This window comes from Phragmites australis, chromosome 6 (assembly GCF_958298935.1).
Source record: "Phragmites australis chromosome 6, lpPhrAust1.1, whole genome shotgun sequence".
In the NCBI taxonomy this organism is placed as follows: Eukaryota; Viridiplantae; Streptophyta; class Magnoliopsida; order Poales; family Poaceae; genus Phragmites; species Phragmites australis.
In genome coordinates this window covers 28,218,615-28,290,703 of record NC_084926.1, presented here as the reverse complement: position 1 = coordinate 28,290,703, position 72,089 = coordinate 28,218,615, and the positions used below count along the sequence as shown (strand labels likewise).

At 45.2% G+C, this 72,089-nt stretch overlaps 1 pseudogene; it reads left to right on the top strand.

The window, feature by feature from the left end:
- Positions 1 to 62,903: 62,903 nt before the first annotated feature.
- Positions 62,904 to 64,898, top strand: LOC133923109 (replication protein A 70 kDa DNA-binding subunit B-like; annotated as a pseudogene).
- The last annotated feature ends 7,191 nt before the right edge of the window (positions 64,899 to 72,089 follow it).

The following is a 72,089-nucleotide window of genomic DNA, read 5'->3' as shown; positions in this document are numbered from 1 at the left end:
AGTGACGGATCATAGTTATGATCCGTCACTAATGATTACTCATTAGTGATGGGTCATCTTAGGCCAGTCATTGGTGATGGGTGAAGTTTTCACCTATCACCAGTGATGAACTCATTAGTGATAGGTCTCCTAGGATAGTCATTAGTGACGGGTCAAGTTATGACCCGTCACTAATGATGGTATTCACAAATACTTGCTCACTTTTAATAGTAGGATAGTTATAACTCGTCACTTATATACTTTACAGTCCTATATGACATAACATGATACAACACTAGCCTACTACCGTACTGATACAATAATAACATAAGTGCCCCAAACTCTAAGTATTATTGACTCAAAAGATACATATTTCAAATTGAAAGTGTATTAAAAAAAGCAAGTGAAAATACTCCAAACGTTGCAAAAAAATTTATTCTTATTTTATTTTTCTCATATTTTTTCTTATGAACTATTGTACATTACTACTCAAGTTCGATGTAAGGAGTGACGGCTGTGGACACAAAGTGTGTTTTGAAAATGGTGCAAAAACTTCTAGGGGTGATAACTCAATCTTCCAGGTCATTTTTAGCCTCGAAAAATTCACCGAACCAAAATAACATTTTCCTTAGCTTTCCTGAATGTAAAAGTGGCCCAACAAAGTGGGGGAGAAATGGTTGTAACTTTTTTTTTAGATGTTCGTAGAGTCAAAAAACATTGAAATCAAAATCTGTATGCAGAAGTTATGCATGTTTTACCGAAGGCACACGTGGTCATCTATTTTATTTGTCAAAATGAAAATTAGTCATTGATGATGGGTCAATGTTACAACCCATCACCAATAATTTTATTGGTGACAGGTCGTAATAGTGACCCATCACCAATGACCTTCGGCAAAGAAGTTAAAAGGATAACATCTCCGGCTTCCTTCAGAATGCACACGAGGGTGAGGTGGCAAGGGCACTATGTGCGCGAGGCTAGGTCATGGGTTCAATTCTATCGGAACTCAAAGTATAAAAACAATGTGAAAAATCGTCTGTGACACATGGTGAGTGGTGATAGCCTTATGTTGGGATAGCTTGAGTGATTTTTTTAATTTTTTTCATGTTAAAAAAGGGAAAAACGTTCGTCAATCATAAGTGATGGGTCACAACTATATCAGTTGTAACCAGTCACAATTTTGACCCGTCAGTAATGATCTCGAGTGCAAAACGTCTTGCTGCAGCCGTTTTATTCGTTGATTGGTGATAAGTCCTTATCCGTCACTTATGACTAATTATCAATGACGAATATGGCACCTATCACCCATTACGATTATGATCCGTCACTTTAGCTTTTTTTCACGTAGTGATTGCATATATTTAGATACACCTCCTTGATAAGCCTGAGTGTAGTTATCAATCAAGCAGCCCCCACCCCCCCTCTCTCGCCTTGTACTGAATTGTAGACCCCTTTATTCAGTCTTGCTATCCACCCTTGCCAAGCTGTCGAGGCAGGTGATGACAAGGTCTAAGGGAGCTAAAGATCACTGGCAACGTGGTCTCATCTTAAATCGCAATGTCTAGATTATGACAATGCTCTCACAGAACAGAGAGGGGAGAGGGGGCACGGCGTAGATGGCAGAAATGCCTGGAAGGTGGTGATAGGTTATTTGAGCTTATCAAGATCAACCTGCAACTTCACCACGAACTCCAAATCTCCAATTTCACCATAGCAAGGACCTCTGCAAGTGGCTTCTACATGTGATGATGTGAAGGCTGACGCACGAAGGCTGGCTGCCACCACCCTAATATAGGGCATGAGCCACCAGTTAGCACATCATGAAAACCCTAGTGTACTCCTCTTCTCCTCCATCGATGCCCAAATGAGAACTCAAAAACCACGAGCAAGGAGCAACAACCACAAGGGCCAACTACACAAATCCACCACCATCATTAACTCTTTCAAGTTCTAACCCCCGCCCCTTATGTAGGAGCACAAACATGTGGAAGCTGATACTGGCAGCAAGCAAGTAGCCCTTCGCCACCAACCTATGTGTTGATGCATCTACATCTTCAACACGCTGCACACGCACATGTACATGCGTGAACAGAGAGAGGAGTCAGGTGGCATACAGCGTCTAGACTCCACAGTTGTCAGCAAGCCAACCCCCAGTTGCCTTGAGCTTGGGCAACGAGATGAAGAGGGAAAGAGATATAAGTCGAACAGGAGGGGTTGGGGGTAAGAGAGTAACAGGTGGGCCAAGTCATTTTTTATACATTTTCTTTTGTCTAATTGATCTATGCTACATAAACATGTGAAAGCAACTAGAAGTCTATAACACAACGATGTGCACCGGTTTTGATGCAGGGAAGGGATTGTAAAGTGAACTGTTTCGAAGATAAGGATGTTTCTTGAGCTCAAGAAATAGTTTTGGCGTAACATGGACTTGTTCCAAAAGATAATACTGCCCACAATATTTATACTCCTCTAAGCTTCTTTTATAGATTTGTAACAGCAAAATCTTACTGGAATGAGCAAATATTCTGTTAACTAATAAGATTTCACAGTGCAGTAGAACAGTAAAGCAACCGTAAAGTGGCCTCAATTGGCTTAGTTACTGATTTGGGAGAAAATTGGAGAGCGAGAGAGGGAGGTGGCCAGTGGCCAGAGGCTGGGTGACGAGCTGGTTAAAGATTGCCCTTCTAATTCCTTCTTGCCCTTTATAGATAGACTACCTCTCTTTACATATAGAGGATTACTTGACCTTTAAGTAACCAGTAGATTGGATATATATATTAAATACAATCTAATCCTAACAATTCATTTTATTGACTCAACACAGGATTCAAGATATGCAATTTTTCACAAAGTCAAAATAAGTTGTGCCTTTGCAACACAAAAGAGCACATGCTCTGCTCTCCCAAGGGTTAATTATGGGCTAAATATTTACATAAACAAAGGTTAAAGACCCCGAATCCACTGAACTGAACAAAGCGGCCTAGCACAAGCTTTTCACAGAACTAATCCTAATTTAAGTACTAATCAAAACCAAATACTCAGGGGTGACAAGAGATTATGTTCACATTTCAAGTTCATTCTTTAGAAAAGACAAGCTTGCTCAACAGAATTTATGCCATGTTTCAATAAGAGCCTAAGCTAGCACAAATTGTTATATATCCACTACACTTAGCACAAATTCACAACTAGTACAAGAAAGTGCAAAGAACATATAAGTGAAGCTTGCCAACATGATTATATTACAAAATGCTATGCAATGCAAATGCAATAAAAGTAAGATAGAGTATGTACAAAGGTAACTCCCCCTCACACAATGCCATAGGGATAGCACATACCAAGCTCTCCTCTCAGAAAGGTAACCCTTGTTGCATCTAGAGGTTTGGTAAAGATATCGGCTAGCTGGTGTTGAGTATCTATGTAGCTCAACTCAATGTATCCCTTCTCATTATGGTCTCTCAGGAAGTGGAATCTCTCATCTATGTGTTTGGTTCTGGAGTGTTGAATTGGGTTATTGGCTAAGCTTGGCACACTCCTAAAATCTAACCCAAAAACCCTCAAGGTAGCAACCATTCACAAAATCTGTGAGCAACAGCTAGTAGCAGCTACATATTCAACTTTAGCAGTAGACTACATAATGCTAGCCTGCTTGCGAGAAGACCAACACACAAGAGAAGTACCCAAGAAATGACAAGTACCAGAAGTACTCTTCCTATCAATTCTACAACTAGCAAAATCTGCATCCAAAAATCCTCAAAGAGAAAGTAAAGAGGAAGCAAAAACCAAAGCCCAAACTCGAGAGTATGCTTGGATACCTCAGAATGCGCTTCACTGCTTGGTGGTGAGACATTCTCGGTGAAGCCTGGAAGCAAGCACACAAGCAGACGACGAAGTGGATGTTGGGTCTTGTCGTCGTCAGGTACAGAAGGGAGCCGATCATGCTCCTGTACGTGACATAGACCTATGTAACACCCAGTTTTAAAAGGACAAAACCGGGCACAACACATATATGCCAGGAACAAATTTTATACATGTGATTACATCATAAGTGTTATCATCACAGTGCCATTATTACAACGTTATTTAGCTTAATACAAAAGGGACCCGAGGGTCAAAAAGAAAACACACAGAAACTAAAGGGATCTTTAGCACCAGCAGGGATCCAACTTTCACAGGCATCGACCGGGGGCACCACAGCCTAGAACAGTAGCTTCGGGTCGAAGTCGTCGTCGTCGAAGGCTCCAGCTTCATCAACGGCTTCTGAACAGCGGTAGAATGCAGGGTAGGGGACAACAAGTGTGAGTAAAAAGATTATACTTCGCAAGAGTAGGGAAAAACATGATATGTGGCTAAAGTCAAGGAAAGGCTTGACACTCGCTAACCGCACTAAGCAACTATGACCTGTCTATGACTCCAACAACAGGCATCCTAATTACTAAGTGTGAAGACACTACTGAACAAGAAGGAATAACTCATCGGATTCCATCCGACTACCAAGACTCACCAGGTAACCCCATTACCTAGCTACCCGACCATCCATACCAGAACCCGGATCCCAGCTAATTCTAAAGAAGTCCAAGCTTGCTCTTGTCCATGAGCACGGCTGATCGACCAGATTGATACTCTGCAAAGTTTGCACTCCTTTCCCCACGAGTCGTGATTCCTGTGTTGCTCCACACTTCCGAGGTGTGGAGTCGGGGTCTCACTACAAGGCCTTTATAGAGCTCCCTCTAACCTGCAAGCACCCGCTGAGGTTTCACCGCTAACAGACAATTACATTGCTGTAGAAGCCCCCTCTTGTGCCTCTTATACCGACCTATGGTGCCCGCAAAGCTAGAAGGCGACTAATTAGTTGGTCAATCCGTACCCATATAGGCCTCGTGGTTGTGCAGATATAACTTGATTACATGTCCAAGAACCGGTCCTTAGGACCCCACACAGATACAAACACAAACATGCCATAGGCTCCGCCTCAAACCATCCATTCTGTTGGGGATTCCTGTACCATGTTGCTACAAAAAGAATTACCATCTCCCATCATCATTGCGTAGTTCATTAGTCAATATTAAGATTTCCCAACCAAGACCGCGCTAGCATAAACAACCCATTTTTATAACATGATGAACAACAGCGACAAGGAGAAATTCATTGAAAACTAGTAAACCCTAATCATGGGACATCATATTTGATAGCATGCATATTGAAAGATAAAAACTACACCTGCAAATCCTAAACCAGGATAAATATGCTCAAGGACACTTGCCTTCGACAAGGTGCTGCTCAACGTCCTCGAAAGCTTGGTCTTGGAGGTTACCGAACTGCTCAACTCCTAATCGACAAACCGGAAAAGCACAGACAAAACAAACTTCTAAGAACAGTACACCAGACAATACAGAATCTAAGCAAAAAAAACCCTATAAAAAGATTCTACACGTCGCTATGAACATTTGGACACGAAAATCGCCCAAAACGGAGCTACAAGCAAAAAGTAATAAGCATTTGAAGTTATAGGCGCTATTCTGCAAATTTTACTTTATTCCGAGAAAATCCGAATTGTTTTTATGCTGGAAATTGGATTTATGATGTCATAAAATGAAACCAGATTTATTTCTCAAATGAAAAAGACATTGAAACGGTCTACGGCGCTTGTGGACCACTGAAAGAGCATCGGTCCACCGGTCCATGGTGGACCGAAGGGGTAAGATACCGGCCAGTCTAATCCGGGCCGTTGGTCGGAGATCCGACGACCGAGATTCAAAAGGAGCGGTGCCGGCAGCTTTCAACGTGGGGGGGAGGGGCGGCAGCCGGCAGCGGCAAGGGCGCCAGCGAGCTTGCCGGCGATGCGCCAAACGGCTCATCCGGCCACAGAACTCAACGGCGAGCGGCGCAAAATAGAAAGGGGGGGGGGGGAAGGGGAGTCTCACCATGGGCTCGACGGCAGCAGAGGAGCTCCGGAGACGGCCGGTGATGGAGAAGAAGGCCAGCGGTGCTTCGGTCACAGCAGAAATGGCGTCCGGCTGCGAGAGACGCTCCAAAAAGCGTCGGGGAGAGGAGCTCGAGTCCCTACGACACCGAGAGAGCCAAGACCGAGATCAAAAGAGGTGTGGCATGGCCGAATTAAGGGCGGCGGTGAGCTCTTACCGGCAATAATGGCGGCAATGGTGTGGAGCTCGAATTCGTGCGCAAACAAAGGAGAAAATGGGTGGTTCGGGTGGGGAACGAAGCAAGGAAACCGAAGGAGGGCTTAAAATAGCCGAGAGGGGGAGGGAGATGGCCGGATTTGAGAAGATTTTCTGGCAGCTCTAAATGCAATCAAAGCTTCGGTTTCCATGCAAGAGAGAGGGGAATCAAGGGGGAAACAGTCGGGGCGGAGGTAATGGAGGGAGGGGATAGTGGTGGTGTGCTTTAATTCGTGAATCAAAGCGCAAGGAGGCGGAAATTGGAAACGGTGGCGGGATTTGGGTGCTCGGGGGGTGTCCGGCGGGAGGTAGGGGAAGGGGAGCTGACCGGGCGGTGGCTCGGCTCGCAGCTCGGGCAGGACCCACATGGCAGCGGGAGAGGAAGGAAAGGGGGGCTCGAGCGGGTGCTCGGCTCGGTGCTGGGAGGCCAGCTCGGCCTGCGGGCCGGTGGCCCATGCGGGAGAGAAAGAAGAGGGGGAGGAGGGGGTTTGGGCCGGGGAAGAGAGAAATCAGCCTGAGAGTGATTTTCTTTTTAGGAATTCCTTTTCCAATTTGATTTCAAACCAATTTTAGAAGGGGGGGGGGGGGGTTTAAAGCGGCGAATTCTAGCAAACTTTAGAAAACTTTTTCCACACAATAAAATCTTAATGCATCTACAACGGCATGAATGCAACAAACATTTAACCTAGGCCAAATTAAATTTAGAAATTAATTTTACTATTGAACAAAATTGCAACCACCTAATTAATTTCTACCAAAATTTTAAATTATTGCAAAATTGAAATTTAGGGTGTTACAAACCTACCTCCCTTAGGATGAATCTCGCCCTCGAGATTCGGAAGGATCAGAGAAGAGATGGGGAAACTCCGTCTTCAGATCATCTTCTCTTTCCCAGGTTGCTTCTTCTTCTGAGTGATGCTTCCACTGTACTCTGCACATTCGGACTCGCCTGTTTCTGGTAACCCTTTCTGATGTCTCAAGGATCTTGATCGGATATTCTGAATATGACAGATCTTCTCGCACATCCAGTTCTTCTACTGGCAACTGTTCTTCGGGAACTCTTAAACACTTCTTCAACTATGATACATGGAACATATCGTGTACTCTGGAGAGTTGAGGTGGTAACTAAAGCTGGTAAGCTACTTCTCCTCATTTTCCCAAAATCTTGTACGAACCAATAAACCGAGGTGAAAGCTTGCCTTTGACTTTGAATCTGCGTAGTCCTCTGATCGGTGATACTTTGAGATACACAAAGTCTCCTACTTCAAAAGTCAATTCCCGGCGTCGATGATCTTTATAACTCTTTTTCCTTGACTGTGCTATTTTTAGATTATCCCGAATCTCTTGCACTTGTCTTTCGGCTTCTCTCAGAACTTCTGGACCGAAAACTTGGCTTTCTCTGGCTTGATTCCAGAACAACGGAGTTCTACACTTCCTTCCATATAAAGCTTCAAAAGGAGACATCTTAAGACTAGCATGGTAACTGTTATTGTACGAGAATTCCGCATACGGCAGATTCTTGTCCCAACTATTACCATTGTTCAATGCACATGCTCTCAACATATCTTCAAGAATTTGATTTACTCTTTCTGTCTGTCCGTCAGTTTGCGGGTGGTATGCTGAGCTGAAATTCAATCTTGCATCCATAGACTCATGCAATCGTTGCCAGAACCGTGAGGTAAACTGGCTGCCATGATCGGATACAATTATCTTGGGTACCCCATGCAGACACACAATTCTGGACATATACAATTCAGCTAGCTTCGGACCTCGATAGGATTCCTTTACTGGAATCAAATGAGCTACTTTTGTCAACCGGTCAACTACGACCCATATAGAATCATGTCCTGATTGCGTTCGCGGTAGACCCACTATGAAGTCCATGCTGATTTCTTATCACTTCCATTCAGGTACTTTCAATGGCCATAGCAGTCCTCCTGGTCTTTGATGCTCAGCTTTGACTCGCTGACAGATATCACACAAAGCCACATATTCTGCCACTGCGCATTTCATTCCATACCACCAATACTGATATTTAAGATCTTGGTACATCTTGGTACTCCCTGGGTAAATGGAATATGCCAAATCATGGGCTTCCTTTAAGATTGTATCCCGAATAGACTTTATGTTCGGAACACAAATCTTGTGCTTATACCACACTGTGCCCTGCTCATCTACAGAAAAATCCGGGGCCTTGCCAACTTTAATGAGCTACTTGATTTCCAAAATCTTTTCATCCTCAAGTTGACCCTTTCTTATTTCTTTCTCAAGCGTCGATTCTATTTCTATTGCAATGATCTTGGTGTTATACACCATTCCCATATTTAACCTCTTGAACTCTTTGCATAGCTCGGGACTCAACTCTTGATGAGTCATTGCATTAATTTGGGACTTTCTGCTCAAGGCATCAGCTACTACATTTGCCTTTCCTGGGTGATAGTTGATTCCCAGATCATAGTCCCTTGATAAGCTTTAACCATCTGCGCTACCTGACGTTAAGATCCGGTTGAGTGAAAATATACTTCAAGCTTTTATGATCAGAATAGATCTCACATCTCTGACCAATAAGATAATGCCTCCAGATCTTGAGTGCGTGAACCACTGCGGCTAGCTCCAAGTCATGTGTCGGATAATTATCTTCATGTTTCCTTAACTGCTAGGATGCATATGCAACAACATGACCTTCTTGTATGAGCACACATCCCAAGCCTTGACGGGATGCATCACAATACACCAAAAATGGCTTCTGAGTATCTGGCATGATCAAAACAGGTGCTGAGGTCAACCTTATCTTTAATTCATTGAAACTAGCTTCTCGAGGTGTTGTCCACTTGAACTCTGCTCCTTTTTCTAGCAGTTCTATCAATGGCTTCGCTATCTTGGAGAAACCTTCTATGAAATGACGATAGTATCCTGCTAGACCTAGAAAACTACGAATCTCGGATCCATTTCGTGGTGGCTTCCAATTCAGAACATCTCTTACCTTGGACGGATCTACAAACACACCTCCTGTTGATATGATGTGACCAAGGAAAGGAACTTCCTTTAACCAGAACTCACATTTTCTCAGTTTAGCGTATAGCTGGTTTTCCCTGAGCTTCTACAAAACCATCCTTAGGTGTTCCTCGTGCTCTTCTTCATTCTTGGAGTAGACCAGGATGTCATCAATGAACACCACAACAAACTTGTCCAAATATTCCATGAAGACTTTGTTCATCAGATACATGAAGTATGCCGGGGCATTGATCAGCCCGAAAGACATCACTGTGTACTCGTACAAGCCGTACCGAGTAACAAATGTTGTCTTGGGGATTTCCGAAGCATGAATTTTCAGCTGATGGTATCCAGATCAAAGATCAATCTTGGAAAACACACATGCGCCAATCAGCATATCAAACAGATCTTCGATGCGGGGCAGAGGGTACTTGTTCTTGATTGTTACTTCATTCAGAGCTCGATAGTCTATACACATCCTCTGTGTACCATCTTTCTTCGGAACGAAGATTACTGGGACTCCCCAGGGTGAAGAACTGGGGCGGAAACCCTTTGTCTAATAGCTCTTGGATTTGTTCCTTGAGCTCAGCCAATTGATTGGCATCCATTCTATATGGCCTCTTGTATATAGGAGCCGTTCCAGGTACTAATTCAATGACGAAATCAATTTCTCGATCAGGTGGCATACCTGGCAAATCCTCCGGAAAGACGTCAGAAAATTCATTGACCACCCTGCTATCTTCCACTATGTTGGCTTTGTTTAAATTGGCATTGATAGCTGACTCTGTCATGGCTTGAAACTCCACCTTGGTTCCGTCTGTATGTGTCAACTGAACCGTCTTCGTAGCACACCCGATGACTCCTTTGTACTTGGTTAGCCAATCCATCCCCAAAATGATATCAATACCCTTGGACTCCAGAATGATGAGGTTGGCCAGAAAGTCTACCCCCCTTATGCATATACTTATTTTAGTGCATACATGCCTTGATTCCATTTCTCCTCTAGGAGAATTTACTAGCACTCGATTTTTCAATAAAGCTCTTGGCAACTTATATGTATTCACAAACTGATATGATATGAATGAATGCATAGCACCAGAATCAAATAATACTGTTGCAGGGTGAGAGTTGGCAGAAAACATACCCAGAACCACGTCAGGAGCTTCCTGGGCTTCCTCCACTGCAACATGGTTGACACGACCATACATTGCGTTCTGGCGAGGCTGCTGCTGCTGGTTGTTGCCCTGGGCTTGGCCCTGCTGCTTCTTGGGACACTTGTTGGCTAGATGCCCGAAGTTGCCGCAACTGAAGCACGACCCAATGTTGCTTGACCCTTAGCCGTTGCGGTTCTACGGCTGTTGCTGACTGTTATTGGGTCGCTGCTGCTGCTGGAAGCTGGGACAAGACTATTGCTGCTGCTGTGGCTGCACTGGCGGCTTGAACGACCCTATACCCTGATTCTGCATTTTCTGCTGCGGCCTGTATGACTGATTCTGCTACTGCTGGTTCTGCCCTCCATGGCGAAACATCGGACCAGTGGCAGGAGCATTGAAGCGGGGGCGGGTGTTGCTGCCAGAATACTGACCCTGCAGATGGCGCTTACGCTCTTCACCCAAATTCTGGCGCTTCTTCTCCATGATGAAGGCCCTATCTACCAGTTTCTGGAAACTGGGGTACTCATTGGCGGAGAGGGTATACTGCAGACCAGTGTTAAGACCCTCAAGAAAGCAATCATGTTTCTTTTCATCCGTGTCGATGTCATTGGGGGCGTAGCGAGACAATTGAGTGAACTTCGTGAGGTACTCCCTCACAGACATAGGTCCTTGCTTGAGACCGAGGAACTCCTTCCTCTTTACCTTTATTTCTCCAGTGGGGACATGGTGAGCGCGAAAGCTATTATAGAACTCTGTTGAGGTGATCTCCTGGGGATCCTCATGAGCGGCGGTGTAAGCAGCCCACCACTCCTGAGCTGGCCCAATCAGCTGGTGGGATGCAAAGAGGACTTTCTCCTGTCCATTGCACTGAGCTATCTGAAGCTTGCTTTCGATTGTTTTCATCCAATCATCTGCCTCCATTGGCTCCACTGCCTGAGAGAAGGTAGGTGGCTGGGTGCTCAAGAAAGTCCGGAGCCGAGACTGTGGCTGCTACGCCGGTGCCTGCTGAGCTTCGGGTTGCTAGTTGATTGCTTGGACCAAGCCTTGAAGAAAAGTCATGACTTGGTTGGCATCCATGAGGGGTGGCGGGGGAGGAAGATTGTTGTTGTTGGCAGCATTGTCGTTGATGTTGTCGTAGGCGTTGTTGGTGTTGTTGGTGTTGGTGTTGTGTGTTGTTGTTACGTCTGGTGTTCACCATCTGTTATCGCCAAGGTACGGGTGTTTCGCTGATTCGAAACATCCAACGTTCGAATTGTATTTGAAACACGTTCGAATTGTTATATAGTAATATATGCGGGCGTGCCAGTATACATAAAATATACAAACGAAACAGGAGACAAATGAAATTGAAACACGTAACTTTATTCATTCAATCTCGAATTCATAAAGTACCAATTGCATCGATACAATATCTCACATATACACACATAATACGCCCATGCTATCTGACTAGGCTTCAGGTGACTGTATCTCTGTCCTGGTTCCCGTGGCCTTGTGAGGCCGCCGGTTAATTACGTCCGGCTCCTAACCGAATAACCTCCGATTAAGCTGCTCTGCGTTGGTCATCGTCAAGTCATCTCCGAGTCTGCAAGGCTGTAGTCACATACATCACAGACAGAGCAGAGTAAGTGTCAGAAATTAAATGGCAGCAGAAACGGGACGAACAGTCTAACATGGACTGTCTATATATCTCAGGTCATCATCGGCCACACAGGCCTTAGACATGTAGTCCCTCATCATTGGTCGTGACCTCAAGTATTACAAAAGAATAGAGGGAGAGAGAGTCTAGCTTACACGACAGATCACCAGCAACAACCTCGCGGGAGCCCGGTGAACTGCGATGTTTCTAAACTCCTATCTACGACCTCTAACTCCAGCTCTCAAGCAACTTAACCACGAAGGCAAACACCACAAAGGCGAAGGATAATAACAATGGCAACTGAAAAAAGCAACCGCACTGCCGAGCCTCAATTCGCATCATCGGCCACAGGAACATAAATGACATTAATTCACCATCTTTAGCAAAGCCATTTCAGATACGAGTCATTCACATTAGACATAATGCATCTAAGTTTTCATCATCGAGAGCCAACAGGAAAAGCTCCCAACCTTATAGAACTAAAAGATGCCACCCACCTCACAGAAACTATGAGTAACAAGAATAGAGAGCCACCACTACTAGAGAGGCAGCAGCAGATAACCGACAAAGGAGCCATACATGCATCAAGGTCATCACAAAACAACAGTAGGATTCAATGTGCCGGAAAGTAAGGGGGGCAACATCAGATTACCCACGACCACCACTAAGCACATTGAACTAAGCTCCCAGATCAGCAAAGGCCAACAGATCATGGCCTTCAAAGATCAACACAAGTGTACACCCACGACAACAAGGGCCAGCAGATTAGGTCAGAACCAAGTGAACGGCAATAGGGTAGCAGAGGCCGGCAACAGCATTAGGCAATCGACAATGGCATAGCTCAATAGTTGGGGGGCAACCAGAAGAAGCCCACACAACAGCATCAGCCATCAACAGATAAGCGCACAATAGGGAAACAGGCAGGCGGCCATCATGGCCTTCGGCCGAACTTCATGGCAACGGACCTCAACACGGCGGAGCCTCCCGCCAATCTTCACTCTTCATCTAACAACAATCTGTGCATCGGTGGCCTGGGTGATGGGCACACGTCTATGGATCACGTGTGATGAGTAGTTGAGGGCCGATCTTCTCGAAGGATCCGCGATCTTGATAACTATCGCTGCGTGACCTGGTGAAGAGGCAGTGCACCGCGAGTCTGCAAACGCGACGAACTACCGAGACAATCACCCTTCCACGTACCGACGAAACAGCCCACGCAATCACGCCGTGTAGACGTGAAGGCACAAACTGGATGAACCGCAGTTCGGCGTTCTACAACTCCCTCAGGAATCGAAAGAACAAGTTTGCAAGCCTCTCAAGACTCACGTTAAAAGAAGAACTCAAAGAGTTTGTATTTCTGAAGTGGCAGTCAAAAAAAAGATCCCCTCGTCATCTATTACATGGATATATATAGCACTAGTGGAGTTTTCAGTTTGGATAAAATAAATGAGAACATGCAGTGGGAAGTCGTAGCTCTCCTTCTATTAATAGCCTGGCCTAATGGAACTCTTTGGATGGTTGGTATTCTTCTGCATGCTTGTACGTGTGTGAACAACAACCTGGTTGCTGACTGCTTTCCTAACTCACGAATTTATTTGCTTTGCACATCCACGACTGATCTGCATGGTAGCTGAATGGTCCATCCTCTCTATGCACGTCCAGGCTCCTTAGTCCATATATTTGGAGGGCAGAAACCATCATCATCCCATGCCCGTTCGTGCACTCCATTATTCCTAAGAACATTAAAACAAGTACTCAAAAGCATAGGCTCATTCAAAATAATCTGATTATTTAACACAAGGTTAGCGTTCACCTGAGAATGCATTTCCTTCTCCAATTGTTTGGTTCTGCGCCTTGTAATTGGACCCACTATATCAGATGCAGTTTCATTAGGAGGTGGAGAAGAGTGGATGCTAGGGATGTCCTCATTACTGGGCCTCTCCACTGATTGGCAATGAACACAACCAGACCAGTAGCAGCAAACACACAACAGCAGCCTGACAGCGATGACAAGCACCAATGAGAGCAGAAGGGCGGCCTCAACAACATCATCGGCCGATGGCGGACATGAGCATCACGACAACAGCGATGGCACAACAATAGAACCCAGCCAGTGGTGCGACTCACCCGGCCAGCGGTGTGATTGCCCTACCGGCGGCACACCCCTCCCAACCGACAACAAACATCTTGACAACGGTGAGCAAAGAGAGGCATACACACGCTGAGGCCCATATCATATCGACGGCTCAAAGCCAGAACGCATCTACTTCAACAGCCATAGCACAAAAGCACCCCAAAACGCTGTCCAGGCTAACAGCATCACGCCAGCCGGAACCTGTACGCACGGTCATGGTGCGAAGCACCGGCCGGCGACACCACCTGTGAGCACGGCGCGGCGCAAGGGCCGGCCGGCGATAACACCTGGAAGCACGGCGCGGCGCAAGTGCTGGCCGGTAACAACGCCTGTGGGCACGGTCACGGCGACGAGCACCGGCTGGCAACCTCTGTAGCACACATGGATGTGGGGGGGGGAGAGAGGATGAATCACTGCTGAGATCCACCGCATCGAGCCTCCATGATGACGGCCATATGCGGCGGCAAGATGACCTGTGCGGCAAGCTAGGATTTCTTCCCCTTTTCCCCTCTCTCTTCTCTCTCTCTCTCTCTCTCTCTCTCTCCTTCACTGGCCTCCTCCCTCTCTAGATCTCTCTTCTTCACCCCCCCACCTCTCCCTCTCTCTGGATCTCTCTTCTTTATATAGGCAGCAGCGAGGATTCAAGAAGAGGATAGAACTCGAGTTTGTTGAGATTCGAAGCTCGTGGCCGGCCGAAGCTCTCTCCAACTGAAGATTTGAGCTAGAGATAGAGGGGAAATGGTTTAGGATTTGGTGGAGATTTCATTTGAGGGCTTCTAGATGAAATTCCCTTTCTTATCTGATCTGGATTTGGAGGGGATTTTTGTGTTGCTTGGTTTGATTTTCTTTGGTTGAAGGAGATGGAGTTTGGCTGCTTCTCTGGAGAATGGAGGCGGCTGGAGCTAGCAGGTGAGCTGCTCCCGTGCTGGTGCGGTGGGAGAGGAAAAAGAGGAGGTGGCATCTGGGCCAGCCAAGGCTGCCACGGCCCAGCAAAGGACAGGAGGCTGGTGGCCTGCACCAAATAGATGGGCCAGACCCAACCACAAAAGGGAGAGAGAGGAGGCCAGGCTGGCCTAGAGAGGAAGAGGGAAGCCGAGAGGACCAATGGGCTGTTGTGCAGAAAAAAAGGGCCAGCCGGAGATAACACTTGGGCTGGAAAAAGGATTACAAGCATGCTACTGTTTAGCTCTCTCTTCTTCTTTTTTATGCATGTATATGCATAGAAAAAAAATGTGTGGATATATGACAAAATGCAGTCGTACAAATGCCCCCCACCAAGTTGAGCCTGCACGAGAGCAAGGAACAAGGACTCGACTTGGTGCTTAAATTCTTCTGGTGAGATTTCATTGCGACCGGCATAGTGTAGGTTTAGTCAAATGTCTTGATCAACTTCACTGCGACCCTGAAAAGGGGTGCCAGCCAGTGAAGGCGTAGGATGAATCTCCAAACCGACATACACCGCGACCATAGAAGGTGATAGCTGGCGTAGTCATAAGACGAACAACTCGATGGCTGCACTGCGACCATAAGGGTGCTAGCCAGTGTACCAATAAGGCAAACTTGATTGAATTAACTCCACCGCGGCCACGGAAGGTGCCAACCAGTGTAGCCATAAAACTGACTATTGACTCCACTGCGACCATAAAAGCTGCCCGCTAGTGAAGGCCTATTATGAGAGATTTTATCAACTCTATTGCGACCATATAGCAGCTTTGGTGCCAGCCAATAAGGTTGAAGGGTTTCACAGCTCCACGTGAACCGCACTGGCACGCTTCACAGCTCCTGATAATCCTCAGTTGTTGCGAGACTCTGCGCCACTTCTGAGGTGATCTTGGACTCTACTGCGACCTTGGGAGGTGCCTGCACAGTATCGTCGAAGAAGGGTAAATTGACTCCACTGCGACCTTGGGAGGTACCAGCCAGTGAAGGTGTAGAATGTTTATAGACTCCACTGCGACCTTGTAATGTGACAGCCAGTGAAGGTGTATAATGAACAATGGACTCCACTGCGACCTTGGGAGGTGCCTGCCAGTGAAATTGTAGAACATAATAAAGACTCCACTGCGACCTTGGGAGGTGCCAGCCAGTGAAGGCGTAAAATAAATATAAGACTCCACTACGACCTTGGTAGATGCCAGCCAATGAAGGCGAAGACTTCACAGATCCGTAAACACACATATGGTGTACTTCTCTGCTTCATCAACCTGCAATAGCTATGAAAAAAATGGTTAACTAATAATTAAGGGGAAATGCATACTAACAGCCCTGTTTGATGCATTTGATGTTTTGAAATATAGGCTTTTCTTATGTCACCGAGCTATGAGGTGACCCTAAGATATGGTCACAAGAGACTCCTTCGAAGACGATAAAGAGTCGTGATGGTTGCATTTAATTAGCACTTGGGTGTACGTGTGTGAAGAACACATATCTAAAAGTACTTATGAAAACAATGGGGGTTTTCCCAAAGCTGCCTCCTCGGCTAGAGCATGCTGACAATCCTGTACTCCCTGGGGGCTGTATTTGTGAGTGGCATAGATCAAAGGTGGGTAGGAAGTGAGCTTTAGCATTGTTGCCTCCATTTTCTACGAGGGTGGTGGACGATGGTCACTCTCCGGCATACGCAATTTTCATACCACATATTGATGGTGACTTTACTTGCACATTTGTTGATTCTTCTCCCTTGACGTCGGGAAGGCTTTGATTTGATGACACCTTCGTTGGGTGTTTTGAACTATAATTGACCTTATTGGGTCTTTGAATTTGCTTGAACTTGAGCTTGATCTTGGGATTGCGAATGCCTTTGAGATTCCACCATCCACGCTTTGTGGTACTAAACCTCGTGGGCAACTTTTGTGTAACAAGGCCCTTGTTTCTATCACAACGGGGTGGCAAGAAGCTACACACATACCCACGACTTATGTCGGGAAGGTAGCCCTCTCTTGCTCTTCTCCTATGGTCGTCCCCAGGTGAACTTATGCTGGGGTGGAAGAGTACGAGATTAACAACGGTTGGTCGCTTCGGAGGCAGAATGAGTCAGCCTTGACACCCAAGCATAGACAGAGGAACATGTGTCCTTTGTGCAGTCAGTGTTTATTATCATAGCATAAAACTGTCATGACACTTCATACATCTCTGGAGGTTAGTCCTGCAAGTAGCCATACCCTAGGATCGCAACTCGGCGACAAGTAGAAAGGCAATGATTATTGTTGGGTGGATCAACGCCCTTTATTTTATGAAAATACGCAACGATCTTCGGATTTCTCCCTTTTCAATGTTAATCCAAGGGGAATGGAAGACGGTTTTTTTAAGCAAAAAACTTTTTAAGAAAGCGGCCATTAATAGGGGGCATTGGACGAACGCCCTCCTGATTAATAAGCTGATACGCACCTCCATCGTAAACCTGCTCTACGACATAGGACCCCTCCCACTTTGGCTCGAATTTGCCTTTGCTTTTGCCGGTGAGAATGATCGGGCGCCTCAAAACGAGTACTAACTCGCCCTTCCTGAATACGCGAGGTTTGACAAGCTTGTCATACGCTCGGATCATGTTTTGTCGATAGAATTGTAAATTTTGGAGAGCGTTGAGGCATTCTTCTTCAAGGGCGTCCAGCTCTTGGAGCCGAAGGTGAACTTTTTCATCTTGTGTGATTTCATTGTGTATGGCAATCCGGAGCGCAGGAAGCTCCAGCTCTAGTGGCAAAACAGCCTCCGTCCCGAAGACAAGTGAGTAGGGTGTCGATTGTGTGGGGGTACGGACGGTGACCCGATATGCCCATAATGCTTCGAAGAGACGATCATGCTAATCCCTCTTGTTTTTTGTGACTGTCTTATTCAGAATGCCCACGAGGGTCTTATTAAAAGCTTCAGCCAAGCCGTTAGCCTGAGGGTAATACCCCGTGGAATAGTTCCATTGAATCTTGTATTTTTCAGCGAACTTATAGATCTTACTTGACTTGAAAGACAGTCCATTATCAGAGGTGATGCGATGAGGAACTCCGAAATGGTATATGATATTACACTCGAGGAAGTTGATGACGTTGTCGGATTTCACCTCCCTCAAAGGGACTGCTTCCGCCCACCTGGAGAAATAATCAGTGGTGGCGAGAATGAATTGTTGCCCCTTAGAAGAGGGCAGCTCGATTTTGCCAATTATGTCAATACTCCAGGCGTCGAAGGGCCAGGAGGGTACAGTGGGGTGCAATGGAACCGGGGGACGATGTTTGAAGTCCCCGTGTATCGGGCAGTCATAACAAGACCGTGCCACTTGAATGCAGTCGGTCATCATACCGGGCCAATAACCTCCTGCCAGTTTTAGGATATGATACATCTTTGGCCCACTTTGATGACCACCGCAAATTCCTCGTGTACTTCTTTTAGGGCTTTATCAGCTTCGCTTCGTGACAAGCATCGAAGTGGTATGTCATGCCCATAAGATCGTCGATATAGGACTCCCGCCTTGTATATGTATGAGGGAAGTCATCTTCGCAATTGGCGTCTTGCGACGGGATCCCTTGGCAGACCACCGTGCTTGAAATAATCCAAGAAAGGCTTACGCCAATCCTGTTCATCACCTTTAGTATCTACCACGGCATTCACTTTGTGTTCTTCAGGAACGAGCTCAAGTACGGCTGGTAGAAGCCAGCTCTCCTCAACTTTTACTTCTGCCTACCCATCAGGTAGCACGAGGGCTGCAGCTAGCTTTGCAAGAGCATCCGCTGAAGCGTTCTTGCTTCGAGGGATGTGTCCGATATGTATGAGCTCGAATTTCTCCATGAGCTTGCGAGTGGCTTTCCAATATGGAACCAACTCGGGCTTGCGTACTTCATAGACTTCATTAACCTGCCTCATGATGTGTTGTGAGTCTCCGTATGCATGAAGAATATGTATCTCCATGGATAGTGCGAGAAGAAGTCCAAAGATGAGGGCCTCGTACTCAGCTTCATTATTGGAACATTCCTCCTTAAGCAAGGAAAAGGAATGGTATAAAGTTTCTCCTTTGGGGCTTTTGAACACTATCCCTGCACCGGCTCTCTTACGAGGAGTCCCATCGAGGTCGGACTCCGTGCGTGAAGCACCGTCGTAGTAGAGTTCCCATGGAGCCTCTGTGTTAACTGTGAATACATCTTCGTCGGGGAGTTCTGTGACTAAGGGCGAATCATCCGGAATGAGATGCGCTGCTAGGAAGTAAGCTAATGCTTGCCCTTTGACGGATCTCTGAGGAACGTATGTGACGTCGTATTCCATCATTAACAACGCCCATTTTCCGACCCTGCCTATGAGAGCGGGCTGACTAAGGACGTATTTTGCAGGGTCCGCTCTTGCAATAAGCTGGACCTCATGTGCTAGCAAGTAGTGTCGCAGTTTCTTGAGCGCAAAGATTAATGCTAAGCAAAGCTTTTGAATGGGGGAGTAGTTGCGTTCTGCTCCCACCATAGTCCTGCTGAGATAATAGCATGCAACTTCCTTTCCTTCGTCGTTAATCTGCCCAAGAAGGGCTCCGACGGAAGCTTGTTGTGCTGCGATGTACAAGATGAGGGACCGCTCTTTGATGGGGGCCATTAGCACAAGTGGATGAAGCAAATATTGCTTGATATTGTTAAAGGCGTTTTGACATTGTTCGTCCCAAATGAACGGTGCGCCTTTCTTCATGAGCTTGGACAAGGGTTGAATTCGCCCCGACAAATTAGAGATAAAGTGTCTGATATACGCTAGCTTTCCCTGTAAAGACTTAAGCTCTCTCAAATTTTCTGGTGGAGGCATCTTAAGGATTGCCTTTATCTTTTCAGCTCAATTTCATTGCCTCGGTAACGCACAATAAAGCCTAGAAAGACGTCGGACTGCACGGCGAAGGAACACTTGAGCGGGTTCATCTTGAGTTGGTACTTGTGCAGTCTCTCAAATACGATGCGCAAATCTTTTTGATGATGCTCACGCTCTCGGGTCTTGACCACTAAGTCGTCGATGTAGCATTCTACAGACTGGTGGATGAGGTCATCAAAGATGGCCGTCATGGTGCGCTAGCGCCTGCATTTTTCAAACCTAAGGGCATTACTGTATTGTAAAAATTACCCTTCGGGGTACGGAATGCTGTGTCGATGGCGTCGTGTGGGTCCATCTTGATTTGGTTATAACCGAAGAACCCATCCATGAAAGAGAGGGCTCCAAAGCTTGTAGTAGAATCGATCACTAACTCGGTGATCGGAATAGGAAAATCGTCTTTCGGGCAAGTGCGATTTAAGTCACAGAAGTCTACACAGACCCAAACTTGCCCGTTCTTCTTCATTACCGAAACGATATTAGCGAGCCATCGAGGATATTGCACCTCTTTGATGAATCCCACTTTAATCAACTTATCAACTTCGGCAATGATGTCATCTTGTAATTCCGGGCGGAAACGCCGTGGATGCTGTTTAATAGGACGAAATTGCTGGTCTATCGCTAATTTATGAGTAGCAACACTTGGGTCAAGACCCGGCATTTCTTTATACGACCATGCGAAACAGTCTCGATATTTCATGAAAAATTGTTTATAATCTTCACGCTCTTCGGGTGAGAGCGTAGAGCTTACAAAAGTGGGGCGAGGATCATCCTCACTCCCGAGATTAAACTCTACAAGCTCATCTACAGTTTGCTGCCCACCGTCCTCCAACTGGTAAGGAGTCGGGGCAGCGTTGAGGATTTCTCCATGATGAAATGGTGTCGCTTCATTTATCTTGGCCAAGAGGTATTGCTCGTCTCTCAAGCCATGTCGCGCGTTTGCAGCAGCGCAGAACGATCGGGGCTGATGCGGGACTTCATATATTTCGATCAAGTCCTCTTCATCGGATGGTATTTTTTTCATCATCCTCGTGCCCCCAATCTTCACCTTCACAAATAGCATGACATGTGACGAGTTCGGGATCATCCTCATCCTCTTCGTTGCCCTCACACGAGGTGAAGGGACAGTAGCCCAATCCATACCTAGTACGGGGGAGACGACCCCTCTTTACGAGTCGTTCTGACTGGCTCCACCATTCCTCACATATGTTGGGCAGAGATGGTAATCTCTGGTTCCTCCGTAGCTTGATTCCGGACTTCTCGAGCAAGGGGACCATGCTTTGTGCAACCCTTAGAGTCCCGATAATCTCCTCCTTATCCTCTTCAGGATCTGGAAAATTGAGCATGAGGTTACAACATTGAGTATTTGGAACCTTATAGAACAGGGTTGGGCTGGTGTATCCCTGAGGATCGGGAACAACCTAGACCTCTAATGGTGTAGCAACTGAAGTGTAAAGTGATGGAAGCAGAAGAAGAGGGGAGCTCGAGACCACCTTCTCTATTTTGGCGACTATCTTTTTCACTCATCCCTCTTTATGTTCAGGGGACGTAGAGTCAGCCACTTTGCTAGGTACCTGGAGTGTTTGCGTGTTGCCTGTAGGGGCGCCTGTTGGGCCCTCATGTGCTGTCACAAGAGGTTTTTCGGTATTAGCATTATACTCAAAAAGTAGCGGGGAAGATGTGCTCCCCTCGTCTTTAGTAGGAGGCACCTCTATCAAGGTCTTAGATTCTGACCTTGTCATGGTGGTAATTGTTGATGACGTTGATGATGAAGCCTCCAAGTTCCCCGCGATTAGGGGCGTCGTGGAGGGAGGCGAAGCGGAGTTCCAACTCCAAAATGCACCTGACCTGTCTTCTTTGATTGCCCCCGATCCTTGTTGTCGTCAAGACACAGGAGCCCGCGATCGAAGCCTTCCTCGGTCCATACTGCCACGCACGCGAGGGAGAGAGCCTTGTTGCCTAGAGCATGGTGTGATGAGGAACTCCATCTCAGAACTCGAGGACGTTGGGTCAAGCGTAATCACAACATCGGCTGCTGGGTTAGAGCACCCCAAACGTTCTTCTCCTCCGGTGCCCGGGAAGAAGTACTTGGCATCTGCATGGTGCACCTCTTGCACCGTATACGGGAAGAGATTACCGATGATCCGGTGTTGCTCTCCCTTGTTATCCATAAACTTGAAGCACTGGTGCAATGTAGACGGGACGACTTGGTATTTGTGAATCCACGGTCTACCCAATAGCGCCGAATAGGATGTTACGAACTCAATCATGAAGAATTTCACCTTAAAGCTGAAAGTGGACATTTGCAGCTTTACAATGATCGAGCCCAATGCTTTGCTCCCATTGCTATCGTATCCACATATAACCGCACTGGTGGGCTCGAGATCATCCATAGTATACCCGGCTCGGGTCAAGCTGCGAATAGGCAGAAGGTTGACCACCGAGACAGGGTCTATGAGTACACGGCGAAGATGTGCGCTCCCAATGTTTCATTCAATGTAGAGTGGTTGATTATGGTTATTGGTTTCAACCATCTTATCTTCCTCAGAGAATGATATTTCATTGGCTTTGGCTAGGATGCTAAGGAGTCGATGTTTGGCCATAGCCGTTTCATATACATGAGGAGCCTGAAGGGCCTTGATTAAGGCCTCTCTTAAATCTGACATGAGCATCAATGCATCATAAACGCTCAATAATGCTGGAATGCGCTTTAAGTGAGCAATGGCATTGTACTCTACGCCATCATCTCCGTTACCTAACACTTTTGATGATGAAGGCTTGGCTTCTTTAGTGGGGAGCTTTTCACGTTGCAACCCATCGGCCTTTTCAATTCGAGGCCATTGGAGCTTTACTGGTTCGGGAAGTTCTCTCCTGTTCCTCAAATTCATATGTACTTCTTCCATGTCACCCTCCTCAGTAGATGCAGCTTCCGCTTCAAGAGCCTCACGCTCTTCGGGAGTAATAGCGACTCCCGAGTTTGAGTCCTCCTCGTCTTCACTCGCAGTGATAGCATTGCATGGCGCCACCTCGAATGAGGGAATAGCATCAAGAGACTGCTCTTCATTTGATGTCGAAGGCTTCCCCCAGGTCTCAGGGAAGAATTGACCCAGTGTAGGCAACGTGGTGATTCTCCGTGGGAAAGACTCATCTCCCTCCGACTTGGGAATGAATCGGGGAAGCATACGTCGTTGGCTTGGATGACGTCGTGCAATTCGTACCAGCGCTGGAGGAGGATCAACTTGATAGCTTGATCATCGAACCCCTGGAGGGTGCCTTTGTGGTACCTGCCGCCACTGTGGCCCCTTCACATGATGACTGACGGGAGTGAGCCGAAGACTTTCGAACTGATCTTCTACTTGGATGAATGGCACCCAATACTCTTCTTCTTCGTTTATATGGATGGACGATGACACATCATGCTTCACCATCACCACATTAGTAGTACGATAATCAGGGTTCATTGCTTCAGGTTTGAGGGCCAATCTCTTCTCATCGACCGCTCTTTGCAACCATTCTTTGAAAGCAATACAATCCTCAATGATATGCCCTACGTACCGATGGTATGGACAATACAAAGGATTTTCAATCATGGTGACCTGCTCGGGTCTTGCCGAAGTAGGTAAATTCACAAGCTCTTGCTCGTTCATTTGTTCAAAAATGCTCTTGATAAGGTCCCGTCGGAAGACATACTGTTTATTTAACATCTCCCAGACATTAGGACGTACCGCTGGTCTTGGCCGCTCATTTTTTAGACCGAAAACTGGAACGGTACTCGTAGCATTTGACTCAACGAGTGCCTTCCCTTTGTTGCCATTCCCTGTCGGCTTGCTTGACGTCCCAAATCGCCGAGTGTTATCAACGGAGCCAGCGTTCGTGTACATCTCTATGATATGGGGTACCTTTTCGAACTCCAACTTGGTGGCAGCAACAGCATCACCAAGCGAGCTAAACGTCTTGGGGTCACGCCTTGACACGCCGACCAACCAATGTTGCAACATGCCGTGGATGCACATCTGCACAGCATCTTCTGGATGCATCTCTCTTGCCAATCGGACATAGTTGTTTCTGAAGCGGACGATGTAATCTTCAATTCTCTCGTCCCGCCTTTGCCTTATTTGAGACAACTCTAGAATCGAGATGTCTTTCCTCATGGTGATAAAATGTGATTTAAAGAGCTCCTTCATGGCAACCCAACTAGGTACCGAACCTGCAGGTAAATACTATACCAGTGGAAGGCAGCTCCCGTCAAGGAAGCCGAGAACTGGCGCAGTAATAACGAAGGGTTGTTGGCGGTATCTCCACATACCGACTCAAAGTACACAAGTTGCTCAGTGGCATCACCGGTTCCATCAAACAGGCGGAACTTCGGCGGATGCCAACCTGCGGGAAATGCAACTCGGTCGTGCCATGATTCATATGGCTTATCGAGCTCGCTTTCTAATGTTCTTGGGGCCTGATCGGTCGCCAGCTGACGCATTCTCCTGTTAACCACATCTTCTGCAATAGTGTGGTAATCTCTTAATGTTATAGCTGGCACAGTGTGTGTAACTGAATTTGCTGGTGCTGCAATAATAGGTGGAGGAGTGGCACCTATCTGGTAGCTAGGTGCGCCCCCTGCCCCTACCGGAGGAGGATGGCGCGGCTAAGATGCAGCTTCCATTTCCGCAAATTGTGGGTCAGCTTGAGCAACCTGTAGTGTATGAGGGTGCGGTGGCCGTGTGCCTCCTGACGTGAAATGCATCATCATGGCACAGAGTTGGTCCACTCTTGCAGACAACTCACTCACTTGTCTTCCAAGGGCGCTATTTTGCTCATCTTGAGCGGCCGGATGTGGGGGTACCTGCTGGTTCTACCCATTTGTTCCCATCCTAGCGGATGGCTCCTGATGAGTACCATCATTTTCATTAGCCATGTTTACAGGCGCAATGTTGTTGCCTTCTAACTCTCCTTCATCCCCAGACAAAGCGGAATGTGCTAGCTGGGAATAATGCGGCGACTGAGAGCGAGTTTCAAGAGAGTCCATCGTATGAGCCCCCGGGCTATATTGTCCCTCATCCTCGGACGTGCCGGGGCTACTCTCTATTCTTTGTTGAGCAGTTATCTTCAAGCGTGTGTCGGGACCAGGACGTGTAGCCACCGTGTGTAACTGCCCCTTATCTTGTGGCAAGTGTGATGGAATGCTCCTGTAAGTATTGTGGTGATCACACGAAGATGACCCCCCATCAAGTGATTTACACCTTCCAGACACCGGAAAGCAATGGGCAATTATGGCCTCCTTTTGTAACTTTGCAACAAGTTGCGAGGATCTGTTGAACCATGCCTTGGGATTCGGCACAATCTCTTCATCAGAGGAGTACTCTAGCTCGTGTGTGATGGGAAGAGGCTCCCAGTCAGAATCCGACCCTTCGGGACTCAATACCCCGATTGTGCCGCACATCATGACACCTGCATTATCGGACTTTTTAGAGCTCTCAGACGTAGTATCATAGTTTGTCGAAGCATCTGAGCTTGGTTCTATAGGCTGTCGTGATCCTTTAGTAGTAGATGGCGGTGTTGCTTCCTCGGGGACAGTTTGTCCCCTGTTACTAGCTTTCCATTTTCTTTAGTAGTGATGACTTGAGAGGGTTGAGGTGGCTCAACCCTTTGCTGCTGCCCGGCAGGCCCGGTTGAAACAGGGATAGTGCCATTGTCTTATGTTTGACGCGGCTTTGGAGCCAAGCGTTCTAAGAGGAAATTGTATCTCGGGTTTTGCTCGAGATTTGGCGTTACTCGAACGCTAACTCTTCCATCCTCCGGGTGGACTTGGCCATCCACCCAAATGTGGACTTGTACATGACGTAGAACGATGTCTTGTAATTCATGGAACTAGGCTTGCCGGTTTCTCTTCCTTCGCTCGCGCCTCTGTTGATTCTCATTGAGAATTTACGGGGCTGAGTATCTAGCCGGTGAAGCAGGACGACGTGTTGGTCGTGTAGGAGCCTCGCGCCTCGGGGCTTCGTGACTGGAGGAAGCCGCTTCGTAGGGAAGCCTCCGGTCATGCCTAAAGGTCCTTCTTGGATATGCGTAGTCTTGGCGATGCGACTCTTGATCCCAACGAGTGGGTGGCCGCATTTGACGTGGCCGATATGTTGTAGGCGAAGGGCCTCTTTGTCGAGGAACCTCGGCGCGGCGATCTTGATGTTCATGATGATTTGTAGGATAGGGATTGCCCCCAGTCTGTGGAGCTTCTAACGTAGTTGTACTGCGAAGCTGTCTTTCGAGACCGTTCATTTGGTCTCTAAGTTGTTATAGTTGTCGTTGTAGCTCATCAGGTCAAGGCACCGGTACTTCACTTGGAAGCATGGCAAACTGATTTGTGTCTTTAGACGAAGAAGGGTCAGTCATCACACCGACGTGAAAACAAGGCACCCAGTGCTGGCAGCCAGCAAGACTGGGGTTGTAGAGCCTGCGCCTCCTTCCAAGGTGATGAGACAAAAATTCCTCTACTATGGCCTCTCGACCGGGGTGTCTGGCTCGTTTCTTCATCTGTGATGCAATTTGAAGTAAAACGGGAGGCGATCCATTGTCGGAGCCTCTGAGCTTTAATGATCTTACGCCGGCAATTCCGGCGTGCATGTTCCTTCCTATCTAGAAGAGCAAGGGTGACGCTTCGACGCAAGTTCTTGCAAACCGCGTCTAGTGCCACGACCAACTCAGCTTCTGTTTTCTCAGCGAGGGGTAAACCCTCTAGCATAGCTTTGGCCTTAGCGATAACGCTGTGGCACTCATCCTTCATATGTGAAAAGGCTCTCTTTTGAGCCCTGTTTGTTACGGGAGCCTGAGCTGGCTCCTTCGTCATTTTGGAGTAGATGGTACCCTCGTGTTCGATGATGACCACCGACGGGAGTGTTCCGAACTGCAGGATTGTGGGAACCGAGTTGCGGGCAGGGATGAATCCACCTACAGCCACAGGATCTCTTGGTTAGTATTTTCCCAACGATTTCTTTGCAAGCAGCACTTGTAGACTTAGGAGACCATCTTGACGACCAGCGTAGCGCAGCAAAGATGGGAGGAGAACCATGTCCCACCGGGCGTGCCATTTTGTTTCACTGATTTGAAACGTCCAACGTTCGAATTGTATTTGAAACACGTTCGAATTGTTGTATAGTAATATATGCGGGCGTGCCAGTATACAAATGAAACAGGAGACAAATGAAATTGAAACACGTAACTTTATTCATTCAATCTCGAATTCATAAAGTACCAATTGCATAGATACAATGTCTCACATATACACACATAATATGCCCATGCTATCTGACTAGGCTTCAGGTGACTGTATCTCTGTCCTGGTTCTCGTGGCCTTGTGAGGTATTACAAAAGAATAGAGGGAGAGAGAGTCTAGCTTACACGACAGATCACCAGCTACAACCTCGCGGGAGCCCGGTGAACTGCGATGTTTCTAAACTCCTATCTACGACCTCTAACTCCAGCCCTCAAGCAACTTAACCACGAAGGCAAACACCACAAAGGCGAAGGATAATAACAATGGCAACTGAAAAAAGCAACCGCACTGCCGAGCATCAATTCGCATCATCGGCCACGGGAACATAAATGACATTAATTCACCATCTTTAGCAAAGCCATTTTAGATACGAGTCATTCACATTAGACATAATGCATCTAAGCTTTCATCATCGAGAGCCAACAGGAAAAGCTCCCAACCTTATAGCACTAAAAGATGCCACCCACCTCACAGAAACCATGAGTAACAAGAACAGAGAGCCACCACTACTAGAGAGGCAGCAGCAGATAACCGACAAAGGAGCCATACAGGCATCAAGGTCATCACAAAACAACAGTAGGATTCAATGTGCTGGAAAGTAAGGGGGGCAACATCAGATTGCCCACGACCACCACTAAGCACATTGAACTAAGCTCCCAGATCAGCAAAGGCCAGCAGATCATAGCCTTCAAAGATCAACACAAGTGTACACCCACGACAACAAGGGCCAGCAGATCAGGTCAGAACCAAGTGAACGGCAACAGGGTAGCAGAGGCCGGCAACAGCATTAGGCAATCGGCAATGGCACAGCTCAATAGCTTGGGGGCAACCAGAAGAAGCCCACACAACAGCATCAGCCATCAATAGATAAGTGCACAACAGGGAAACAGGCAGGCGGCCATCATGGCCTTCGGCCGAACTTCATGGCAGCGGACCTCAACACGGCGGAGCCTCCGGCCAATCTTCACTCTTCATCTAACAACAATCTGTGCATCGGTGTCCCGGGCCTCTCCACTGACTAGCAATGAACACAACCAGACCGGTAGCGGCAAACACACAACAGCAGCCTGATAGCGGTGACAAGCACCAATGAGAGCAGAAGGGCAGCCTCAACAACATCATCGGCCGATGGCGGACATGAGCATCACGACAACAGCGATGGCACCACAATAGAACCCGGCCAGTGGTGCGACTCACCCGGCCGGCGGTGTGATTGCCCTACCAGCGGCATAGCCCTCCCAACCGACAACAAACATCTCGACAACGGTGAGCAAAGAGAGGCATACACACGCCAAGGCCCATATCATATCGACAGCTCAAAGCTAGAACGCATCTACTTCAACAGCCATAGCACAAAAGCACCCCAAAACGCTGTCCAGGCTAACAGCATCACGCCGGCTGGAACCTGTACGCACGGTCATGGTACGAAGGACCGGCCGGCGACACCACCTGTGAGCACGGCGCGGCGCAAGGGCCGGCCGGTGATAACACCTGGAAGCACGGCGCGACGCAAGTGCTGGCCGGTAACAACGCTTGTAGGCACGGTCATGGCGACGAGCACCGGCCGGCAACCTCTGTAGCACACATGGATGGGGGGGAGAGAGGATGAATCACTGCTGAGACCCACCGCATCGAGCCATCATGATGACGGACATATGCGACGGCAAGATGACCTGTGCGGCAAGCTAGGATTTCTTCCCCTTTTCCCCTCTCTCTTCTCTCTCTCTCTCTCTCTCTCTCTCCTTCACTGGCCTCCTTCCTCTCTGGATCTCTCTTCTTCACCCCCCCACCTCTCCCTCTCTCTGGATCTCTCTTCTTTATATAGGCAGCAGCGAGGATTCGAGAAGAGGATAGAACTCGAGTTTGTTGAGATTCGAAGCTCGTGGCCGGCCGAACCTCTCTCCAACTGAAGATTTGAGCTAGAGATAGAGGGGAAACGGTTTAGGATTCGATGGAGATTTCATTTGAGGGCTTCTAGATGAAATTCCCTTTCTTATCTGATCCGGATTTGGAGGGGATTTTTGTATTTCTTGGTTTGATTTTCTTTGGTTGGAGATGGAGTTTGGCTGCTTCTCTGGAGAATGGAGGCGGCTGGAGCTAGCAGATGAGCTGCTCCCGTGCTGGTGCGATGGGAGAGGAAAAAGAGGAGGTGGTGTCTGGGCCAGCCAAGGCTGCCACGGCCCAGCAAAGGATAGGAGGCTGGTGGCCTGCACCAAATAGATGGACCGGACCCAACCACAAAACGGAGAGAGAGGAGGCCAGGCTGGCCTAGAGAGGAAGAGGGAGGCCGAGAGGACCAGTGGGCTGTTGTGCAGAAAAAAAGGGCCAGCCGGAGATAACACTTGGGCTGGAAAACGGATTACAAGCATGCTACTGTTTAGCTCTCTCTTCTTCTTTTTTATGCATGTATATGCATAGAAAAAAAATGTGTGGATATATGACAAAATGCAGTCGTACAACTGGGAACATAAGAGAGAAGCAAAGGCGGAAAATGAGACAAGAATAGAAAAGAACTGATAGGAACTGAAGGAAACAGAAGGAAATAGATAGAAAGGACTCCCAACTATTATATTATTAACTGATGAAAATGCAGAGGGGAAACCCCTACATCATAGCAACACTCAGTCAAAGATCCAACTCATAACAAGGTTCATACTATAGACTCAAGCACACACACGAACAGACGACACAAGAAAACGAGGACACAGAGAACTAAATGACTTATTCAGCTAGGGACATCCTCCTAGCTCGACTCTACTCCTGGCCTACTGTGCCTAAAGGGCCTACAACATCTGTCTGATGAAGCCTCTTGCGTGGCAGAGAGCGGGGCGGTGCAGGCGCAGGTGCCGGGGCTGGGGGAACCTCGTCGCGGTGCTGGTCAGGGTCCTTTAGCATCATACCTGTCCTGCCCAGTCACTAACTAGGTCTCCTAAAGGTACTTTGTTCTGCTTCTCAAAGAAAAAGCTCGTAAATCATCTGCTCATGCTCGGTGTGGCGCTGGTGAAGATCCTCCAACTCGTGGTGTGCTCTGTCCAGCTCGGCGTAGAGGGCGGTGGTGAGGCAGACCTGCTCTCTCAGACGGAGACCAGCTCCGTTGCCCACGGGTGCGAAGGTGACCTCCAGGCTGCCTGACGGGCGCTGCAGGAACTTCCCAAACTGGGTGTGGCTGAGGTCCTTTCTATTCTCTCGGCAGAGAACATCCAGAGCCTAGCGAGCGGTGTCCTTGATCCCTGCCTCAAACGTAGCTATGAGAGCGGTGGCGGTGTGGACTCGACGAACTCGACGAAGACCATCTTTGGAGGGCTTCTCGAACATGGTCACCTCCACTGACCAGGAGTAACCACATCCTCCAAGCAGAACCCTAACACCTCTGAAGAGTGGAGTGTCGTGGTAACCAAGACCCTGCAGCAGGTACCACAAAGTGCGGGCGAAGTACCCAGCCAGCTGTCCGTCAGAGTAGTTCTCAGCTGGGGGTTGGTGCCTCCAGACTGCATCAGCAGGAACTTCCGTGTCTGGCATAAGCACGCACTTGCGTGGGGTGACCTTCATCCGGGCCATCTAAAATTTTGAACAGAGATCGAAATTAGTAACTATTTTATAAAGAATAGAAGACTGAGAAAGGAAAAACTAGAAGAAAAACAACTTTGCAAAAGTAGTTTGTACAAACATAAGTCCTTAGCACGTCCACACTATCTAAGCTGCGTCCTACGGTCAACACGGCTCTGATACCACTTCTGTAACACCCAATTTTAAAAGGACAAAACTAGGCACAACACATGTATGCCAGGAACAAATTTCATACATGTGCTTACATCATAAGTGTTATCATCACAGTGCCATTATTACAACATTATTTAGCTTAATACAAAAGGGACCCAAGGGTCAAAAAGAAAACACAACGGAAACTAAAGGGGTCTTCAGCGCCAGCGGGGATCCAACTTCCACAGGCGTCGACCGGGGGCACCATAGCCTAGAACAGCAGCTCCGGGTCAAAGTCGTTGTCGTCGAAGGCTCCAGCTTCATCGGTGGCTTTTGAATGGTGGTAGAATGCAGGGTAGGGGAAAACAAGTGTGAGTACAAAGATTGTACTCCGCAAGAGTAGGGGAAAACATGATATGCGGCTTAAGTCAAGGAAAGGCTTGACACTAGCTAACCGCACTAAGCAACTATGACCTGTCTATGACTCCAACAACAGGTATCCTGTGAAGACACTACTGAACAAGAAGGAATAACTCATCAGATTCCATCCGACCACCAACACTCACCAGGTAACCCCATTACCTGGCTACCCGACCATCCATACCAGAACCCGGATCCCAGCTAATCCTGAAGAAGTCCAAGTTTGCTCTTGTCCGTGAGCACGGCTGATCGACCAAATTGATACTCTGCAGAGTTTGCACTGCTTTCCCAATGAGTCGTGATTCCCGTGTTGCTCTACACTTCTGGGGTATGGAGTCGGGGTCTCACTACAAGGCCTTTACAGAGCTCCCTCTAACCTGCAGGCACCCACTGAGGTTTCACCGCTAACAAACAATTACATTACTGCAGAAGCCCCCTCTTGTGCCTCTTATACCGACCTATGGTGCCCGCAAAGCTAGAAGGCGACTAATTAGTTGGCCAGGCCGTACCCATATAGGCCTCGTAGTTGTGCGGATATAACTTGGTTACATGTTCAAGAACCAGTCCTTAGAACCCCACACAGATACAAACACAAACATGCCATAGGCTCCGCTTCAAACCATCCATTCTGTTGGGGATTCCTATACCATGTTGCTACAAAAAGATTTACCATCTCCCATCATCATTGTGTAGTTCATTAGTCAATATTAAAATTTCCCAACCAAGACTGCACTAGCATAAACAACCATTTTTATAACATGATGAAGAACGATGACAAGGAGAAATTCATTGAAAACTAGTAAACCCTAATCATGGGACATCATATTTGACAGCATGCATATTGAAGGATAAAAACGACACCTGCAAATCCTAAAACAGGATAAATATGCTCAAGGACACTTGCCTTTAACAAGGTGCTGCTCAACGTCCTCGAAAGCTTGGTCTTGGAGGTTACCGAACTGCTCAGCTCCTAATCGACAAACCGGAAAAGCACACACAAAACAAACTTCTAAGAACAGTACACCAGACAATATAGAATATAAGAAAAAACCCTATAACAAGATTCTACACGTCGCTATGAACATTTGGACATGAAAATCGCCCAAAATGGAGCTACGAGCAAAAAGTAATAAGCATTTGAAGTTACAGGGGCTATTCTGCAAATTTTACTTTATTCCGAGAAAATCCGAATTGTTTTTATACTGGAAATTGGATTTATGATGTCATAAAATGAAACCAGATTTATTTCTCAAATGAAAAAGACATGGAAATGGTCTACGGCGCTTGTGGACCACTAAAAGAGCATCGGTCCATCGGTCCATGGTGGACCGAAGGGGTAAGATACCAATCGGTCTAATCCGGGCTGTTGGTCGGAGATCCGACGGCCGAGATTCAAAAGGGGCGGTGCTAGCGACTTTCAACGGGGGGGGGGGGGGGGGGTGGCCGGCAGCGGCAGGGGCGGTGGCGAGCTCGCCGGTGATGCGCCAAACAGCGCATCCAACCACAGAACTCAACGGCGAGCGGTGCAAAAGAGAAGCGGGGGGGGGGGGGGGAAGGGGAGTCTCACTGTGGGCTCGACGGCGGCAGAGGAGCTCCGGAGACAGCCGGCGATGGAGAAGAAGGCCGGCGGTGCTTCGGTCACGGCGGAAACGGCATCCGGCTGTGAGAGACGCTCCAAAAAGTGTCGGGGAGAGGAGATCGAGTCCCTGCGACACCGAGAGAGCCAAGACCGAGATCAAAAGAGGTGTGGCATGGCCGAATTAAGGGCGGCGGCGAGCTCTTACCAGCAATAATGGCGGCGACGGTGTGGAGCTCGAATCAGTGGGCAAACAAAGGGGAAAATGGGTGGTTCGAGTGGGGAATGGAGCAAGGAAGCCGAAGGAGGGCTTAAATAGCCGAGAGGGGGAGGGAGATGGCCAGATTCGAGAAGATTGGCCGGCGTCTCTAAATGCAATCAAAGCTTCGGCTTCCACACAAGAGAGGGGGGAATCAAGGGGGAAACGGTCGAGGAGGAGGTAATGGAGGGAGGGGATCATGGTGTTGTGCTTTAATTCGCGAATCAAAGCGCGGGGAGGCGGAAATTGGAAATGAAGGTGGGATTTGGGGGCTCAGGGGGTGTCCGGCAGAAGGTAGGGGAAGGGGAGCCGACCGAGCGGCAGCTCGGTTCGCGGCTCAGGCGGGACCCACACGACAGCGGGAGAGGAAGGAAAGGGGCGGCTCGGGCGGGCACTCGGCTTGGTGCTGGGAGGCCGGCTCGGCCTACGGGTCGGTGCGGGGAAAGGAAGGCTGGCGGCCCATGTGGGACAGAAAGAAGAGGGGGAGGAGGGTGTTTGGGCCGGGAAAGAGAGAAATCGGCCCGAGAGCGATTTTCTTTTTAGGAATTCCTTTTCCAATTTGATTTCAAGCCAATTTTAGAAGGGGGGGGGGGTTTAAAACGGCGAATTCTAGCAAACTTTTTCCACACAATAAAACCTTAATGCATCTACAATGGCATGAATGCACCAAACATTTAACCTAGGCCAAATTAAATTTAGAAATTAATTTTACTATTGAACAAAATTGCAACCACCTAATTAATTTCTACCAAAATTTTAAATTATTGCAAAAATTGAAATTTAGGGTGTTACAACCTCTTCCTCTATGAAGCCATTTAGGAAAGATCTCTTGACATCAATTTGATACAACTTAAAACCTCGGGATGCCGCAAATGCAAGAAGGATCCTAATGGCTTCTAGTCTAGCTACCGGTGCTAAGGTTTCTTCAAAGTGTATCCCCTCTACCGGAGTGAAACCCTGAGCCACTAGTCTAGCCTTGTTTCTCACTACAGACCCATCCTCCTCCTGTTTGTTTTTGAAAACCCATTTGGTGCCTATAGTGTGAACATTAGGGGGTGACTCTATAAGGACCCAGACTTGGTTTCTCTCAAAGTTTTCAAGCTCTTCATGCATGGCATTAACCCAACTCGAATCAGATAAAGCATGTCCAACATCATGGGGCTCAAAAGGAGCAACAAATGCAGAATCAGTAAAATGAGCATGAGAAGCAGACTTAGACCTCGTTATCCTTTCCTCAAGATCTCCGATCATCATGTGTGGAGGGTGTCGCCGCTGAATGTGTTGAGGGGCTTCATGCCTAGAGGTGAACTTCCCTTCAACCTTGTGCAGGTGCAGGCTTGAGAGCAGTCGAAGTGGAAGTAGAGGCTGCAAGACCCTCTGCTAGAGTAGAAGAAGCAGGAGCCAGCTTTGGAGCTGGTGTGGTTGAGGGAAGTAGTGGATCATCCTCATCATCACCGAAATCTGGAAGATCGCCATCTACAAAGTTGTTCTCGCTCATCTCCTGATCACTTACCCATTGTTGCAAGCATGCAACCGTATGCATGGCTGTCTCACAGCCATACGCATCGTATGCATGCTCCAGCCCCGCTGCCGTGTGGGACGGTGTTCCTCCAACCTTGGCCAACCCAGAACCCTGGGTCAGTACAGGAACTCCAGACGGCGCAGAGGCCTTCCAGCCCCTACATAACGAATACCTCACCGCCTCAGGAGAGGATGCGGCTGAAGCCATAGCCAAGCAAGCCACCTTCCAATGGTTCTGGGCGGTCCAACCTAGGAATTCTCCCAACTGGGCTTGGTCCCCGAGTATCCCCTTCGACCACACTTGGAATACCCCGAGCAAGCCAACATCTTCAGAAAGTCTGTCCACCCAGCGCCCTCCTTGGGCCCCTCAGTCAAGAAAGGGTTCCAAGGAGACGGAGGGCTCTGGGAGGCATGGATCCTGCCAACGCCTCCGATGCCGCCCTCACAACGCCAACCACACGCAGGGAATTCCATGCCCACCTCGTCCAGGGAGGCATTGTCAAAACCACTTCAGCTTCAAAAACCGGTTCACTGGGCGGCCACGATGGTCTCCCAAGGAGGAAGGAAACCCTGGGGAAACCATAGGCTCTGAGGCACACCGCCTTCGGTAGTGACCTCAACAACAACTCCAAGCTCCGGTGCCCCCGGAGGCATACGGGTGTGTCCTGCATGGACCAGGGTGCTGCCACAACACCAATGACTGTCGCACCCTCATTACCTTTTGGGAGGAATACCTCAGAAGGCAAGCTGAATACCTGGCCGCAGAAGGAGCTGGCAAAGGATGACGTAGAGTTCGGGGGCCTGGGGCAAACTCCCGGACGAATCCCTGGCCCCTCAACCTTGCACCATCACCACCAACCCCACTGCCAATGGTACCATACCTAGCAACGAGAACTGAATCAGGGACACGCCGCCACTAGGCTCCGGACGAAGTACCTCCGGAGCCGAGCAGCGGTTAGGGGCCGAGGTGGTCGAGGACCGCCTCTCCCGACCAGCCTTCGACCACGCCTCCCACGTGCCACCGCCAGGCTCCGGACGGATTACCTCTGGAGCTGGGCAACGGCTAAAGGCGGAGAGGGTCAAGCACCGCCTTTCCCAGCCTAGCCACAAGTTTCGAGGCCGCCAAGCCTCACAATAGAGGCCTTATTCCTACAAAGGTACGCCCACTATTAACTACCCAGTAGTTTACCTAGTGATCCGTCTTTCATGCGGCAAGGTTAGAGTCTGTTGGAGGCCTCCAACTATATTGTTAGAAGTCTTTTGCAATAGATAGCTACTAAGTAGATGCAGTAGAACTTAAGTTACATTCTTATTTAGCATGAGCAGTTGTTAACCTAGCTATGTTTCATGCTACAAATAACTTCTTGTTGCCAACAGTAGACTGCAAAACTTAGCTAGTATAACCATGCAAAATCCCTGCACTCCTGCAGATGCATCGAGCCTAGGTCGCCTAGGGGGTGGGTCTGCCCAGTTTCCTGGAAGGCATTGTGTGGCCTCGGAAGTGTAGTTGCCACGTATTAAGGGATTTCCTTGATAGACCGTGTTGTGGCGCCACCCATAGGACATCTTCGGGTGGCGTGACAAGCCCACGTATCGCGGATGTAGCATGCCTAGGTCAACTAGAAGGCAAGACTACCTAGATTTCCTGGAAGGCATTATGCAGTCTCGATAGACAGTGAGGCCCACATCCGCGGGCGCCGCCTATGCCTAGGTCACCTGCAAGGCAGATTATGCCCAAGGTGCTCTGGAAGGCATTTGCATAGCCTTGGGTGTCAAAGCCATGCCCCAGGGGATGTCCTCGGTGGTGGAGTTGCGATGCTCTGAGGAATGCTGCCGTAAGGAATCCTCATTGCACGACATGCTTACGCACCACGAGCATAGCATGCCTAGGTCACCTGGAAGGCAAGATTGCCTAGGTTTCCTGGAAGGTATTATGTAACCTCGATAGTGTGTAGATGCTGGTTATCAAGGGACTTCCTTGGTAATGTAGTTGCGGTGCCCTCGGGGGATTTCTCCAGAGCCATGACAAGCCCACACACCAGTAAGCATCGCTTGCCTAAACCCAAGGTCACCTGAAAAAGGTTTCCCGGAAGGTAGGCTTTGCCCTGGTCGGAAGTGGAGCCCACACACCGCGGGCGTAGCATGCCTAGGTCACCTGGGGGCAAGGCTGTCCAAGTTTCCTGGAAGGTATTGTGTAGCTTCGATAGTGTGTGGATGCCGCATATTAGGGGACTGCCCTGATGTGAGGATGCAGTGTTATGAGGAATGCTGTCACAAGGAATCCTCTTTGCACGACATGCTTATATACCGCGGGCACCGCTTATACCTAGGTCACCTGCAAGGCAGATTATGCCCAGGGTGCCCTGGAAAGCATTGCACAGTTTCGGTCATTAAATGCCATGTGCTAGGGCACATCCTTGGTGGACAGTGTTGCGGTGCACCCCGGGCATTTACTTGGGAGCACGTCAAGCCTACACACCGCGGGTGTAGCATGCCTAGGTCACCTAGAAGGCAAGACTGTTTAGGTTTCTTGGAAGGTATTGCGTAGCTCCGATAGTGTGTAGAGCCTTCGGCATTAATACATGCCAAGGAACCTTACCAAAACTTCCGGTAAAAAAGGAGAGCTTTACAAACCTCCGACAAAAATGGGGAGCTTTACCAAAACCTCCGGTAAAAATGGGGAGCTTCACCAAAAACCTCCTGTAAAAACAGAGAGCTTTACAAAACCTCCGGTAAAAACAAGAACCTTACCAAAACCTCCGGTAAAAATGGAGAGCTTTACCAAAACCTCTGGTAAAAACGGAGAGCTTCACCAAAACCTCCCGTAAAAATGAAGAGCTTTACAAAACCTCCGGTGAGAGCACAAAACCTTACCAAAACGTCCGGTAAAAATGGAGAGCTCTACCAAAAACCTCCAGTAAAAACAGAGAGCTGTACCAAACCTCCGGCAAGAACGAAGAGTTTTACAAACCTCCGACAAAAACGGAGAACCTTACAAAACCTTCGGCACAAACGGAGAGCCTTTCACAAACCTCCGCACAACGAAGAGTTTTTACAAACCTCTAGCAAAAATAGGGAGCCTTTCCCAACCTCCGCACAACGGAGAGTTTTTATAAACCTCTGGCAAAAATGGACAGCCTTTTCCAAACCTCCGCACGACGGAGAGCTTTCACAAAAACCTCCGAACCACGGAGAGACTTCCAAAAACCCCCGCAATGAAGATGTTTCTTCAAAAAATCCGCCGGGCAAAAAGATTCTGAAAAGACCTAGTGGGAAAGGTACCTTGGCATCTTGAAGGCTAATGCCTCCGTGCCGAAGGGGTACAAAACCCACTAGCCACTGAAAAGGCACAACAGGCCAATCAAAGGGGTATAAAAATCCCCCTCCCTACAGGGATAGGTATGACCCGCATGACTCTAAACATGCATGGTAAAATGTAAAATCATTACCCTACATCTCCTTTTAAGACACATTTCATACGTCATTTTTGTTATACTGACATTTAATAAAAGCCCAAGCTGCATGGCACGGAAAATATAGTGGAACCCCCGGCTATCCATTGCAGGGACAGTAAGGCCTAGCAGCGGCTAAGGGCCGAGGGGGTCGCGGACCCTCTCTTCCGCCCGGCCTTCGGCTTCGCCTCCGACGCGCCGTCGCCAGACTCCGGATAGAATACCTTCGAAGCTGGGTAGCGGCTAAGGGCTGAGGGGGTCGTAGATCCACACTTCTGCCTGGCCTTCAGCTTCGCCTTCGACGCGCCGTCGCCAGGCTTCGGATGGAATACCTCCGTAGCCGGGCAGCGGCTAAGGGCCGAGGGATTCGCGAACCCTCTCTTTCGCCTGGTCTTCGTCTTCGCCTCCGACGCGCCATCACTAGGCTCTGGACGGAATACCTCTAGAGCCGGGCAGCGGATAAGGGCTGAGGGGGGCGCGGACCCTCTCTCCCGCCAGGCCTTCGACTTCGCCTCCGACACACCATCGCCAGGCTCCGGATGAAATACCTCCGGAGCCGGGCAACAGCTAAGGGCCGAGGGGGTCGCGAACCGCCTCCCTTGCCTAAGCCTTCGGTTGCTCCTCTGACACATCATCGCCTTCAACCCGGACAGTTGCTAAGGAACCCGAAGGGTCAATGACCACCTTCGAAGCTCATAAAGCAATCACATACTTTAAAACCTAGAGCAATCTAGTAAGTAAATCTAAGTAAAAATGGAATGTAGATCATCTTACTAACCTTCAAGCACCTTGGTCACATAGATTCCTCTAAATTTTGAAGTCTCCAAGCGCAAGGTTGGGCACAAATAGCGGGAGTCGAGCATAACAGAGCTCTTCTCTGTTCTATTCACACTTGGGAAGAAGAATGCGCATTTTATAGACTATACACTTATTAGTGCCAGCTCATGGTTACCAGCTAGCGCTGAAGTATCAATGCCGGCTCATTGTTACCAACCGGAACTGAAGTATCAGTGCCGATTCAACTCAGCTCAATCGATGATCGAGCACGAGAATGTACGAACCGACACTGATACTTCATCAGTGCCGGTTCTATCCTAACCAGCACTGATGACCTGGCTCGCTTGACTGTTTCAGTTGTCGTGATTGTTTAAGTTACTTAATTTCATTTTTCTTCCTTCAAGAGCAGAAATATCTCAATAGAAGATATGAATGGGTGATCACAGAATTGAAATGTCATGGAGGAAAGATCAGTATAGCTCATGAGAATCTACAAAACTGTGGAAGCATCAAGCAAATGCTTAAAGATATGGCAAATGTTTCCAAAAAATAAGTAGACATAAATTAATCCTATTTCACTCTAAAGTTGACTCCTAATGCAGAATACTTAGATTGAATCTGAAATACTAAAGGAATACTTTGATTAGACACTGTTTGGTCGACATGGTGGAAGTTTGAGAAACCGTAGACACTTTTTTCATGGAAAGGAACCCATTCATGAAAAGACACATTTATAGGCACCCTTCAGCACTTACAAATGTTTAGAATGTTAGATAGGTGAGTACATACCATTCAAGCAAACCCACAGGCCGCGAGTATTATACTAGGGATAGCACTATAAGTTTCCTACACAAAAGCCTCCAAGTGATACCTACTAGAATGTGTACTGTAACATTAGGAAAAGACCATGTTTCATAACTTGTTTAGCTGCAAACAAGTCACATCAGTTGGCTTTGATGGTCACCTGAGACAAGAAACTACATGAAGCAACAGCAGATACAAAAACAGAACAGTTCTTCACACAAGAAGCATCCAATGTAAACACCACAAACTAATGAAGCCAAACAAAAGGCAGCACCGCAGAATTAAAATGAAAGTAACCCAATACCAACAAGGCACTAATTAAAAGTCGGACAACCTTTCTGTTTCCTTTTCAACATCAAAATATAACCAATAAAGTATAAAACAATGGCTTGTCAAAATTACATCTCATGAAGCACAATTAGGAAAATAGTTACCTGCTCCCCTGCAAGAGGATCTGGGACATTTTCTACAAGGGTTCCTGATTCGAAGGGTCTGGAATCAAGGTGTTAACAATCTGAAACAACCCAAAGAATGAGAGGTTAAAAAAGTATAATCAAAATATACATAACACTGAAAACAGATAACTTATGTGAAAAGCTCCTAGCATAGCATTATTTGCAATGGAAATATCATTAACTATAGAACTGCATTATTCAATTCCTAAAGCTACGAATTTCTCCTATATAACAAACCTGATTTCCATTTTCTTCTGTTTCCATTACATCGGAGATTTTCCGCTCGCTAACAGGGCATGGGTCCTTGAGGACATCAATTTGTCCTAACTGAAAATGACCAGCACCTGACACATGGACCTTTGAGTGGAAAAGGTATTAGAAACGGAAATGAACAAAATAGCTAAGAAAAATTAAAACATCGATCACCTACAAGCTGTGCAGTCCCGTATTGTCATCAGGTTTGATGTAGGCCTGAAACAAGTCATGGGTCGGTACAAACCATTGTCAAATGAAAAGTGCACAGCAGCATTAGGAAACTTTGCAAGAGCTGGAGTTGCTGTATTTCACAGGTCGTAAACTTGTAAAAAAATACAGTTTGGCCATAGTATTATTTGATAATAAGAGATGAGAAAGCTTTGCTGCCAAATGTATAAAAACCTAAGCAAGACCAAGCCCAATATGAGCTATAGTTCCAGAATTGCAATGCTGAAACTGAACCACATGAAAGCAAATTCTATGATTTCCCCTTCAAAAACCATCAGCCCCCTCCTCCCTTCTTTTGGATCTGGAAGTCTAAGTGTTGCAACAAGCTCAAAGTTTTCGTTTGGCTTCTTCTTATGGACAGACTTAAACACTAGAAACCTTCTTAGAAAAAAGCACTATATCATGACTGGAAACAAGTAGACTGCATTATGTGTAGAACCATCTCTGAGGAAACAGCTTTCGACTTATTCTTTGGGAGCACTGGATGCTGGCAATTTATCATTTTATTGGGAGTTCCCTAGAACTTCTCTCTTCAGTTCTTCAGCATGCTAATCAAGGCTAGAGAAGACTTCCAATCCCCTTTCTTCATGGAAATCTTTGTCGTTGCAGCCTGGCACATTTGGAAACAAAGAAATGGTTTCATTTTTGAGAATCAGAGGCCTAGCATTGCTCCCTGGAAGGGTTTTCTTTTACTATCTTACCCTGCATATCTATAGAATCAAAGAAAGCTCTAGGTCCCCCTCTTTTCGCTTAGCTTGATGCTCTAGCTTAGACTCTTTGGGTGTTGTTGTTTTCTCCCTTAGTTATTTTTTCCCCTTTGCTGTACAGTGTTGTTTCTTTCTTTTTTATATATTAATATATATACCACTGTAGGGGTTTCCCCTACTGTATTCCAAAAAAAAAAGACAACCTGAAAGCATGTGGCAACTTGCTTTACCAAAGTCTAGTGCCATACAGTGGGGCCAATTAGAACCATACAGCAGCGCAAACATTACTTTTATTTGCAGCGGTTCATTCTTTATTATATAAATAAATAGTATTGTACAGAACTTTCAACACAGGAATATCAATTTAGTTCTTTTGGCAATTTGTTTTATTTAGACAGCATAAAATTGGCAACTGTTCTAGAAAAGCAACATAACATAGCATAACAAGTCATTAAATCCTTCTCAGACATAACATAAAGTCTCTGGTTTCTCCAATGTGGTGAGGACAGGTGCTGCTCATTGAAAAGTCAAAAGAACTGAACAATTTTAAGAATAAATGATCAAAACATTGAATTGGAAAGAACAAAAAGTAAGTGAAGAAAAAGGTTCTTATATTTAACAAAAATATTAAAAAGAAAATTGACCTTATGCAAATCATCCTTGGTGTCTGCTAAGTAAAACTTGCAGTCTTCAGGCAGCTCTGCAGAAAGGAAAGAAGTTGCTGCTTTCTTCAATTACTGCTTACTTCTACTGTCCGGTGGAAGATCCTGGTTATGTTAGAGAATTAAACAGGTATACCAACAGATAACCGTAAGATGACATCTTAAATGAGAAATGCTCATAACTGGAACTTACTCGAATGAAAACAGCTGTACTAGGTAAGCCCATGGCCCGAAATACAGATAGACACTGAGATCCAAATTCATCAATTGGACTGCTTGAATCACAATTGTACAATGAGTTCGCTGATAAAACGAACATTAACAAATCAGCAACCTATGTAGGATAAGTACATTTGCAAGTTCCAGATTAGAACTAAGAAATTACAATAGAGCATAGTGGCAACAAATTGAGTTTGGTTGAAACAGCGTACCTTTGCAAGTTCCATGCATGAGGTAAGATCACCATATGGTGCTTGCAGTACCTTCACATATATTGTGAATATAAAACAATGTTATAGGTGAAACTATCTAATAAATGGAAACAAATAAATTAACAGAACATTATGGATAATAAGCCAAGAATGAACTAGAATGTGATATGGAGAACAATGTATGACCCAGCTGTAGTTCAAAACATGTACAGCAAAGGGGTACACCTGTACAATAACAATCATAAAGTGTGGTGATGGATACATATGCTATGAGGCATTATGGAAAAAAAAATCTCAAAACCAGTCATTTTGAACTAGCCATGATTGTTGAGGGTCGTTATCAAGGACCCCCGACGGCTCCTTGGCTTAATCAGCCCGGCCTCCTAAAGGCTCAGCCTCTCAAAGCCTCCGCCTTCCGAAGCCCTGGTCTTCCGGAGCCCTACCTCCCGAAGGCTCAGCCCCCCAAGGGCTTAGTCTCCCGAACCCTTCGCCTTCCGGAGCCCTGCCTTTCGAAGGCTCAGCCTCCTGAAGGCTCGGTCTCCGAGGCTTCGGCCTCCCGAAGCACCGGCCTTCTAGAGTTCTGCTTCCAAGAGGCTCATCCTCCCAAAGGCTCAGTCTCCCGAGGTCTCAGCCTTCCGCTGCCCGGGCCGGCTTCCCGGAGGCTACTGGGTGAGTCATCAGGCCTCGGGAAAGATCTATCAAAAGAGAAGCACCGGTAGTACTTTGCCTGCGAGGAGGTGACTGGCATTAAATACCTAGGCTAGTGGACGCCGCTCTCACACCCGGCATGATGGAGCCTGCCCTGACAGTGCAGCTCGGGCCACAGTTGGCGACCGGCTTGTCCCCTTCAGGAGGCAGGCATCATGATAATTACCACGGTGGATATTTATCTCCCCGATAGGGTAGAAGGTAGTTATCTAGGATAAGGCCCAGTAATTTGGTTAGATCTCGAATATTTGTACATTATGATAACTTGTATATCAAGCTATGCACGGCCCTATAATTAGGAGGCCATGGTCATCTGGGGGAGGACGAGCAAGACAGCAAAAAAAAATACAAAGGTGAAAACACACCAAGTCACGCTGTGATACTCCTCCCAAAGTGATACATTTTTCTACCATCAATCATTCGTGGTGTGGTGTTCCTTCCTCTCAAACTCCATCTCCAAGCTTGAGTCTCCTCCTTAGAAGAAACTCTCGCCGTATTTGCTGGGGCAAGATCAACTCTTGCTCCAACAGTGCATCGTCCGTGGGGATTCGAACACAGAAGTGCTAAGAGAGGTTGGATACCACCCAAGGAAAAAACCACCAAGGCTGCATCGGCGGCAATCGACCCCCCAGTCACGCCTGCGCGGCAGTCCAGCCGGCTATACGCAATCAGCACCGACAACGGCTCCCCAGCCAGGGGGAACAAGAACCTTATGGCCACCACCGACCTAACCATAACTACAGCTACGGGCGACACCGAAGGGTTCTCTACCCCGGAGACCCAGCAGCAGCAAAACGAGACCCCCGCTGCGCCCCTAGGGGCTGCAGTCGACATTGCCGCCGAAAACACTATTCTGCTCGAGCAACAATCACACTTGGCGGCGCTCCTGGCGCAGATGGAGGAGCTACGAAGGGCCCTACAGGTCAAACAGTAAGCTGCACACACCTTCGCCGCCGCTCCCGGGATGGCCAGCGCGTTTCTGACCCAAGCTCCATGAACAGACAAGCCCCTTAGCGCAAGGACCCAGCTCGTTCGGTCCCCGGAGCCCTGGGGCCGGCATCATGAGGACCCCCTACAGGACCACAACTCTCCCCTGCAGGCCATGCCCTTCCTAGAGGGTTTTCGGACCCCAAAGTTGCCCAAGTTTAAAGGCGATTCAGACCCCAACAAGTTCACCCGATCCTACGCCCTAGCCATAAAGGCCAGCGGGGGCGGACCGGCCACCATGGCTAAATGCTTCCCCCTTGCCCTAGAAGGGCTGGCCATACACTGGTTCTGGACGCTGGACCCCGGCAACATTCACGCCTGGTCCCAACTCCGAGGCCTCTTCCGTAGCAACTTCCAGGGCACCTTCATCGAACCAGTAACCTCCAATAGTCTGTTCATTATCAGGCAGGGGCCATACAAAACCCTCCGAGACTACTTTCGAAGTTTCTCCCAGACCAAAGCCCAAATTAGGGGCGTATCAGGCTCTTCGATCATGAACGCCGCAACCTAGGGCCTGACCAAAGGCCCCCTATATGATCGGCTGAACTGACACCCAATATGCACGGTAGAAGTCCTCATGAGCAAGTTCGAGGAATATGCGTGGGCGGAGGAGGAAAAACTCCACCGGAGACGCTCACAAGCTAGCGAGGCTTCCCCTGCCAATTCCGAGAGACCACACTCGCAGGCTGGATCGTCACACGCCCCTGCTCCCTCAGCAAAAAGGTGCTTGGAGGAGGCCCTTACCGTAGGGTCCCACAGGGGGTGGCAACGACAACACCGAAACGTCAACAATATCAGCCCAAGCCGCGGGGCTCCGAACCAAAGCCACCCCAGGGGACGCGGTCGTGGATGCTCCGGAGGCCTCCTGGAGCGAAGCCACACCCCAAACCAGCGTTCCGAGGAAGAATCCTGGTGCATTCTACACGGCACAGGACAAGGACATAATACTGACAACTGTCGAACCCTCACCACCTTCCGAGAGGAGTGTCTCGGGAGGCAGCGGCTTTCGCCTCAACTAATGGGGCCCCCAAGGGATGGTCCAAAGATCGTGGGCCACGGCCAGCCGACGGGTCGACCATTTGGCCCTATAGAATCCCCCATAGCTAGCCCTATCTTCACCACCCTAGTCATCCCTAGAGTGGTACAGTGACGAAGGGGCACGGGGCAAACAGATCGTCCTCACCATTACCGGCGGAGGGAGCTCCTGTGGTACTTCAAAACAGCAGCAGCGAGACTACGCACACGAGGTACACCACATCAGAGCGACTAGCATCCATCGACAGGCCCCCGACTGGGCCGACGCCCTCGTAACATTCACCGTCGACGACTTTGAAAGGGTAAAATTTCCCCACTCCAATGCCCTGGTCATCTCAGCCAACATCCCTGAAGTCGAGGTCCAAAGAATACTGGTCGATGGAGGTAGCTCGGTGGACCTCCTATTTGTGCATGCCTTCGACCAGCTCCGTATCCCGTGAAGCCGACTCTCACCAAGCAGTAGACCCCTCCAGGGATTCAATGGGCCCCCCCCTCAACGGCCTAGGACAGATAGAACTCCCGGTCATCTTCGGTGAAGGCTCTGCATCACGATCCAAGGTCATCACCTTCGACGTTGTGGACATACTATATGCCTACAATGCCATCCTGGGATGGGGAACTCTGAACAGATTTAGAGTTATACCCCATCACAATTACCTCTGCCTGAGTATGCCCGGAACCAAGGGGCTAATAACCGTCCACTGCGACCAAGACCTGGCTAGACGCATCAAGTATGGGCACCCTACTCTGCTCCCCAGTCACCATATCCACACTATGATAGAGGAGGACTCAAAGGACCCTCCGTCGGCGCATCCCGGGCACCGCTGCCCTCCGAGGCCACAACCAGAGGGGACCATAAAGCTGGTCCCCATACACCAAGACCAACCTGACTGGACCTTCCAAATAGGGGCGGACCTCACCTCCGGGCAAGAAGCCCAACTTCTGGCCGTCTTGCGGAGTAATCTCGACATCTTCGCATGGTCCCCGCAGGACGTCCCAAGAGTCGACTGCAGCATCATCGAGCACTCGCTTCAGGTCGACCCGAAGGCAAGGCTCGTACGCCAGGGGCTTCACAAGCTCTCTCCGAAGCAGGTAGAAGCCGCAAAGGAAGAAGTCCAGAAGCTGCTGAAAGCCGGTGTTATCCGAGAGGTCATCCACTCTGATTGGCTCTCCAACACCGTCCTGGTCAAGAAACACAGCAGAAAATGGCGTATGTGCATCGATTTCACGTCATTAAACAAAGTATGCCCCCGGGATCCATACCCCCTTCCCTGCATCGACCATCTAGTGGATTCCACAGCCAGCTGCGAAATGCTAAGCTTCCTCGACACCTACTCTGGGTACCACCAGGTGTGGATGCCCTTCAGAGAAGCTGCAACGTCGAGGCCTACGTGGACGATATCGTGGTGAAAATCCAACTAGAAGCGGCTCTAATCTAAAGGAGGCGTACGCGGGCCTGATGGGCCTGGCCAGCCCAAATGTTAGCAGGCTGGCCCAATAAGGGATGAAAGCAAGAGCAAATAAAGAAAAAAGGGGAAAATCTTAAATTTTATTTTTAGCAACTTCGATTTTCTATTATAATTGACCACAACCTCTATAGTTTTTTTGTATTTAGGCCCCTAGTTGTTCTGAAAATTATCTAGATGCTTTATTTTTACATAGAAGTACCTCCAGAATTTGAATTTTGCATCTATTTTAGCAATTATGCAGTATTTATTTCTATGTTATTGTTAATATTTAAATTGACTGTTATGCATTTAAATTTAGTAATATTCATATAATAGCATAGAAAATATCAAAAAATTTACAGCAATCCTGTTTAGCAACACGATGCATCCTTACTAGTAGTAATGCTTGCATCATTTAAATAGAAAGATGGCTGCATCAGGAACAAGGAGTTCACTGAGCTGAGTGCAGAAGACTGCAACTATCTCACTTGGACGTCGAATGTTCGGATTGTACTAGGAGTGAAAAAACTCTGCGCTCTCATTATCCTAGGAACAAGTAGTGAAATGGTTCACATGGAGGATGAGAATGATCAGCCACTTCATTTTCTCCACCACCATCTCTCCCTTACTTTGAAGGATGAGTATATAGCAATGACCAGTGCTAAAGCACTATGGGACGCACAACATGAGCATTTTGAGCACCTTAAGTACACCATCAAACCTCTTACAGAGCAAGAATGGGCATGTCTCTGTTTCTGTGACTACAAGCATGTTAGAGAGTACAACTCTACGCTGCACCATATTTGCACACTCCTGTATCTCTATGGGAAAAAGATCACAGAAGAGGAGAAAATTGAGAAGACTCCTCTTTCCACCGGAATGCGGCAGAATCCGCACGCAATCATCGTCAATCAAAATACATGAAGTATTTTTAACTAATTGACGTGTTGGGAACTTCATGAAGTCCATGAAAAATTCATAAACAAGAACTTCTTATCCTGGCCGTAAGGAAAGAGCAGTGGCCTATAAATCAACCATAACTCTTTCAAAGCACGCAAAAACCACAATAAGAAGCGGGAGAAAGGAGGAAGGAAAGTAGTGGCAGACAAGGTCAAGCCTGATGATGATAAAGTCAAGACAAAGAAAGAAGTCAAGCCATATGGTGAGTAGAACTAGAATCTGCAAAGCACCAAAGCATGTTGTGGAAGCATACCAGAAGAAGAAGAAAGAGTAGCCAGAAACACACCTCACCATTGCGGTGGGGATGGAGGTGGACAAAGTAGCCACAATTGAAAGGGTAGCATCTCACATGGAAGTTGATGATGCTCCCACACTGGCAGTAAAAGACATCCCAATAAAGGATGCAGAGGCCTTTACTTTGCCCTCCTCCACCATCATAGAAGATGCCATGAAGGATGAAGCGGAAAACAAATCCATTGAAAAAGAAGTGGGATATTTCGTAAACTCTATCTAGAATTAGAGTAATCAACCATTTATTTTGTTGCTAAATTTAGAAGGATTGAATCAATAAATGAAAGATCTAGAAGAGCAAGCTTAGTTGCAAGCAATATTGTTTTGTATTTAATAGAATATGTGTGGCGCCCGTATGTAGGAAGTGTGTATTGTGGATAGTGAAACCACAAACACCATCTTAAGAGAAAAGGTGTATTTTCAATCTATTAGAAATAGCTTTAGAAATGTGAGGACTATCACTGGTAGTGATAATTACATAGTAGGTTCTAGAAGAGCCATAGTCATACTACCTTATGGGAATTACTTTGCACATCGAAGAAGAATTGTTATACCTTGAATCTATAAGAAATCTCTTAAGTTTTAAAGATATCCGCGTTAACAGTTTTTTTATGGAGAAACTAGTGAAGAAGATGGTGGGGAGCACCTACTCATCACTAAGGATGAAGTGAGAATAATAGAAAAACTTCCCTCCATCAACAATAGCTTGTACTACACTCGCATTAGAGCACCTGAAGTGTTAACTACCTTGAAGATTATGTTATGTAGCGCAGAATTATTCTCTCTATGGCATGATAGATTTGGTCACCTTGGTATTAGAATGATGAGGAACATAATTAATAACTCACAAGGTCATGGCATAAATGTAAAGAATTTCTCGAATCATGAAGATTTTGTATGCCCTGCATGTTCTATTGGGAAACGAATAATAAGACCATCTACCTTGAAGGTATAAGATGAAATCCTTGCATTTTTGGACCGAATCCAGGGGATATTTGTGGTCCTATTTAGCCACTTTTTGGCCCATTTCGGTACTTTATGATATTAATAGACGCATCCTCGAAGTGGTTTTATGTATGTCTATTATCTACCCGCAACCACGCCTTTGCAAAGTTGATCTCACATATCCTGGCCATCGAGTAAAATCCATTAGAATGGACAACGCTGGAGAATTTAATTCTAAAGTGTTTGATGATTATTGCACTGGTATAGGAATTAAAGTTGAACATTCTATACCAATTCCGGCGCTACATCGAACCACTATGGGACCTTGCATACGACCCACTTTGTTGACTGCATATTTGATGAAAATAATTTTCCATCATTAGGGGGAGGAAATATACCCTTGGATGAAGAATGTCAGGAAATTATTTGGCAGGAGGAAGGAATTGCAACACATGAGCCACGCATTAGTGAAGCAAATGATGAAGTATAGAAAAATATTGTTTTACAGAAATTAGCAAACGATCTGCCTAATCATTTTTGTGATTTGAAGAACGTGACTAAGTCGTGCGTGCCTGCAAAGAGTTCCAAAAAATAATAAAAGGACAAGAAATTCGGTTCCTCAAGTCCCAAGTAGCCAGAGACGTTTGGTGAAAGTGGGAAAAGAGAGCTTACAACAGTCGATAGTAAAAGTGCCCCAAAGAAAGAAGAAGGGGAGCAAGTTGAGACCTGCCGATGGTATGGAACCTATAAAATAGGCATACCACATTTGAATCTTCCCACGCAGGAAGAAACCAGCAAAAATGCACACGCTAAAATCAATGTTGGAAAACTAAAGAACCTTGCTCCCATAGTAAGAAATAATTATTAAGCACCTGAAAGTGCACCTAAAAAATTATGAAGAGCAAGATAAAGAAGCACATAAAATTACAGCCCATCATAAAATAGCAATGAACTATGTGAATTCATGAAAATCCTGGAACAGAGCAACCACAATAGTTGATATATACTTCGCAAATAAAATTGCCACAATTATAGATCAGGACTCTGAGCCTGCATCGCTCACTGAATGTAGAATGAGGACAGACTGGGAAGACTGGCAGAAGGCAATAACAGCTAAACTATTATCCCTGAATGAAAGAGAGGTTTTTGGACCAGTATGCCGAACACCTCCTCACATCAAACTAGTAGATGCAAGTGGGTTTTTGTTCGTAAGAGGAATAAAAGGAACGAAATTGTGAGGTACAAAGCATGACTAGTGGCACAAGATTTCACTCAATGACCAGCATTGATTATGAAGAAACCTATTCCTCGATGATGGGTGGTATTTACCTTTAGATATTTAATCTCAATGGCAGTCAACTTGGAGTTAAAAATGAAATTGATGGATGTTGTGACCGCATATCTTTATGGGAGCCTTGATTTTGATATTTATATGAAGGTACCTGAAGCAATACTATTGCTAAATTAGGATAGAAGAAATAGACACCTTTATAGCGTACAATTGAAGAAGTCACTATATGGGTTGAAATAGTCAGGTAGAATGTGGTATAATCGTTTGAGTGAATTCCTCAAAAAATGAAGCTACACAAATAGCACAGATTGTCCTTGTGTACTCATAAGCAGGTCCCAGAATGGATTCTGCATAATATCTATATAAGAAGATGATCTAAATATCATCGGTACAGAAGAAGAAATTGAGGAAGCAAGCTCGTACTTGAAGTCTGAATTTGAAATTAAAGATTTAGGCTGTAGCTAGAGCATGTAGCAGATATAACTTTTATACATCAGTCATGCTACACTCAAAAGGTGTTAGAGTGGTTTGGTTTTGAAGAATCACCTCCCTCTAAAACCCCCATGGTCAAAAGGTCAGTGCAAGCAGAGAAAGATTCCTATAGACCTAGAGAAGAGGGGGAGAAAGTATTGGAACCGGTATTTCTATACTTAAGTGCAATAGGTGCATTGATGTATCTGGCTAATTGCACTAGGCTAGACATAGCGTTTGTAGTAAACCTACTTGCACGATACAGTGTGCAGAACCCACTAAAAGTCATTGAAGGACGTGAAGGATATTCTATGTTACTTATAAGGTAGCAAAGATCTAGGTCTGTCCTACAGAAAGAATAAGAACTAAGTCTGGTTGGATAAGCAGATGATGGGTATCTGTCAGACCCGCATACAGTGAAATCACAAACTGGCTATATTTTCCTATACAGCGGAACTGCAATATCCTGGAAATCATCGAAGCAAAGTCTTGTATCTACTTCGACAAAACCACTCGAAAATAATAGCTTTATATGAAGCCGCATAGGAATGCGCATAGCTTAGAAGAGTGATCAATCATATCTAGCAATCATGTGGTTTGAATACTACTAACTTCTCCACCATTATCCATAAAGATAATACAACATGTGTTGCACAAGTGCAATCAGAAAAGCAACTTAACGAAGCATATCAACCCCAAGTTCTTTATGCTCATGAATTGCATAGAATGAATGCAATAAAGGTAATGCATACCAAATCCTGTGAAAATCTTGCAGATTTATTCACTAAGTCTCTCTCTGCATCTAGTTTCAAAAGATGTGTTCGTCGCATTGGGATGATGAGGCTTAGAGAGTTGCTCACTTCAGGAGGAGAATTTTCACATAATACCAATATGTGGAATTAAATCTTAGCCAACAAAATTAAGTGCCCAAAGTTAATCATGAAGATATGAAGCATTGGGTGGATTGTACTCTTTTTTCCCATAGATGAGTTTTTCTGAAGTTTCTCGTGATAAGGTTTTTGATGAGGCAATTCGTGTGACCATGTCACGAGTTCTGTACTCTTTCTCCTAATGTTTTCCACTGGGTTTTTGGGGAGCTTTGATGAGACATATGCATTTCGCGAGAAGTGCCTAAGGAGGAGTGTTGGGAAACCTAAAGTTTCACAACCAAATGTGGGTTTGTCTCGATCTCTTGAAAGATTAAATTATATCTCTTAGGGGTTTTTGTCACTATATATATGGGGCAGAACCCCTCATTGTAGAACATTAGAAGTATTAGGCCGCGCCATCTCGGTGGCCTCCGAGCGTATCCACTTTAGTATATTTTAGTTGCTCCGTTTGATATGTTTTGTATAGTCTGGATGAATGTCATTCGAAATGATTAGCGATATCCAGTGTTCCTTCATGTCCAAGACATTGCTACGTTTCATGCACAACATTACAAAAGGTGAATAGTCAGTAAATGACCGTTTGACACGAAGGAACAATAACCAGATGACAAAGAAGCCTCATGTGTTCACGCACATACCAGTGCACATTGATGAAGCTGCTGCCCGAGATAGTGAGTGTTCATTGCATCCAGTGTCACATTAATTTGCTATATCCAGTGCTCCTTCATATCACTCTGAGCATAGCCATGTTAGACTCCTTATAATATTAGTGTACGTGAGAACAAACAAATGAGAGAGAGAGAGAGAGCATGAAGGAGGACTTAGCAACCTTGCATAGCTTGCATCCATGAGAGGATTTAATGATGCAATATAATATTATGCATGCACAGGAGTCATAGCTAGCACAGTACATACTACTGTCACTGATTCTTGATAGCATGTCAGACGGAGAAGAAAACAATAACCAGACGACAAAGAAGCCTCCTGTGTTCACGCCAGTGCGCATTGATGAAGCTGCTGCCTGAGCCAGTGCGTATTGATGAACCTGCTGCATCCAGTGTTCCTTCATATCACATTAATTTGCTATATCCAGTGCTCCTTCGTATCATGTCACTTACTGACTATTCATCTTTTGTAATGTTGTTCCTGGTGGTGCATGCACATCATGATGCTTCTCTTGGCTATATAAGCATGATGCTACCTTCATTCCATCGCACCTTTCATCTAGTGCTTGCCTTGTATGCTTGATATAGTGCATACTTAAGGTACCAAAGTTACCTAATTGTGAGGTTCACACAATCCAGCTAGACGGTGCGCTTCTCACCGTACCATGCTATACAATTATTGTTTACACTAACAAAATTTCCACCGTCAAATAAAATTTATTAAGACCAATTGATGATATGATAAGAAGTTACTCCTCATATCGATAGGATAAGCCTCTATTGTGGCTTTGTAGGACCGATTGATTTTAATGTAAGAATACGTACCATGAGACTATGGACTTAATAAATCATTATGGGCCGAAAAGACATGTTTTGTGGACATGATTTGTAGTGACCTGCAGGTAGAAGCCACTTGCACACATGTCTTACTGTGACCACTATATTAATTTAAAGTCCTCTTTGCTATTTTTGTTTTTTTATTTTCCTTGGAGTCCTTCTAGCGTTTGCTTTTTTGCATTTTTCTTTCATCGTCTCTTCTTGAGGTTACTTTGTAGAGGTAATTTTTGTAGTCTGATATCCATAGGTGCAGGAATGTCACATGGAGGGGGCACCTTCCTCTAGCTAGATAAGGAAGAGGTAGTGTGGCAAAGGAGTAGCTACAGAGCCAGATGTCCTTACCTACCTTCATGCTCTTTTGATTGCATTATACAACTTTTTTAAAGTGGGAGTAATTTCTGTGAATACCCACGGCTACTCTATACTTATGCCTAGCTATGCTCATGCAAGTGTATGCATACATAGGAAAATTACTTTGTCCATTTTTTTATTATTTTGACTTTGTACAGAACCGCAAAGTGTTTATCCATGAACAAACCTCTCAGTGGTCTTCATTTCTTGGCTATATGCAATTTGATTAAGCTGCATGCGTGTTACGTCTCTTCTCCCTGGATTCTAATATGTAGTATGCTCTAGCAAATTGTTTGTGTTTTCATCTTCGCTTCAACAAAGAGGAATAATATGTTGGATCTTAAAAGGTACTGATGTGATATATGCACATGTCTTACTATACATGGAGAAGCCATGGTACACTAACCAAACAAATAAATATAATGGGTCCATGTATGCCATTGAGGTAAATGCCAACTACAGCTCGCCCTGTATTAAGTGACATATCAGTCATTGTTTCTTTTTCTCCCATCTGATCCCTGCCTCAATATTTACTCCCACATCAACTACCAGAAATGCATGCAAAGCTTAGCCTCCTCCATCGGGCCGGCCTGCCTCCCCCGATTTATTGTTTTTTGTTCGTGCACTTTCGCATTTTTATTCGCGTTTCCTAAGAATATCATTTTCAGTTGCTTCGTCTGGTTATGCTGGCTTTATTGTTTTTTGTTTTCATCCCTAGTTGTAGGTGGGGGAACGACACTTGAGAGGCAGAATTTCGATGATCCATAAGACAGGCAAAGAAAAAAGGTGAATTGTGTATCTCTTTGTGCTCAATTTTATAATTATGGATACCCAAAGATTACAATACTTATTCATTAACATGTGAGTGTTGATTCCTTATGTAGGAAATTGTGCCATCCAGCACAAAAATCCAGGTAACAACAGATGTGTTGAGATTAGTAGATAGATACATGCCGATGTTCTGAGTAAATAAATTTGTAATTTATCTAGTGGTTTGTTTCCTCTAAGTATACCTTTCACTCGAGACTTCATACTACGGCCCTCCTGCACATGAATGCCAGTACTATGGTGCACAATTTTGGTACCAAGAACATGTGAAAAGAACATATTCAGGTGAAGGTAGATGTATTCATTTTCATCTTTGTTGTAGGGGAGGTAAGGTCAGCTTGCCATTTCAACAAGATCCTCCTCCATTTCTGGCTAGGTTGTTGAATCCAAATGGTATGTTATATCTAAACACTTCATTAAGTCTATTCGGTCATATAATTCTATGTTTGCTTTTACATCACTCGATGCTAAAATTGACACTGGTATAAACAAAGGTCCTGAGCTATATGTATTTAAAATTAATGGCCAGGTCTATCATCAAATTGGATCTTTGCTACCAAATGACAGTAAACCCCTAGTGTATGCAAAACTCTATATTTTTGACACTGAAAATGAGGTTTAGAATCGAATGTTAATTTTTGATAGAGACAGGGATTGTGATAATGATAACGGAGTTGATAAAAAAAATTGTTGAGGGCTTGGTAAGGATGTTTGACGAATCAAATGAGCTGGTAAAATTATTTAGGGTGGCTAGGGACCTATTGGGACAGAGCCAATGCCAGCCTTTGCGCCTTAGGCTATAGCACGATAGGTCCAAGGTTGCACCTCAGTATAGTGCACCGACAGGGTCGGAGATAGCTGCTTTGATAGTAGGAGATTTCTCGAAGAAGAAGAAGAGTTATGACATAATCATTCAAGATAAAGGTGGTGGGCTTAGAAGAATTAGCAACCTTCATGCGAACTATATGGCCTTACAATACCCAATTTTGTTTCCTTATGGGGAACAAGGATTCAAGTTATGGATTAAATACAATCGGTCAGGAACCTTGCGGGTCGGAGTTAGAGATGAGGTTACCATGCTTGAATACTATGCTTTCTAGTTACAACAACGTAGCCGTGAGGCAACAACACTAATACGTGGTAATTGACTATTCTAGCAATACATTGTTGACACTTTTGCATCAGTAGAGGAAAATAGGCTAAGGTTTATAATAGAAAATAATAAAAACTTAAGGTCCGAGGTGTCTAAGGGCATTGAAGATGCACTGCATAGGGGTGATGTTGATGGAAATAAAGGTACATGGTACAGACTGGATTGGGAAAAAGGTTATTTTGCCTGCTAGCTTTACAGAAAGTAAAGGTACATGGTACAGACTATCAAGATGTAATGGCGATTTGTCGATTCTATGGACCACCGGACCTTTTTATTACTTTTACCTGTAATCCAAAATGGCAGGAAATTGCTGATGCTCTTGCATTTGTTACAGGGCAAAGGTCGAGGAACTTATTTCTAAGTTGAAGAAAGGTGCTTATTTTCGGAAGGCGCAAGCAGGTATGATTATCAAGTTTTTGTCACATGTGGTTCTTGTTTGGAAAAAAAAGTCGTTATGAAGCATTTAGTCCCTTATGCATTTTGTAATTGTCCACTCTGCAGAAAGCATGCATCAATGCAAGAGATCAGGATATTAGGTTTATGTGGGTGTTGCCCAATTTATTGTCCCTTATGCATGCAAACTAGTAGCATGTATCTATGTGATTTCTTAATATTGTTATTATTATTTTGTTTCAGTACTATATACTGTTGAATTTCAAAAGCGCGGTCTGCCTTACGTTCATATTTTGGTTTGGCTTGAAGGTAATACCAAAGACCCCCACCCCTCCTTTATTGACTCGATAATATATGCGGAGGTACTCGATAAATTATCTGATCCTTTGGGTTATAGCCTTGTTGATGAATTTATGGTGCATGGCCCTTGTGACGAGCTTAACCAAAAATGCCCATGCATGGAAAACAGTAAGTGCTCAAAATTCTTTCCTAAGGGTTATGAACCAAATACAATTGTTGGTGAGGATGGCTTTGTACATTATAGGTGTCGTCCTGAGCGATATGGGGTTAAAACGGTTTGGAGCCCATATAAATGTGGAGTGGTGCAATAAAACACACCTCATCAAGTACCTATTTAAGTATATTATGAAAGGACCAGATCGTGCTAGAGCCATCATTGAAACCTTTCAAGATGACATTTGTCATAGCGATTGACATGGTGAGGTAATCTGGCATATGTTCGAATTCGATATCCACTGTAGGACACCAGCAGTGGAGAGGTTAGCTGTGCATCTTCCTTTGATGAATAGTGTTGTGTACCTAGCTAACCAGTCATTGGTCGATATCGTAGATGACATACCCTTGTTACACGTAGACAACATTGACTGAGTGGTTTTCTGCTAATAGGATGTTTCCAACTGCTCGAGAGTTAACATACATAGAATTTCCAACAAAGTGGGTTTGGAATGAAAAGTATAAGGCATGGCATTCACGTAAGGGACCTAAAAAAAATGGAAGGGCTATATATATCAATCCTAGTTGTAGTGAGCTTTACTACCTCCGTATGCTTCTGAATGTTGCCAAGGATGCTACGTCATATAAGGACCTTTGAACAATTAGTGGTGTTCTGTACCCACAATTTAAGGATGCATGCTAGGCTATTGGTCCTCTTGGTGATGATAATGAGTGGCGTGAAGCTCTTAAGGAAGCATATGTGTAGGGATCAGCTACTCAAATGCGACAGTTACTTGTTACTATAATTCTTTTTTGCTCTATTTGTAATGCAGCCTCTTGGTTCACTGAGTTCTATACTTATTTCACCGATGATATACAACACAAAATTAAAAATATGATACAATTTCCTTATGATACAATTTCCTTGCTATAAAGTTCCTACAGAACATCTAAAAAATCATGTTTTGGTAGAGCTTGATAATTTGTTTATTAAGAATGATGCTTCAACGATTAATTACGGTTTACCAAAGCATGATCTAAATCTTTGTAACAAGGTGAAAAATAGATTGTTAGCTGAGGAGCTGGCTTACGACTTTGCAAAGCTTCTACATATGCATGATACCCTCCTCAACCAAATAACTTTGAACAAAGACATATATATGATGTTGTTATACAATCAGTTTACGAAAAATAGGCCAATGTTTTTTGTATACGGGTACCATGGCACTGGGAAAACATTTCTTTGGAATGCAATTATTTCACGCTTGCGATCAGAAAAGCTTATTGTCCTTGTTGTAGCATCATCAGGGGTTGCTTCCCTCTTGCTCCCTGGAGGTCGTCCTGCACATTCTTGATTTAAAATTCCTATAGTTATTGATGAGTCATCAGTGTGCGATATTAAAAGGGGGACTTTCTCTTGCTGATTTAATAGTATAGAGTTCTTTGATTATATGGGATGAGGCCCCAATGACTCATCAGCATTTTTTGAATCATTAGATCATAGTATGCGTGACATCCTTGGTCAAATGGACTCTTTCAATTTTCACCAGGTGTTTGGAGGGAAGACCGTGTTACTTGGTGGAGATTTCCACCAAGTACTACCTGTGATTGAGGGTGGCACCAGAGTAGACACAATGGATGCATCTATACTAACTCTTACCTATGGAGTCATGTTAAGATTCTAAAGCTTACAATCAACATGCATTTACTTGGGATGGCAAATAGTGGTTTACCAACTGAACAAGTGAAAGACTTTAATGACTAGGTGTTGAGTATTGGAGATGGCACTACAAAAGGGACTGCTCACACTGATGATGGGGACTCTGAGTTGATTGTGATACCACGCGACATCTTAGTTCTAAAATTAGACTCTGCTATTGATATTATTATAAGATATACTTACCCCGACTTAGAGACATCATATTCTGACCCAACCTATCTAAGGGAAAGGGCTATCTGTAACACCTTGATTTTCAGATTTCTCAAATTTCTAAAAATTTTCAAGATTATTGAATAGCTTCACCAGTAGAATAGGTTTAAAACATATTTTCTTAATCAATCAATCAATATATGTTATTATTTTGTGTGCATTGCATGCTGAGTTTTGTTAGGAGCCAGGTAAATGCATTATAGTTCTTTTTATTTTTCTTTCTCTTTGGTGTTTTGAGTGAAAAAGTTTTTGAAAAGGTTTTTTTCAAAACTCAGTAGTGAATAAGTTAAGGATCTTAATGGTTGGAATTCAAAATCTTTGAATTCATCATCTATTCAATCCTTGATCATACCTGATCGTTCTCCAGTTCAATTAAAATCTTATTCAAATCCTTGTTTAAAATCAATCTCTATTCTTTGTGTAATTCTATCCAAATCCAAATTCAAATTCCTTATCTACTCCTATTCTTGTTCAAGCTCATTTTTCGTTTCTCTTAAATTCACTCCAAACTCAATTCAAATTCAAACTCTATTCAAATTCCTTTGCAAAAGTTTCTTTTCTATACCCTAAATATATCTAAAGTGTCTTTGGGATCAATCTTCCTCAAGTCCAAACCCTTAGACAAGTTGTCTAGATGGCCCAACAAAGGATCCACGAAATCTACAAATTTTCGCGGAGTCCTGGACAGCCTCAACTTTCCATAAAGTTTCGGAGTTCAAAATGGCCTTAAATACAAATCTTGAAAATACCAAAGTTGTAGGTCTCATCGAGAACTTCTATTTGAACCTATGGAAGTCCCCTTTTGGATAATGGAGCTAGGAGTTATTGCCCCCAAAATCAGTGCTGCGCAGATAAGTCCGAGTTCAAACAGTTTATCTTGTGGTGCATTTTTGGAAATCAAGATGACGTTTTCAGAAGTTCCAATCACTACCAATGTTGTATATATTTATTTTCGAGTACTACAATTTAGAATCAAGAACATTTGGAGTCTGGATGATGGAGATATCATCCTCGGAATAGAGAGCTGCGAAAAAGGAAACCGTAACCGACTCGAACTCGAATCCGATTCGTGTTCGGTTTGGACTCCACCTCAACCAGCCGCCCCTAGCCATATAAATATGAGTTGCACACCCTCTTCTACCCCTATTCCATGCCACCAAATCCTAAAAGTTGCTGCTGCCCTGTCTGTGCATCGCCGGAGTGCCGCCGTTCGTTGGAGCCGCCGCCGCGGCCCGTGATGCGCTACGTCGTCTTCTCCGCGAATTCTCCTTCCTCGACCATCAAACCAAGGTGAGTACCCCTTCTTATCCTCCCTTACTATTGTTTTAGCATCATACTAAGTCCCTAGCCAAGCCCTAGCCCCAGCCAAAGCCCGATCTACGCTGCCATGGTCGTCGCTATAGCCGATTGGCATTGATGTTCCCGGCCAACTAGTGCACCGTTTGCCATGCCCTTTCACCAGCACGTGTCCCATGATGTTCCCCACACCCTCACCAATCGGTTCAGTCAGTAGAGTAGCCAAACCACCATAATGAAGGTGAACATACCCGCTGTCCGATTTCTGGATGAGTTCTGCACGTGCACTGGATTTGCATTCGCATTCCCCGTCAATCCGAATGCCGTATCGGTGCACCAACTGCGTCACGGTGTGTCCCATGGAGTCCTCTACGTGACCCTAGGAGCCCATCCACGTTTATGCACCGACACGACCAAAACATCATTGCCAACCACAGCACATCGCAGTCATCACCCGTCTCATCTCTGTAGATCGTTCTTCCTCTCAGTGGATGATCTACCCAAAACTATGTCATACCATTGTGTTCCCAGGATATATGAACATCTCTGTTCAAACAGTTTCTCAAATTTTATAGCCAATCTCTAGGAACGCGAGTGTCTTCGTTCCTGCATCTGTTCGCGGTCACCACTAAACCTAGCAGCAGTCATCGTTGTTTTGCCGCTACCTTGGATGACTCCTTCCAAAACCAACCATACTGCTAAGTTAGTCTTTCCATGTTCTACACCATGCTTCCCTCGTTTCACTGAAACACCACTGAAGCCCGACATCGATGTCTGTGGCCACGCACCTGATCGTCATCTCCGACGAAACCCGAACCACCACCGCTACATAGAGTCACTAGTAGTATCCTTAACCTAGAAGCGCAACCTTTGGCCTTTTTGATCCATCATAGGTGGTTGATACTAGATCTCAGCCTATCCCTTCTTTAATCTAAGATGGTACTTGCATAGTATGTCAAGTCAGCGCCACATCATTCTCCTTAGCCTAGTCAACAAAGTCTGGTCTGCCCTACACTTCTTGAACCATGCATTATGATGTTGTCAAGCCTAACATAGTGATTGTGCAATAAAACTTTTCCCGTAGGGAGATAGTTCCGGAAAATCAGCATTTCCTTTTCAGTCTAATCCATCTCTCGAAAGTTGTTCTCTTTTCATCTTCACTCCGATTTATGCGATTCTTACATCTAAATATTTCTAAAATCATCCCTATCCAACCATAGTGTTTTTAAAGTGTTTTAATGATGTTTGATATGTTGTTCTTAGTGTTTCCCTTTGTGTTGTTTGTCGGTAGTTCTCGCGATTAGTCGATAACGTTTCGGAGCAGTTCGAGGGTATTGGGTAAAAGGCAAGTCTCCTTGATCATATTGAACCTATGTTTTTAAATGTTTTGTTTTAAAAAATTGCATGCAATATCTATCAATATGATGGAACCTAGATGTTAGTGTTTTCCCTATGTTAGTGTTTTCCCTAGATTTTCCCTTATCATTCCTTGGAACCTAGATGGCTTATGGTTAGGTGTCTTTTATGGGTAGATTGCTTAGCCATGCTTTTGGGATGTTGGGAAGTATCATATACATGTTAGTGGACATACGCAATGGTGATGACGAACTTGTTTTAGCAACATGAAACCCTAGGACTTGGGCAAAGAATGGGTTTGGTGATGATGATTCAGGTGGTGGGCTTGTGGATACGTTCCAGCAGAGATGTTAGGTTGTTTATTTCCCAGTTGGATGTTGGTTCTTGTGGTGGGCTTGTGGATACGTTCCAAGCAAGAGAGGTTAGGTTTTGTTGGTTATTTCCCAGTTGGATGTTGAATAGTTGGAGAGTAATTACCCAAGTATCACATATAAGGACCGGTTCGTAGAGCGACAACCCAAGAATTACCATACCAACCACGAGGCCGATATGGGTAAGGCTTAGCATATTGATTAGACACCTGGCTGGCATTTGTTGGAGTACCAGGACCTAACCAATGGACAATACTTCGTAGTGATCTCCTGGCGGCACACCACTGGCGTGTGTTAAGTGTCTAGCTAACATGGCAACATGGAAATCACAACTCGTGGGGAAAGCTGGACAACCTCTGTAGAGTGTAAAAATGTTATAACAGCCGTGCTCACGGTTATGAGAGACTTGGATCCTCACATCATTAGTGGGTTGTGATTATGGGTTTTGGTTATGGTTCTGGTATAGGGAGTACTAGATGGTTGTGGTTATGGTTCTGGTACAGGGAGTACTAGATGGTTGTGGTTTTGGTTATAGTACAGGGAGTACTAGACGGTTATGGTATGCAAGGTGGGGAGCCTTGTATGCTGGTGTTGGACTGTATGGGTTACATTCACTTAATAATTGCTTAATGCTTTTGAGTCCGAATATATTTTCATTACTCGTATTTATGCAAATATACCATGTGTTAGCCTAGTCTTGATATAAGCCTGCATATCATTATCTTTCCCACACTTGATGAGCGCGTTATGTGCTCACACTTGCTATTCCCTATACCATGCGACATGTGTGCTGCTACTTAGTGAGTGAAGATGTTGAAGACTATCAAGACAAGGTTCTGACGTTCTATGCGCGTGTCTCCCAGTCGGTTGCCTGCGGTGTTGTTGGGCACCAATGCTTCTGTTCCGCTGCAGATATCTTCATAGTAGATAATATATGTCAATTGCTGTAAGAGTTTAACATTTATTCTATAAAAGTATTGCTTTTGTTACTTCACTTGTGACGTCCTTATGTGTGTTGAACATCCTGGGCACACATAAGCCACATCTGGTTTTGGTCGTTAAAATCGGGTGTGACACTATCATTGCTCCAAAAAATGATACATTTGATGAAATTAATAGCCGTGTTCTTTGCTTAATCCCAGGACATGAAAAGGTATACCTCAATTTAGATACTTTGGTTGAATCCTCAGAGAAACATGGTAATTTGGACTTACTTTACCCGATTGAGTTCCTAAACTCTCTACAGTTCAAAGGTATCCCTTCTCATATGCTTATGCTGAAGATTGGTTCACCTGTAGTGCTACTACACAATTTAAATCAGAGTGCTGGCCTTTGCAATGGTACACGTCTAATAACAACACAGTTAGGAGATCGGGTATTAAATAATAACTGGATCGCACATTGGTGACAAAGTACTTCTTCCTCGAATTGCCATGCACATGCCAAGCACTAAATGGCCATTTGTGCTTAGTAGGCGACAATTTCCAGTTCGATTGTGTTATGAAATGACCATAAATAAGGCTAAGGACAAAGTTTGCAGAATGTTGGCCTCTACTTGCCACGTCCAGTTTTTTCTCATGGACAACTCTATGTTGCTTTATCACATGTGACATCTAGAAATGGGCTCCGGGCTCTAATTGACGATGATACAGACCCAAACTCTAATGTGACCCAAAACATCATTTTTAAAGAAATTCTTCAGTCCTTTTGGTAATTTTTTCATTGCCAATATTGCATGTTATATACACACTTTCAACTTATAATTTGTTATCTACTGCAGATTATAATGCTCCATTTGATAGCCTTTTATTTTCTTCCCTCCTTGGTTGAACCGACAACAGATGGAGTACAACTTACTATCATAAATTAATCCAACAAGGCACAATTGGTCCATCAAAGTTAGAGTTACTAGGATGTGGCAGCTATCTGGGACTTCTAAGGGGAAAGGTTTTACTACTATGGAACTTGCTCTGGTTGATGAAGAGGTGTACCATTTGACACATGTGTCATTTTTCCTTAATAGTTTCTATGGAACTTTGAATTTCTTTGCATCAGGGTGTAGGCATTACAGCTTGCATAGAGCAAAAGGACCTTAACAAATTTGCTGAATCTTTGGTGGAAGGACGCTCTTATATGATAAAAAAATTCTAAGTTAGTAGGCAAGAAAAAAAGTTTAATGCTGTGCCTAACACACACACAATCTTCCACTCTATATTTTTAATTTTGTGGACTTTGAGGACTTAGATCGCAGAGCAAGTAACGAACATGGTTTAGTAGGTACGCACCATCCATAATTATCATTTCATGATTTGACTATCTATTTATTGAAGTCATATTGTGTAACATGATGACACGGTCATGGAATATTGAACAGATGTTATTGGACAACTTACAGTCATCCATCCAGTTGTGCAATTTAGCGATCTAAATGGCCCTTCCATTAGACGATCAGTAGAACTATATGATTTAAGGTTTGCTTCCTACTAATTTATAACATTTTAGAATTTATTGTATACTTAGGGTACATAATATTGCAACGATCGGCTTTTATCAATAACTTTGTGGGGTGAACATGCAACATCTTTTGAGGATGGGTTGCTTATTGAAACCATCGGTAAAGATCAACCAGTTGTAATCATTTTTGCTAGGATGAAAGTGAGGCAATACTTAGGTGGGTGTTAGTTTATCTCATGCTGGCCATCAATAATAAATTCTATGTCCAGCTATTATTGTAATGCACTTACCTGAATACCAAAATAGGTGCTACAACCTATGGGAGTGGTGTTGTAACAAAATGGTATATGAACATTGATATTCCTGAAGTTAATGCTTTTCGTTCTAGGTAACCTGCTATATATATCATTTATTTTCCTTGGTTAAATTCTGCATGCAAGTGTGTTTGAAGGTGTACTTTATTTTGTCCTCAGCTTACAGGGAAGAGGTTCTGAAGTTCTGTTACTACCCGGGGATGGTGATGCAGTAGCAGGTGATATTGACAAGGCAATTTCTAATAGGAAGAATGTATCAGAGCTCCTCTCCTTGGATCCTCATGACACTGACATATTTTTTGCTTCTCGGATATGTTTTATGTGTAGCTGTTATGTCATAGTACTGAAATTTAGTCTCCATTGTGTATTAGCATGTATGTTTTACTTATGATGCAAATACAAAGGACATCGATGTTTGAAATGGTTGGTGGTATAAAGGATGTAGTACATGCAAAGGGGGACTGAAAGCAACTCTCGAAGGCTTTGAATGTACCAACTGTGACGAAATGAAGCTAGTGATCATTCCCAGGTACCTCTTATTTGACATGGCATTCCCTTCAAACTTCCAAACTTGTAAATTCTTCCTAACGTGCCTTATATTCACAACACAGCTACAAGCTAAATTTGGTGATTGAGGATAGGACTGGTCGTGCAAAAATATTTCTGTTCGAAGGTGTAGTTGAGCAGGTTGTGGGGCGAACTGCTGCTAAACTTGTGGAAGAAAGCTCATCCAATAAGATCTTACTCCATGCACCCCTCCGTAGTCTTGTTGGTTGGAGGTATGTGTTTCAAGTGGTTATCAGTGTGCAAACCTTTAGAACTGGGTAGCTATGTTTTCATGATAGGAAGGTGTTTATGGCTCCAACGGTTGCTGGGGACCAACACAGTGAGGCCGATGCCACTATTCATGATCCTCCAAAGGACCCTAGCGTTAAGTTTGCAATTGGGACATCAAGCACTACCTCTGGTAAAGAAATTAAAAATAGTGCTTCTATCTTAACTGAAGCCCCCATAGATCCAGAAGGCGGATCAACACCACCTAATGAAGCTCACACAATTACCACTTGAAAAAACTCATCAACCAAGGGAAAGGAGGTTCCTTCTAGTGCTCATGATGAGCCTGGGTATGTACCTTTATCCTCTATGTTCTGTTTGTTATGGCTACATGCTACGCTTTCAATAAAATCATTAGAATAAATTCTTCTATTATAGCTCCCCATATTTGAAGAGGCGTGGAGACTAATGATGTATTTTTATAATGAAGTAGACTACTTGTGTGGGCAGTTTAATGATGTATTTTTATAATGCAGAAGTCTTCTGGGTAAAAGATGAAGATCTGCTCGCAAGGAATTGTTCTATGCAAAAAAAGAGAAGGCGAGGTAGCTTAAGTTTTATCATATTGTGTTATTGATTAAGCTTGTACAGCTGAATGACTTATAATATTCCAAATTTACAGTGACGAGTAAGCCTTCCTTTGTGGTCTGCAGCATCAGCTATCTGCTACTACATCTTCGCTTTCAATAAAATAGCGATTGTTGTATGTTCCTGTGTTGGTGTCCTAATCTTCATGGAGTAATAAGTGGTGCACTATTGTGCTTCATGCTTAGGTTATGTATTGTTACTTGTGGGGACCTTAACTGTTGGTTGGACTGGCTCCGTGGCACCTTGCTATTAGTCATGCAAGGCACTGAATTTAGAAGATATAGTTTGTAGGCCCTTGTTCATTGGTTTGAATGGCTATTTGATGTTTGGTTGTCATCAACTATATAAGTGCAGAGCTTGGATAATGGTGTTTTTCTGCACTTACCAATCACCAGAACAATGTAGTTTAGTAGTTGTTATTGGTTCGCTGAGCATGATCAGTAGTAATGGAGGAAAACAACATATAATTATAGTAAATAAATAATTATTGTGCCCTTACGATAGCAATTTGATAGGTGACCCAGAGTGCCTTCGGCAAAACGGGCATAACTTTTGCATACAGACTCGGATTTCGACGTTTTTTTATAGACATCTACAGAAAAAGTTACATCCGATACTCCTCAACTTTGTCGGGTTCGTTGAATTTTTTTGAGGCCAAAAATGCCTTGGAAGATTAAGTTCTCACCCCCGAAAGTTTCTGCACTATTTTTGAAACGCAGGTTTGTGTCTATAGCCGCCACCCCTTACATCAAACTTGAGCAAAATTGTACAATAATTTCTATTCTAGTGCTTCTGAGGTGAGAAAAATAAATGACAAATAAAAGAAAAAATTTTAAAAAAATTTGTGAACAACTCAAGATAAAAAAAATGTTGATTTTCCTTTTTTTTTGTTGCGTTTTCATGCCCACTGTGTTCGTTAAAAGACATAAAAAACTTGAAGTTATGATACATGAAACTATCAGGCAATGCAAGTAAAATCGAATTGGCATTGTTCATTAAATGGCATCTCGTACCACACATACAACAGCAAGAAGACAATACTAGACCGTACACAATCAATCCTCACTTTCTGTATGAGGTGAGGCTGATTTACAATGGAGTATCTAACCCCATTACCATTATTAACATTACTAAAACATATGTAGGAACCTACCTAAAACATAGCATTATTAGATATCTCAAATGCAGCTATTTATGTGGCTTCCTACTTAGCTTCCATCAGCTCCTTCATCAATGTGCTGAGTTTTTCCTTTAACTGATTATTATAATTGACGAGATCCTTATTTTCTTCTTTATCTTCCATCAAACAAGTTATCCTTTTCTCCATCCTCGATATTTTTATGTTCATTCTAGCCTTCTCTACAAGTAACTTACCATGTTTATTTTCTAAGTATGTGTAGTTCCTATCAAGTTCGTCTCTTTCTTCAACAACTTCCTTGCATACTTTTCCAATATTCATGACTCTTTTCTTCCACAGTTTCAACTCTTTCCTGCTGAAATCATTGATCTTAACGAGGCCATATTTTCCCAAACTGTTGATAGCATTACGAGTGGCCTTCCCAATAGCTCTTCTTGCAAAAATTGTTGACCTCCCTGTGAATTCTCGTGGGCCTCTAAATCCCATAGATACCCAGTTAACATGGTCCACTTCTATGGCAGCATGAAACATCCTATTCTCTCTTTCCTCATATATTATTTTGGGTTTCTCCAGTCCATGTTGATCCACGATTTGTGATAGGGTCTTCAGGTAGCTTATGGTTAATTTTGCCATGTAGTTCTCATGGAATCATAGTTAATTCTATGAAGTACAATCGAGGCAAATTGTGTCTAAATATTTTGGTACCACTTGTATAAGAAATGCCAAGTATACAGTTTAGATCCTATCTTAAATAAAACCATGGACATTTGAATTAATATTAGACCTAGAATAAGCCATATAAATCTATGAATGTGCTTGCTGTCGCTAAGCTTACCTTGTCCTCTATAGTTTCCTTATTGCACGTAGACTGGCGATGAGTCTCCCTTGGTACTTCCACATCAACTATGTATGTCCTTTTATAGATCCTATTGAGTAAGTGTAATACTACTACAAAAAACTCCTTTACTACCGGCTCCAAAACGCCCTTAATTGCCAGTTTTGGAGCCGGCAGTGGGCACGGATAGAGATAATCGAGGACTATCACTGCCAGCTTGGTGGACCGGTAGTGAAGGGGGTTATCACTGCCGGCTAAAGGATTCAGCCGGCAGTGATTCTCTGGCATCACTGCCGGTTGTATCTTCGGTCGGCAGTGATTTGTTGGAATCACTGCCAGCCGAAGGTTTGAGCCGACAATGTTTTCCCTCTCCCCCCTCCACGGTCCTCCTCTCTGTCCTCTTTGTACTCTCTCTCTCTCCTCAATCTCTCCATCTCTCTCTCAATACATGCATACAATGATACGCCTGATCGACCGCAGCGTTGCCTATGCTCCAGACTGGCCGGTGTGTCAAAGCCTAAACGCCTCTAGGTTTTGAGCATTCGGCCTCCTCCGCAGCACACTGACGGGCCACCTTTTCGTCCTCCTCCTCTTGGGCGTGTTTACGAGATACTACTTCTTGCTCCTCCATAGTGCATAGCTCACGGGCTAGCCTCTCATCCTCCTCCTCTTGGGCACGTTTACGAGACATCGCTTCTTGCTCCTCCTTTGCATCATCGTTGGAAGGCCATTGTGTCCAAGAGTCGTCCAACGATACCAACTTCACATCATACATAGTAATTCATATCATTCATTATAAATGTAAAAATCTACGATTTACAACTGAATATGTGTTGGTTCTATGATATGCTATCCATTGTGAGGATGACAAATGGGACTTGGTCCCACATGTCATTGACACACCGGTGGCATATCGTAGAACAGGTAATGTCATTCATTAATATTTTGTGAATTCCAGAAATAGAATATGTTGTTAAGCCCCTTGGTAGCCTTCCTTCTTGTCGCATACTCTTTGCTTGAAGGTAAGGTGTCATCTGAAGGTCTCGCATGCGTGGACGGAATGATCAGTTCATGAAACTCGTCATTTGGGTTGATAACATGTTTCAATAAGAACCCGGCCATCTGTTCTTGAAGGGCATGTATTTCAATAGGTTGTAACACACTTATGCGTAGTATGGAGAGCTACGTTTGAAGAATCGAAAAATTAGTCCTTGAACACGGGTAAAAATTGAAAAGAAGGCATCGATATGTTATTTCATACCTCAAGGTCATTGAACCTAACAGCATCTCCGTCCAGGCTAAATGCGTACATGAAAGTAAGAACATAAAACGCATAGAGATTGTTGCCGGGTGGCTGCCTCATACACTTCAAGAGGAAAGGATTCGTCGGTGGAATGAATTGACCCTTTTTATTTAATAGAAAATGCAAGACATGAATATGTATTGTGTACCAGAAAGTGGGTTTTTACAGCGTACTCCTTCCTGAATGGAAAGTGGATAACACTCTTCTTGTGGTATCTTGTGTACACCATGTACATGAATATGAATACCAATTAAACTTAGATGCAATCGTCGAGAAGATAAATGATCGAGTTAACCTATTTAGCATGTCGATGAGGTGCTGGTAAGTCGTCTGATCTCTCTTTGCTGAGTCCAACACAATGATCTTGCTCCAGTCTGGGTGGATAACAAAGAGGATCCAATGAAAACTACAGAATATGTCACCATAGCAAATTAGTACTAGAATCGAGTTGCCCATAAAATGAGGACGCCCTTGCGCACAAACATGTACTCATAGCTGTAGGGTAAGAGTAAATTTCTTGTATTGGTGGTGAAGCAGACACTTCGATAAGTAAGTCTCAGTGAAGTCTGGATTCTTCGTTACAAGTTTCTGGTTCACAAGGCTAGGATCTAAGTCTTGTTCGTATGCTTGGATCTCCATTCTACGAAAGAGAGATACTGAAGATTTGAAGGATACCAAAGATTCAAAGGATTAGGTTTTTCTAGGGTAATAAATTCCAAGTTTCCAGAAGTTAGCTATGCAATTACAGGGTGCAAGATCATATAACATGAATTATATGCATAAATCACTTACAGAGTCCATGCTCTGACTATAGCCACATCAAGGGCATCTTCCTTGTACAGTTCATACAAGTGCAAGAATTCCAACCAGAAGTTGTCCCCATTGAGGAAATATTCTTCTTTGTATCCCACGGGGAACCCCTGAAAACCCTGACTGGACTGCTCCAAGTACCATTGATATAATCAACGCATTTGAGTTGTAAGGTTTCTTTCTATATCTGGTTTAACCAAAGGTTTGTCCAACTCAAATGGCCATATAATATCCGACTTTGATATATCCGCTCCCACAGTAAGTCATGCTAGTTCTTCTGCTGTTTATCTAGAAGAAGTCAGGAAGTCCACAATTCTTGGAACATCCTTAATGATTGGGCCTAGTTTGCTCTTGGCCTGCATCTTGCTAATGTGTTCATAGTCAGTCGGCAGCTTACTTGAAGCCGACCCCATTTGTTTAGCTTTGGCCATTTTCATGAAAAAAATCCAAGACATCTTCAAGCACAACAGGCTTCGATGGAGGTGGTGGAGGATGGAAATGAGACGTGACACTGGCATCCACAACCTTTTTTGTTTCCTCAGCAGTGAGTGAATAGACATCCTTAGGTTGCGCCAACTTTTTAGATGCCACCGACTTCTTAGATGATGTCATCCACTTAAATGTTGCAGAACCTGATCTTGTTTTTCGAGCTAATGGCTGGCTTCTTGATGGTGTTGGCTTCTTCAGTGATGGACTTCTTTGAGGCGATGGCTAAGGAGGTGGACCTCTTTTGGGAGATGGTTGAGGAGAGGGAGATCTTTGAGGCAACGACGGCCCGGAGTGTAGTGGAGAGTGGAGAGTCTCGGGAGCTATCCCTAGTGGAAAACCTATGTAGACCTTCTCCCACATGATGAATGTGTGCTCGTTCTCTCCTATAGTGTCCGCCCCCTCCTCTGCGGGATAGTCCACCTCAACATGGTGGTGCTGGTCAACTGCCTCATATAATTCGACCGCAGCATAGCCATCCGGTATCTGACGTCCGTGCAAATGTTCATGGGAGCCACGGGGATAAGCCACGCTGGAAGCCACCTTGATGGTAATGTTCCTAGCACCATTGTGTACTTCACACGATCTTCATGCTGTAATGAGATCCACAGGATAAGTGATGGGGGTCAGCTCCCGAAACTCTCATGGACGTACAGCTACTCCGACGACCACCGAGGCTGGAGCGCATAAACTTAGGAAACGTTGTCGGCTGTTCCTGTTCGCTCATAATGGTGCCTCATTCACGTATGAGGGCTTATGCTACTGCTTGTGCTATTTTTTCTTTTGTATGTTCCCTCTCCTTTTTTAGCGCTTGTTCAAGCATTTTCATCATCCTAGCTTGTTCTACCTCTCATTCTGCATCTCGCTCTACTTGGGATTCTTTCGGCTCTTGTAACCGTCGACTTCGCCTGGGAATCCATATTTCCAACCCATCACCCCAACGCCTCGTATGCAACCAGCATACTCCTTGTTTCCCAGGGCCAAAGTGAGCTCGTCCCTATCCCTGTCTGGCTTGAAAGAGCCTTTGCAGACTGCTCATGGACTTCTGCAAGCTTTTTTTTTAGCGTTTGCGTCACTTCCTAGTCTTTGGAGGTCATAAAGAATAAGCTTCCATCAGACGAGTAAGAAGTACCCCTCCCAAGAAGGAAGCGCGTCGATCAATTGCTCCAGCCCTCCGTCTCAGGCGTGACACCTCTCTCTCTCATAGTTGATCTAGCTGTTGTTGCCACTGCCGTTCTTTCCTCACGTACCCATGGCTGCCGACTTTGTGTGGGTAGAGGTTCTTCTTTGAGTTCACTTTGTTCACCGCACACAACCTCTGTGCTTCTTCCGACAACTTGTATTCCGCAAAGGCTTGCCAATGATCTTCCAATTACGGCCACTTGCGGAAATCTAGTGTTGTACCTTTCTGCACATATGTTCTGTTCAGTGTGCCCTTCCAATTCTTAAATGAAAGGCTCATGATCATTAGCGTCTTACGCTTAACTACTTCCATATCTGTCCCTTCAGGGAAGTCAAACTTCTCTAATATCTTGGACCACAAGATGTCATTTTTTATCGAATCAGGAACCACCTGCGGATAATCTTGTTTGCTAGTCCACAATCTGTAGTTGATGGGCATGTGATCCTTAACAGCAATCCCACAGACTGACTTGTATGGCCCCAGAACTCTCTCAGGTACAGTTGGCTCCCATGCTGGAGAGACCTCCATGATCACAAATTGCATGGTAGGCATCTTCGAGGGACCTCAGACACGATATCACACCTAGGATTACTCATTGTCGTGACCCTCCAGAGCATCAAGCATCTGCACAGATGTGAAAAACTATTGGCAACCTATATGATAATATGTAGAAGAGATGCATTCATCTAATTATGAATTACCTCATTGACTCCACAGGTGCCTATTTGTTCCAGGTTGAGGTAGTGGCTCGGGCTACCATCATATGCAACCACCATCCAATAAAATGTCTATTATTTGATTGATCCGCATCAGATTATGAAGATAATTATATACGATTGGAAGCTTGACTAGGATAGTGAAAAGACATGCAAGGTGCATGTGTAATAACCATCCCAGTCGAGGTTTGCAGTCATATGTATGGTAAATGAGTTATCTCCTTTCATCATTTGCAACTGCAAAATATGCTTGAGGACCACCTGAATATAAGAATCAAGAAACAAAGTAGTTCATATACAATGAACATGAACATACACGTAAGTGCCATAAGTACAGAAGCAAAACCACCTCCCATCAAGCAAGAT